General features: G+C 49.9%; 3 protein-coding genes across 5 annotated transcripts; all 3 read right to left on the bottom strand.

The window, feature by feature from the left end:
• Positions 1-3,529: 3,529 nt before the first annotated feature.
• Positions 3,530-6,052, bottom strand: PLD6 (phospholipase D family member 6). Its single transcript, XM_052658894.1, has 2 exons — positions 5,635-6,052; positions 3,530-3,777 (listed from the first exon to the last, which is right to left on the bottom strand). The coding sequence occupies exons 1-2, from the start codon at positions 6,050-6,052 to the stop codon at positions 3,530-3,532; spliced, it is 666 nt and encodes a 221-aa protein (XP_052514854.1).
• A 6,246-nt stretch (positions 6,053-12,298) lies between these two features.
• Positions 12,299-28,351, bottom strand: FLCN (folliculin). The gene is made up of 12 exons (XM_052657800.1): positions 28,284-28,351; positions 24,513-24,784; positions 23,188-23,334; positions 22,191-22,412; positions 21,233-21,393; positions 19,810-19,901; positions 18,292-18,482; positions 16,351-16,464; positions 15,477-15,600; positions 14,366-14,497; positions 14,156-14,261; positions 12,299-13,511 (listed from the first exon to the last, which is right to left on the bottom strand). The coding sequence occupies exons 2-12, from the start codon at positions 24,759-24,761 to the stop codon at positions 13,310-13,312; spliced, it is 1,740 nt and encodes a 579-aa protein (XP_052513760.1). The 5' UTR covers positions 24,762-24,784; positions 28,284-28,351; the 3' UTR covers positions 12,299-13,309.
• A 12,597-nt stretch (positions 28,352-40,948) lies between these two features.
• COPS3 (COP9 signalosome subunit 3) lies at positions 40,949-58,755 on the bottom strand. 3 transcript variants are annotated; one of them, XM_052657377.1, is made up of 12 exons: positions 58,621-58,755; positions 56,860-56,989; positions 54,672-54,784; positions 54,539-54,588; positions 52,140-52,232; positions 50,783-50,962; positions 48,604-48,744; positions 47,057-47,230; positions 45,018-45,104; positions 42,780-42,893; positions 41,781-41,861; positions 40,949-41,534 (listed from the first exon to the last, which is right to left on the bottom strand). In XM_052657377.1, the coding sequence occupies exons 1-12, from the start codon at positions 58,673-58,675 to the stop codon at positions 41,481-41,483; spliced, it is 1,272 nt and encodes a 423-aa protein (XP_052513337.1). In that variant the 5' UTR covers positions 58,676-58,755; the 3' UTR covers positions 40,949-41,480. The 3 variants fall into 3 exon arrangements, with proteins under 3 accessions (XP_052513337.1, XP_052513338.1, XP_052513339.1); XM_052657378.1 differs by lacking the exon at positions 56,860-56,989 and having other exon boundaries at positions 58,621-58,743; XM_052657379.1 differs by lacking the exons at positions 54,672-54,784; positions 56,860-56,989 and having other exon boundaries at positions 58,621-58,690.
• Positions 58,756-60,948: the final 2,193 nt, after the last annotated feature.

Below are 60,948 nucleotides of genomic sequence, written 5' to 3'. Positions count from 1 at the left end.
AAGTTAAAAATTACCATGTGACCCAGTGATTCTACTTGTGGCCATATATTCAAAGCAAATGAAAACACTGATTAGGAAAGATATACGCCCCCCGATGTTCGCAGCACCACAATTTACAATAGCCAGAAACTGGAAGCAACCTAAATGCCCATCATAGATGAATGGATAAAGAAGTTCTGGTACATACATACAAAGGAATACTACTATTTAAAAAAAAAAAAAGAATGAGATAATGCCATTTGCAGAAACATGCATGGACGTGGAGGGTATCATGCCAAGCGAAGTCAGAGAAAGACAAATACTGTATGGTACCACACGTGGAATCTAAAAAATAAAAGAGACTAGTAAAAACAAAAAAGGGAGAGACTCGATATGCAGAACAAACTAGTGGTCATCAGCGGGGAGATGGGAGGGGGAGGGGAGACGAGAGTAGTGAATTAAGAGGTACAAACTTCAACATACAAAATGAGTGACAAGCATATTTAATACAACATATAGTCAGCATTTTATAACTCCAAATGGACTATAACCTTCAAATATTATGAATCACTGTTGTATGCCTAAAACTTACATAATATTGTACCTCATTATACCTCCATTTTAAAAACTAACTTTTAAAAAAGTCAAATAATAGCTTTTTGCTGGTGATGATGTGGAGAAAAAGGAATCCTTATACCTGCTGGTGGGAATATAAAATGGTTCACTTGCTTTGGAAAACCATCTGGCAATTTATAAAATGGTTAAATAGAGTTTTATGACCCAACAACTACATTCCTAGGTATATACTCAAAAGACTCAAGAACATGTCCACACAGACACTTGTATGTGAGTGTTTACAGCATTATATTTACAACAGACAAAAGGTACAGACAACCCCAGTGTCCACCAATTGACAAACAGGTAAACACAGTGTGATCTGTCCATACAGACTTATGATTCAGCTATAAAAAGAAGCAAAAAATTGCTGACACCTGGTTCAACATGGATGGCCCTCCAAAACACTACACTTAGGCAGAGGAGGGGCACACTGAGATCACACTGAGACCGCATGTTGCGGGATTCCATCATAGAAAACATCCACAGCGAGAAACCCACAGAAATGGGTTCCTTTCTGGAGTGAAGAAAATACTCTGAAAATTGATGGTACTGATGGCTGCACAACCGTTACTATAGTAAATAACAACCAAATAACTCTGTCAACATACTGACAACTAATAATCTGTCAATATACAAAAATACACTCAGCTGCGCACTTTTAAAATAGTGACTTTTATAGTATGTGAATCTCAATGAAGTGTTATTTTTAAAGCAGTCAGTTGCTTTAAAAACCAATTCAGGGGCTTCCCTGGGGGCCCAGTGGTAAAGAGGGCAACTAAACCTGTGCCCCAAAACTACTGAAGCCCGCACACCTGGAGCCCATGCCCCGCGATGAGAAGCCCGCACCCACAGGAAGAGGAACCCCTGCTCCACACAATTAAGGGAAGCCCTCGCAGCAACGAAGTCCTAGCACAGCCAAAAATGAATAGAAAAACTATTTTAAAAAAGCAGTTCAGCACAAGCAATGTAGCTGCATGGTTTCATTCCAACGTTCTCCTGAATCTGACAGGTACACGGAGACTGGCAGAGTCACATTACGACCAGGACGACTTCTTTTATCACGAAGTTCTCAAAAGCTTAAAACATCTTACGTGTAATGGTGCCAACATTCCACGTGTGCTGTTAGGCTGCATCCCTGTCCCATGGTTAAAATGACAAGCTTGAGCCCCAACTACAGGCTGAACGAGAGGCTGTGGGGCAGGGCTGGGAGGGCAGCAAGAGGGGGCCGCCTCTAGTTCTCTTAGGGAGTAACTGCCAAGCCTCCTGGGATTGACTACCTCCTATAAACGTCCTGTTCATGCCAGAATCTGGTGGACAAAGCATGTAGCTTCGGACACACACTATCCAAGTCCCTTCCCAGCCTCTTCCCCTCCGGTTACTGCCCCGAGGCATGTCAGCTTCACTTCCAGTGTCTCCTTAGCACGCCTGCGCAGCTCTGGACGCACTCTGGACAACTGCTGCCCAGGACAAAGCCCAAGACTCAGCCTGAACTGTCTTCTGCACCAAATGCACATCCACAGTTCAGCTCACCCGCCCTCACCAGGTGGAAGCCTGGGACCTCCCACAGCCTCAGCAGTGACCCCCACCAGCTCGTTGGGAGGACTGGACACGCTGGGCTCGGCCGAAGCCCTGCTGCGACCCAGCCGCCCCTCCTCTCGCCTCTCCTGTCAGCGCGGGGCTCTGGTCACCTCATGCAGTCGCCCACCCTCAGCAGGGACAGCCTCCACTCTGCAGGCTGATTTCAGTGCTCGCCTCCTTGGGCCCTCAGGACAGAATGCCTGTTACCTAAAATTTAGGTTAGGTTCAAACTCCTACCACAAAGACAACTATAATGAAAACAATATAAATCAAATTAAGTGAAATAAAACGTTACACGGGATGAAACCATCTCACAACTTTGTCAACAGCAGCCTTGATGGTGGGGTTGGTCTTGGGTGGTAGGTGCTTCTGGAAGCAAGCCCTGAGGACAGGGGGCTGGGGGCGCTGAGCCCCACGGGCCAGACAGCCACTGAGGAGCATGGCTGGGAATCAGCTCAGCTGCTCAGAAGACACCAAGCTCCCCCAAGTCTTCACTCCTCTGGGAGACAGTGGGGTCCCCCAGGAACACCCCCAGGTCTTCACTCCTCTCTGGGAGACTATCTTGCCCAATGGGTTCTAAATGGCTGGATGCTGTCCCCACCCCGCAAAGCCACTATTTGCATGAAAAGGCAGACACACACGCAACTGGACAGGAACGGTAGCAAGTTTATTCAGGGGGACCCAGCTCAGGGGAGAAGCACTGTCACCGTGAAGCCACATGACTTCCAACCCAAGAACCACGCTTTACAACTTCAGCTGAGTTCTGACTGGGTTTACCTGTCTGACATCCTAGGTCAAAGATAACTTTAAATCGAGAGAAACACTACGTTGGCGGGGGGTGGGGGGAACACTTCAAAGATGTCACATCTGAGCCAGAAATCAGGACAGCCCAGTGAGGCCACCCCGAGGACCCACCTTGCCTCAGGGATACTGAGCACGGCCTCAGGTGTCATGGTGAAGGTCAAGTCTACATAGACAATCAAACTCCCCTGAATGTAAGAACATCAAAAATTACAATCCTAACATGCGCAAACAGGAGCAGCTTCTGGACACTAGTCACCCAGGTTCTGAAGGCTGGATGTGGGGGAGGGCAAGGGAGCATGGGGGGGCGGGGCAAGGGAGTTTTGGGGGACCCGGGAGGCGTCAGAATCAGGAAAGGGACTCGGATCTGCTGCCTCTCCAACCCTGATGGAGGCACCCAGTCCGAAGCACCTCCCTTCCACTGCAGGACAGTCTCTGTCCTTGCTAAGCCCGCACTCTCTAAGCAAAGTCACTACTCAATGCAAGAAAGCCCCCTTTCCTCGCTGGAGCTCGGCAGGACTCCAGCCTGGGGGCCGCTGGCCTGGAGCCCGCCTCAGCGAGCCCTCTCCTTCTGAGGGAAGAAGGAGAACCTGGTGGGGTCGAACTCCTCCCAGATGCGCTCGAACTCCTCCAGGAAGAGCCGCACGTACTCCTCGTCCTCCACGATGAGCACGTTCTCCCTGTTGTTCTGGATGGCCTGCGTGGTCCAGTTGAGGGAGCCAGTGATCAGCACCCTCCTGTCCACGATGGCGAACTTGTGGTGCATATAGCCCAGGTCTTGGTCGTGCCGGACCTGGATCCCTGCGGAGAGTGAGACGCTGCTGCTGCTGCCCGGCAGCTCAGGGGCTCCGGCCACCCCGCATGGGCCCTCCCCAGCCCCTCCTCTCACTGTCCACCTCCCGAACTCTGGCTCCTTCTCCAGCGTGGATGTGCTCACAGGACTGACTGCTGCTTGTGTCCAGTGGCACAGGCACCGTCAGGTCTGGGTGGTGACAGCAGCTGAGCCAGGCAGGGGCCGGGCCCACCAGCCCCAGGAGAAGGCCTGGCCGGCAGCAGGGACAGGAGAGTTAGTTTCTCTGGAAACGCCTCCAGCCCTGACTGGGGGAGGCTCCCCACCCCCTCCAGTGTATATGACACACATCACCCTCCACTACTGGTTTCAAGACGAGCCAGCAGCGACTGAAGCAAAACCCATTTGATCTCGGGTTCATGTGCCCCTAAGGTCTCACTCGGGCCCAGAATCAGATCCCTCATGTAATCAGGACCTCGTGAAGTTGGGGGACCAGCCCGGGGGAACCTGCGCAGAAGACACCAGGCCCCAGACCTGAAGCCTCAGCTTTGGCCCCGTGACCACCCAGCTGACGCGGCCTCCCCTCCTGCTGAGGCTCAGGGCCCCTCGCGCACCTGCCTCAACATGTGCACCTCGGCCACAGGGTTGCCTGTCGCTCCTCGCACCACAAAACAGGCCCTCACACAGGTGACTCCTCAGAGCAGCTGTCTGCGCCCCACCCATGACCCTCCTGGGCACCTCCAGGGCTCCTGCTCTGCCAGACCTCCCTGCCATACAGTCCTGTTCTGCACTTGTGGACCTGGAACCTGGAACCTGTCCAGTCAAACACAAGGAGATGGCTGAGCAGTGAGACAAGAACGACCGCAGGGACGCCCTCAGAAGAGAGTCAAGGGTTAGCTGGAATCTGGTTGTGGGGTCCCTTCAAGGTTCTTGTCAAATCTGAGGTCCTACGATTCTCTACAAGAACACGGCTGTGCTGAAACAGCCAAGCTTCCCCAACAACAGAACCAACATAGGATTGCAAAGCTGCCAGGAAGAGCCCAAGTCAACGTCCTCAACACTGACATCGTCTCCATCCCGCCCTGCACAGACATGAGGACCACGGTAGCATGCACCCATGTTCCCACCCCAGGTGAGCGGAGAGCAGCCACGACAGTTCTCAAGGGCCCCACGTGCCTGGCACAGTGGCCACGAGAACGGGCAGGTCAAACGGTCGCTAATGCAAGAATGACCTTTGCAGGGGCCTCAGTGACCGAGGGAAGGGCAAGAGGTTCGGACTCCTAATCGTTCACGCGGGACACAGCATCACACGGGGGCAGGCAGAGGAGTTTCCAAGTAAGGCAGGTGTCAACTTAGAACATCCTCGCAATTACTCATACTCCCGGGTTCATCGTTCCCACTCCAGTGAGGGGCAGGTCCACCAGAGACCTGACTTCCCTGCCGTTTGGCAGCTGAAGAAACAAATTACCTGCTCACTAACTAACCATTCCAGCTCCACGTCTTACCTTATTTTAAATATTCATTTCAGATGCCCCAAAAGAAGATTCACTATTAAATTTAAGAGAAAACACCTTCTCCTCCGTTTGGTCCTTAAGCCGACGCTGCATCTCTGCACACCTGTGCCCTGAACAGACTTCTAGGTCCCTGAAAGGCTTTGCGTGCGGACCTGCTTCCAGCCTCGGCCCCTCTGGGGTTCATGCCCAGGTTTCGGGCTAAAGACTCTGCACAGAAGCTCCTTTATACACCCCGGACTTTCCCCAGACCCTGCAAGGCTGCCAAGGGACGCGAGTGTCTCCCCAGTCCTCCGACGCTGCCCCAAGCGCTCCGCAGTCCTGCCTCCACCTCCCGTGGCCCAGCGCCCGGCCTACCTGCCTTGCGGAGCAGGCCAATCTGCGAGCCGTTGAGGGCCATGTAGTCGCAGTCGGTGACCACGCGGACGCGCACCCCGCGCTGGTGCAGCAGCTGCACGGCGCGGCCCAGCTGCGGGCTGGAGAAGGCGAACAGGCAGAGCTCCAGACTGACGCGGGCGGCCAGCAGGGCGCTCAGCAGCCGGCTCAGTGAGCTCTCGCCGTGGGGCAGGCTACACGGGCAGCCCGAGGGTGTGGCACCCGGGGACCGCAGCAGGGCTTCTGTGCAGGTCACTTGCGATGGGAAAAACAGCACCTCGCGCCGTGGCCGCCGCCGCCGCCTGACCCACAGCCAGCGCAACACGGTGGGCAGTGTCTCCAAGGCCAGCGCGAGGCCAGCAGCCGCCACCGCAGCCACCTGCCAGCGTAACGGCCGCATGGCGTCTGCACGTACCTAGGCCCCACGTGCCACGTACGCTGGCCGCATCCTGCGCCTGCGTGCCTGCCACGCACGTACGCCAGCCACCCATTGCGCCTGCACGCCAGTAGGTCACGTGTACCCACCGCCAACTGCGCCTGCGTGAGGGCCAGGCAGCCAGCCGCCCATCGCAACCTTGCGCCGACTGCCCACGTGCTCCCGCCTGCTGCGCTATGCGCTCACTGCCAACTGCGCATGTCTGCGAGGGCACCGCCTCCCTCCCAGTGCGCCTGCGCCCCCAGCGTCCACCACCCACGTGCGTCTGCGTGCCCACCACCCGCCTCCCACATGCGTCTGCACAGTCAGCGCCATCGCCCACTGAGCCTGCGCACCTGGCCCTGAGGGGTGCAGGTGGCAGTGGCAAGGAACCCACACAGGTCCAAACTGGAACAATGCGAGGACCGCGTAAATAATGCAGAACTGGCTTGTACCCGAGGTGTAAATGTGCATCCTCTATGGTGGAGTGAATGAGCAAGGAAAGAGAGGAACTGCTCCGCCCGACAGAAGAATCCCTCGTGATCCGTGGATGCTTGTCCTGAGGGTGTTGCCCGGGGCTGGGGGTTGTGGGGGGCGCCCTCTGCGGAAAAAGGACAGCAACTCTCACACGCGGAAAATGGGCTGAAGGGCCCCGTCTGAGTGCCTGAGAGACTTGGCCGTCTTTCCCGAAGTTGTGACCGGGTCCAGTCAGAAGGAAAAACCCACAGGAAGCTCGGGTTAGAGGACTGCTTTCACTTCTCACGGGACGCTTGGCCAGTGTTGTTGAGGTCGGCCAAGGGCACAAAAGAAAGAGCCAGCTTGGACGCTGTCACGGGTCAGCACAGACTGGGGAGACCTCACACCTGTGTGCCCTGCACTGGATCCGGACACAGAAACATGACATTGGTAGGAAAAAGCTGGTGAAATCCAAATAAAGTCTAGAGTTTAGTTAATAATAATGTACCGATGTCAGTTTCTTCACGTTAAGGAATGAAAGTAAAGGAAGAGGCTAGGAGGAAGGGAAACTGAGTTGAGGGGTAAATGGAACTCTGTGCGATCTTCGAAACTCTTGGGGAAATCTAAAGTTATTCTGAATTAAAAGTTTATTTAAAATGTGAGGCACACACCTTCCATCTGGTGCAGCCCTCCCGCTGCATCCCACACAAACACATTCTACGCAAAGACTTGGACACAAATGTTCACAGCAGGCTTGCTTGTAATAAATCTGGAAACATAAATGTCCCTCAACAGATAAATGTTTCCATATCAATGCGACAGAATACTATTTAGCAATAAAAAGAAACCATTGATACACACTACTACAAAGAATGCCCATACCGCCACACAATTGCACTCATCACACACGCTAGTAAAGTAATGCTCAGAATTCTCCAAGCCAGGCTTCAGTAATATGTGAACCGTGAACTTCCAGATGTTCAAGCTGTTTTTAGAAAAGGCAGAGGAACCAGAGATCAAATTGCCAACATCCGCTGGATCATCGAAAAAGCAAGAGAGTTCCAGAAAAACATCTATTTCTGCTTTATTGACTATGCCAGTGCCTTTGACTATGTGGATCGCAATAAACTGTGGGAAATTCTGAAAGAGATGGGCATACCAGACCACCTGACCTGCCTCTTGAGAAACCTATATGCAGGTCAGGAAGCAGTAGTTAGAACTGGACATGGAACAACAGACTGGTTCCAACTAGGAAAAGAAGTATGTCAAGGCTGTGTATTGTCACCCTGCTTATTTAACTTCTATGCAGAGTACATCATGAGAAACGCTGGACTGGAAGAAACACAAGCTGGAATCAAGATTGCCGGGAGAAATATCAATAACCTCAGATATGCAGATGACACCACCCTTATGGCAGAAAGTGAAGAGGAACTAAAAAGCCTCTTGATGAAAGTGAAAGAGGAGAGTGAAAAAAGCTCAACATTCAGAAAACGAAGATCATGGCATCTGGTCCCATTACTTCATGGGAAATAGATGGGGAAACAGTGGAAACAGTGTCAGACTTTATTTTGAGGGGCTCCAAAATTACTGTAGATGGTGACTGCAGCCATGAAATTAAAAGATGCTTACTCCTTGGAAGGAAAGTTATGACCAACCTAGATAGCATATTCAAAAGCAGAGACATTACTTTGCCAACAAAGGTCCGTCTAGTCAAGGCTATGGTTTTTCCAGTAATCATGTATGGATGTGAGAGTTGGACTGTGAAGAAGGCTGAGCGCCGAAGAATTGATGCTTTTGAACTGTGGTGTTGGAGAAGACTCTTGAGAGTCCCTTGGACTGCAAGGAGATCCAACCAGTCCATTCTAAAGGAGATCAACCCTGGGAGTTCTTTGGAAGGACTGATGCTAAAGCTGAAACTCCAGTACTTTGGCCACCTCATGCGAAGAGTTGACTCATTGGAAAAGACTCTGATGCTGGGAGGGATTGGGGGCGGGAGGAGAAGGGGACGACAGAGGATGAGATTGCTGGATGGCATCCCTGACTCGATGGACATGAGTTTGAGTGATCTCCAGGAGTTGGTGATGGGCAGGGAGGCCTGGCGTGCTGCAATTCATGGGGCCGAAAGAGTCGGACACGACTGAGCGACTGAACTGACTGACTGACTACAACATGGATGGACTTCAATTATGCTGGGATTGGCTGTAGAAACCTACAGGTCTGCTGGCAAAAAATGGTGGACTCGGTTGTGAATGAACTATGAAAACACACAGCCTCACCAGCCCAAGCTTGCAGTCCATGTTGGGGCAAGCAGCAGATGAATTAGAAGTCTAACAGACACCCTGCGAGTGAGAGGACCGTGAAAGGGCCAAGTCATGGTCTCCACACAGCCCTGGCTGACTGGGCAGCAGCAGACAAGGGGGAATGACCCATGAAAGCACAGGGAGAAGTCAAAGCAACAGAGGCTTGAGAGTGTCCCAAACCCACAGACAGATCAGCAGGGTGTGAGGCCTGCAGCTCCAAGTATTTGGGTTAAACTAAAATCGCCAGTGACTCCCACATTTGAAAGACTCACAGGTGCCTGCTACAAACAGATGAAAATTAAAAGCTGAGCAGACACACCAGGGGCTGCTCATGGCACAGGAAGAGATGCTGGAGTTTAAGTCCAGCTAAGTTTCCAAAGGATAGCAACCTCAGAAAGACAAAATAAAATGCAGAGTTGCTGCACTCTTATTATCAAAAATGCCTGGTATTCAACCAGAGCTTACCAACATGCAAAGAAAAAGGAAAGTGTATCCCGTGTGCAGGAAAACAAGCCAATAGGAACTAATTCGAGTGGACTCCGAAGTTGAATTTAGTAGGAAGGGACTTCAAAACGACTCTTACAAACACCCTCAAAGAATTAAAGAAAAAGGAAAAATACCACAATGAGTAAACCAACTCCATAAATACAAAGTATTTACTAAAGTCTATGCAAACTGTCAGCATAGGTTTTTTAATCGTAACAAATGCATGTCTTGGGTCAGGGGTATATGGGAACTCTGTACCTTCCCCTCAATTTTGCTGTGAACTTAAAACTGCTCTAAAGAACTGTATTTTACAAAGTCTGTGCAAACCACATATCAGATGAGGATAATTTCCATAGTATATAAGGAATTCCTACAACTCAATAGCAAAAAAATTAAAAGAATAATTCAATTTAAAACTGTGCTAAAGACTTGAACAGACATTTCTCCTAAGACATGGCTGGCCAACAGGTATTTTAAAAGATGCCCGACATCACTAACCATCAGGGAAATGTAAATCAAAACCACAATGAGGTATCATCTCACACGTGCTAGGATGGCTGTTATCACGGAGGTGAAGAAATCAGAACCTGTGTACTCTGTTGGTGGGAGTACCTGCTACTCCCTCCACCAAATGGTGCACCTGCTATGGAAAACAGTATAGAGATTCCTCAAAAAATTAACATAGGACTACTGTATGATCCAGCAGTCTCACTTCTGGGTATTTATCCAAAAGAACTGAATTTGGGATCTCAAAGAGAAATTAGCACTCCAGTGTTTGGTGTGGCACCATTTACAATAGCCAAGATGTGGAAACAGCTTCAACATCGATCCACAGATGAATGGAGGGAGAAAGCAGGGTGATATCTCAGTGCTCTGGCTAGATCTCGCTGCCACGTTGGATGAAAGTGGTGACAGTATGCATCCTTGCCTTGTTCCTGATCTTGGAGGAAAGGCTTTCAGTCTTTCACTGTCGAGTATTAAGTTTCCTGCAGGTTTTTCACATACAGCTTTTATGTGAAAGGGAGTTTCCTTCTATTTCTATTTGGCGGAACTTTCTTTAAGTCACAAAAAGGTGCTTAATTTTCCACGTGCTTCTGCATCAATTGAGGTAACTGGGTTTCTTTTGTTGACAGGGCATATTACATTGATTGGTGGTTATATGTTGAACCATCCTTGCATTCCAGGAATAAATCCCACTTGGTCACGGTGTCTAGTTTTTGTGTTGGTTGTTTTTGTATATGCTGCTGAATTCTGTATTTTGTTGGGGATTTTTGCATCGATGTTTATAAGGGATATTGGTCTGTACTTTCCTTGTCTCTTTTTTGGCTTTGATATCAGGGTTATGCTGGCCTCATAGACTGAGCTGTGAAATGTCCCCTCTCCTTCAATTTTGGTTAAAGTTTGAGAAGCACTGGTATTAATTCTTTAACTGTTTGGTAGAATTCACCAGTGATGCAATCAGCTCCAGAGCTTTTCTTTACTGGATTTTTGATTACTGATTCAATCTCCTTACTAGTTATAGGTCTATTCAGATTTTCTATTTCCTCATGATTTAGTCTTGGCAAGTTTTCTGTTTTTCAGCATGTTTCAGGGTTATCTAATTTTTTAGCATACGATTGCTCATATTACTCCTTTATAATCCTTTTTATTTCCATAGAATAGGTATTAATGTCCCCACTTTCATTTCATTCAGTAACTTGATTTTTTTAAGTATATCTAGCTAAATGTCAATTTTGTTGATTTTTTTGAAGAACCAAATTTTAGTTTTCTTGATTTTTCTGTTTTATTCTGAATTCCATGCATGTATGTATGTATGTACTTAAATCCATGAGCTAGAATAAAGGGGGAAAAGGCATAAGGAAGAAAACAGATCCCTCTTATCATCTAGGTTTCACCTCTCCCTGCGGAGTGAGTGACCCTCCCTCACTCTCCACTGCAGTATTGCACTGCTCTGACTACTCTTTGTGTTGGCCTATTCACAGTAAATATTTTCACTTGTTTAAGCTATTTACTGTTCACTTTCCTCACAAGATGGACATTTCAAAAGAGGAGGGAACTGTATTTTTAGCCCCTAAAATAATGCCTTGCAAATAGTAAGCAGTAACGAGTGGTTTTCTGTCTTTGTATCAATTTCCATTTGTTCACACATTATTTTCTTGACTTTCTCCACATCTTCCTTAAGTTCTTTGAGCAGCTTTGTTTTGAGCAACTTTAACACAGATGTTTTAAAGTCTTTGCCTAATATGTCTGCCGTTAAATCTTTTTCATGGACAGACTCTGTTGAATTCAGTTTTCCTTTCAATGTGCTGTCCACACCTTCCTGTTTCTTTGTATGTCTTGATTTTGTCGTTGTTGAACACTGGACGTTTAAATCCCCCTTCCCAGGGGTTTACTGTTTTTTTGTTGTTGTCATTTTTAGTTTGTAGGCTCTTTACCAAGGAAGTGTAAACTTCAATTTTTCTCAGATTTTTTCGAGCCCTTCCCTGGAGTGCACAGTTACTTTTTCTCATTCGTGTAAATTGTTTATGAGTGTCCTACTCTTTAATGTCTTGCTCCTGAGAGGGGGAAAGAGGGCCCCAGCCCACCATCATTCCCTGACAGACACCTCATCCAGGGGTGGTGGGGTACAGCCTCAGTGGCTGCCCCTCTTTATCTGCACTCTGATCAGATGCAGCGATCAGGCACAAAGGACACCCACCCTCATTCCTGCAAGCTATATGCACGTTGATCCTGCCACATGGCTAGGGGTAGAAGGGAACCTGAAATTGTACAAAGAGCTGAAACTGACTGAAAATTAATCACAATTTATTAAGTCTTTCCCTGGAAATTGTAAGCCTCCAGCAGAGAGTTCCATAACAGTTCTATTACTGGTCTTATTCTAACCATTTTATTTTCTGTGACTGATTCCAAGAAAACCTGAGGTATCAAACCAATAAAACCATGTAGTCAACAGTTTATAAAAATATATCTTTATTATTTTGATGTTCTTGCACAATACATATACCTAGTCATATAAACATGGTCTTCCTGTTAAATATAAATTAAACACAAAAAACTATAAACAAATCAGCAAAATTACTGGAAAATCCTTCCAAACCACAAATCCTTATTAAAAATGTACACAGGGACAATGAACCTGTCTTAAGACACCAAAATTAACTGCAGCCAAATGTAGATGTTTAAAGAAGCAATCAAGGGCAGAGTGATATGGAATAAAACTACAACGGGTGTCTCAGCTGTGTACATAGTGAGCCAGGCCAGTCAAAGGACTCCAGTTGGCATTTCAGCAGAGTGTCATCTCTGCAAAAAGATCAGGGCTTGTCCTCAAGCTCAGGATACTCTCAAAGCAACCACAGCAGAGAATGGGCAGAAGAGTGGTGGTTAAAACTTAACTTAGAAACAGATAACTTAAAAACACGAATTCTAGATGCTCCAACGATGAGCGTGGAACATCCACTCCACCCAGAGCCATTCCCAGAGCTCTGACGTGAAGCCAGGTTATTAGCAGTGACTCCAGATTAGCACATACTCTGAAAAACCATAACTACAGGGAAACTCACGACACATACAAAACCTGGAAAACCCTTGCTGAATTCCAGAATAGAAAGGTTCAACCGCTAACCTTGACAGGATCTGACAGTGAGGCTGAGGTACCTCAGGTGAGGCTGAACAGACAGGATATACATACTTTCCGTCCGTTCTTCTCTCCCAGGGGGCGCGAACGCAGGGGACAAACTGTCACAAGCCTCCAACTGCCTTCTTCAGGGCTGGAGCAGCTCAAAGTTTGTGGGATGGTGCCAAGAACCACACCAGGCGCGAACCCCACACAGAGAGCAGAGTTCAGCTCCAACAGCTTCTACTCCTGAGCAAACAGTGTCAGGTCAGCATTCGGATATAGGACCACCTGTGACCGCCATCAAAGACCTGTGTCTGAGCGTCACGGCAAGGTGGCCATCGCCACTTCGAGCAGGCCACCTAGACACTTGTTCCCATGGTGGGGTCAGTTGCGAGGCTCCAAGGCCGTGGGGCTGCGGACCGTGGACATGAGGTGTGACTTGTAGGTTTTGCTCAGGCCTGTCATCCAGAACTTGAGCAGCTTGACGTTGTCCTCCTCAGACGCTCCAAGGATACTCAGGAGCTTCTGCGTGTCCTCTTTGGGCCGACTATCCACCTTGGTGAATTTAAAAAGGACCTTCACTTTGCTGTAGGAAATCAAAACCAAACACTCAGCTACCGTAGCTCCATCAGCAGAGTTCTGGTCCTGGGGCCTAAGAGGCTTCAAGACCAGCAACAGCTTGATAAACAGAGCGGAAGAGTAACAGGGGAGTCAGCACGGCACAGCAGCAGCTCACGCCTGCCCCGCCGTTTCCCACTTGCTCAGTTCTAATGCCGCTGCATCTAAACAGGGATGTTAAAAAAACAAACATTCCTTCCTGTTGTGAAAGGAACTGTCTGCTCTGAAGCTTCACTGCACTGTTTAAAGTCGGAACAATGTTTGGCTAATTAATTGACAAAAAATTACTAAGAAGGCAGGAGGGAATAAAGTTATCTGCTGTAATAGAATGGGAGCTATCCGATCTTTCAACTTTTTACGTTGATTAACCATCAAAAACAACTGCTTCCTTGGAGAGCACAGAGCAGCTTGAGGCCCAGGTGCCGAGTCACCTGCTCAAGGTCACCCAGCTGGCTGCACAGCGGTGGACTCGTAACCTTTCCCCTGCTGCACCGCCCCCAGCGCCACGGCCTCAGCTCTTTTTCTGGTTTGCCTCAGCAGAACGCCGTGCTGTTGGCACCCCAGCCCTCCCCAGAAAGCAAGACTCCAGGAGCAGCGACAGCGCATACTTACTTCATCCACTCTTCCTTGAGGCACACGAGGCACTGGTCCACCACGTCCACGGACAGGTTTTGGTTGGTCAGAGCAGCCTCCATTTTATTCAGGATGGTGGGGCCGACTGGGGGCAGGGCAGAGGGGGTCAGCACCAGGAGAGCCTGAGCACCACCCCCCAACACCCCCCAGCTCATTTTGGGATGAGGTAGCCCGCTCAGCGGCACTTACCTCGGTCTGCGGCTACCGGACTCCCACTGGTCACCACAAACTCATACTTGCTGAGAGGCTGCTCACCCTCACACCCAACCGCAGGGAGGCTGGAGCGAGTGGCCGTGTGGACCTCCACAACCACAGCAAACTCTGGGGCAACACGGACACACTGCTCTGTCAAGTGTGCCCCTTCACCCCATGACAAGCCCACCTGACTCTGCGGCTCCGAATCATCTCAGACCATCCTGGGAGACACTCTAGTCACCCGAGTTTGATACCTGGACCTTTAAAATCTTCTGTCGTTTGTGAACACAGTTAAGAGTTCACTTTTGACTCAAACTAACAATACGTCAAGTGACGATAACTACTGATTATGTCATATACCACAGCTGGCTGAATACTAAACTACTCTGTGAGAGGGATCCTGCTATAACCCTACTTCATAGGCAGGGAAACAGAGCGTCTAAGTGACTTGCACGAGGTCACGTGGCTATGGCGGTAATAACAGCAAGCCCGTCTTTGAGACTAGAGCCTGCGCTCTGCATGCTGCCTCCTGGACTCACGGCCCAGCCTGAGAGCTGAAGGACGGCAGCTCTGTGACCAACCGTCTGACCATGTCACAGAATCCCCGGAGGAACCTGGACATGCCAGGAGGTGGGGATGGGTGCCCAGGCTGATTCCCAAATGCCCCCAACTGAAGAGGGATGCCAGTGAGCTTCCTGGACGTTTTTCTAGAGCAGTGAGCTTGTCTGTCCCAAAGCTGGAGCTGAGCAGAGCAAAGGCCACTGTGCTGAAGGGCAGCAGGGACGGATTTAAGGCAGATAAAATAGGAGACCAGAAAGAGGAAGGAAGACCACAGGGCAGAAGGATCAGTCCAGCAGGACTCCTGAACCATCCCCAGGATGGGACATGCTCCCACGGAGACCCACACCCCAGCAAGCTACCCTAACCATAAGCTTGTCCAGCCCAACCCGCACCCGTCTTAAAGACAGAAAATAGAGGTCAATGCCATTGGGAAAGTGGGTCCTGCAACATGGGAACCTCCTGCCTCTGAGGCCAGTAGGCGTGGTCCTCAAACACCCAGTCGTGTGGTCTCACTCTGAGTCCCGAGGACCAACGAGGCACGAACCTGAGGCCAGCACGTGGGGAGGGATCTGCACGTTGGGGCTGAGGCCCAGGAAGTTGCAGCGGTAGGCCTCCTCATACTGGCTGCTGTAGGGGATGACGCGGACACAGCCCACGGGCAGCATGGTCTGCAGGGACACACGGCCCAGAGTTGAATACTGCCCCGGCTGAGTCCATTCCCACACCCCAGTGCACTCAGCACTCGTGCAGAGCCCCTTCCTCCAAGGGGGGTCCCTGGTCTCCTGGCCCCAGGCCGTCTCCCCCACAGCCCCATCCTGGCCTGCTCAGCAGGGTTAGCTCCTCCTCCACTCTGCAGCTGCTCAGCTGTGTGTCTCTTCCCTCATCCCCAAACCTTTGAGAGACTGATCTCGTGCCCTCAGGGCCTAGACAGAGGATGGTACGCACGCAATCTCAGAGCCAGACCTGGGCCGTGGCACCACTACACCTGTGGGGTGCACCACGGCGGGCCCATTGAGAACGCGCTGTGCAGAGGCCCTGGAGGCCGAGCCCACCCCGGTGGAGGGGGCTTCTCAGAGGGGTGGGGATGGGGAAGCAGACAGGATGTGATCAGTCTATGAGGACAGCAAATTCCTCATGGGAAACAAAGCCACAAATCACTACCTTTTTTTTTCTAAATATCTTGGAGTTGAGCTGTGTGTGTCTTGTGGAATCAGTTCCAACCAGGGATGGGACCCAGGCCCTCATCAGTGAGAGGGCAGACGACCCCCATATTAATAGTGGAGAAAAACACAGATCTTAGATTCAGGCAATGAGTCTCTGACATGTCCTAACACCCACACCTCAAGTCCAGAGTTTATAAAACCCACCAGGCTAGTACTGTCTCCCTACCACCACGAGAGAAAAAAACACCCTCTCACCCGAAGGACTTCGAAGGCTGAATGGACGAGGTCTGAATCTCTGCTCTTCCAGATCACCTGGTTCCCCATGAGGACGTGCCAGGCCAGTGTGCGGAAAGACGGGGCACCCAGGACCTGAAAAACACAGCATACAGCTTTCCATCCAGAAACTTTGCCTGTGGAGCAAAGGAGGCGGGCCAGGAGACAGGAAGTCATCTACCTCCAGAGGGGGAAGGCAGAGTTGGGTGACATGCCCAAGGACAGGAAGGGGCAGGGGGCCCTCTCTAAATTCACAACTGAAAGCCTGAGCCCAAAGCTCTTGTACACTTCAACATCTTTCCCCCAATTTTATTCTTAAAAACTTAAAGCTGTTCATTCTAAGCTTTCTGCAACATACCTTCTCTCTCTACACACTTAACTATGGCTCAACCACTCAAGAGCGAACCAGGGTTGTGACTCTTTAGTACCAAGGAAGAGCGGGGTCTTCACACCGGCTCACCCAGGGCTGCCCTGTTCAGTGTGGATCCACGTCCAGAGCACACCTCCACTCCTCCTCCTGGGAGTGAGACTCCCTGATCTACCCTGTCTCTGTTGTCGTTCAGTTGCTCAGCTGTGTCTGACTCTTTGTGACTCCGTGGACCATAGCCCGCCAGGCTCCTCTGTCCATGGGATCCTCCAGGCAAGAATACTGGAGTGGGTTGCCATTTTCTTCTCCAGGGGATCTTCCTGACCCAGGGACTGAATCCCATCTACTGTGTCTCCTGCTGCTGAGCCACCTGAGAAGCCCGTCTTGTCTTTCTCCTGCTTTAATCAACTGATTAACCCTGAGGCACTGACATTTTGCCGACAAAGGGCTGCCAAAGAATTGATGCTTTTGAACGGTGGTGTTGAAGAGCCTTGAGGGTCCTTTGGACAGCAAGGAGAACAAACCAGTCAATCCTAAAGGAAATCTACCCTGAATATTCACGGGAAGGACTGATGTTTGGGAATATTGAAGGCAGGAGGAGAAGGGGACGAAAGAGGACAAAATGGTTGGATGGCATCACCAACTCAATGGACATGAGTTTGAGCAAACTCCGGGAGATGGTGAAGGAAAGGGAAGCCTGGCGTGCTGAAGTCCATGGGGTCGCAAAGAGCTGGACACAATGGAGTGACTGAACAACAACTCACAGTTGTGAAGACCTCATCCTGTTACCCAACACCACCCACCTCCGAGGACCTGCCTCCAGGACCCACCCTGGCAGAACCCCAGACCCCTCCCAACTGTCATCCACAGAAACAATCAGCACGGCCTGCAGCCTAGTCAAGGATGAGCTGAGTGAATGGTTTTCACCCTGAAGTGCCACGGAGAACCTGTTGTTAATCAGGCTTTACTTAATTTTCCAAAAAACAAATCACTTGTCTTCTGACAGAATTCATGCTCAACCTAAAAAGAGAGAGTCTAAGAAGGAACTGTCGGCCTCTGTGAGCCAGCAGTCCCCACCCCAGCACCCCCATTGGTCATGCCCCACTCCCGCACTGCCGCGCAGGCTCCCTCTTATACTGAATGACAAGCCCTTGTTTGAATGCAATTACTAGAGCTGGACACTCAGATCTCTTGATTCTTTGTAAGACTGCCCACTGTTTTCAATCTACAAAGCATCCATGCTGCATGCAAACCAACAATGTTGCTGAACTCCTTTAGAAGGTTCCAGAACCACAAGATACGAGACTCATGAAAAGCTGACTGCTGGGCCTCACTTTAAAGACACCCCCTCCGTCCTCACTGAGCCTGGGGCTCAGACACCCCAGATGCCCACTGTCATCTACAGTCACCCACTGAAAAGGTTCCTGGTCCCTCCCGAGCACGACAGGCCTGAAGGACAAGATGTGCCACATGGAGATGAGCCGGAAGCAGAGGCGGGGGCTCCTGTCCCAGCGTCTGACCCCTCTATCCCCTCCCCTTCCCCCGCCACCACCTACCTGCCTCATGTGCCGAAGCGATTTGAACACGGAGAGCTTCCGTGGCTGCCAGGCTCCACAGTCTGAGAGCAAGGAAGACTCTGCTGGACACTTGGTCAGCTCCCGCCCCTCTGCCCCCTCTGACAGGGCAGGGCCTTTCTCCTCCTCTTCAGCCTCAGAGTTGTCCCAGCTTTCTGATTCCTCTTCCAACTCTGCAAGATGGACAACAACTCAAATTTCGCAGCATGCAGCCCTGGGTTCCTTTGCTCTCTGGACACCACCACCACTTCAGCCTGGGCACCTTGTGGTTAAACTGACCAGAAGACTACTGACTTCCGGTTCAGGCCAGCTGGCTATACTACTCGCTGCCTCTGGAGCCCTGGGGGGCCGGGAGCGGCCAGTGTGTGTTCTGTCCACGGCCAATGGAAGAAGTCAAGCCAAGGCTGAGCAGAGCATGCAGGCGCTACCCTGACGGCTCCACACGTCCTGCCCTGAAGTCAGTACCTTGCTCCTCGCCTTACAGAAAGGAGGCGCTTGTCATCTCAGTTCACCTCACAGCAGCCTCACGAATGCAGTATCCTCACTCCCTGTCACGCATGAGGGTCAGTGCCTGGGCAACACAGAACATACACGCGTCCCAGAGCCGGATCTGAAGGCACATCTGACTCCAGCCTGTGCTCTGAACCCCTATGTTCATCTTTTTGACAAAAATACAACCCAAGACGTGACAGTGAGCCCTGCACATCTGCACCTCTCTCAACACTCTCGACTCTGTGTAAACAGATTTCACCAACAGACTGCCCTTGCCCTCTTCCCCAGCGAAGAAATGCGCAATCACTATAATCAATGGTCCACGGTCGACTGCACCGTGAGCGCACCATGGTGGACTGCGATCCAGTGCCTCGCCCAAGCCTGTTCAGATGCAAGTCACCTGACGACAGAAACAACCTTGAAACAGCTCCAGCTTGTTAAGGTCAAGCACTTGCAAGCAGCAGCCTGTCAAGCACAACACGAGTCTTGTTCACCCCACATCACCACATCACTGAAAATCCAATCACCCCCAAAAGAAACGTGGACTCTCAGACCCCAGGTGGTTACCCAGATGTGGAGAGCTAACCACAGACCTGAGGAAGGTGGCCCAGACACCAGGCTTAGGAGCCACTGCCCTGATGAAACCCTTGGGTCCTGAGAAGCACAGCATTCTACTGTTACAGAACAGAGTAGGGAGCAGACCCCGTCCAGAGAGGCGGGAAGGTTGAGAGCCTTGCTCACCTGCCCCCTCAACCCCAACCCTCCCCACCCGAGCAACAGCCTCAGGGGTCAAGAGAGGCTTTTCCAACCTGCCTGGACAGACTCTCACGGGGACCATAAAGGAAGATGAGACAGGAAACCCCAATAAAACCAAGAAGAGCAAAAGGGCCAGTTTCTGCTCCCAGGGTGCCCTCCATCAGCTCTCTGCCAGGACAGAGGGGTGGACTGAGCACAGGACAACCCTACAGCCACCCCCCAGGCTCCCAGCATGAGCACCTCCCTGCTTACCTGCAAGTTGCTCCATCTGGACCAAGGTGTCCTCGGTGGGTGCGCCTTCCAGGAGCTTCTCAGTCAGCCGGCTGCCGCATGCTTTCAGGAGCCTAAGAACAGAGCATCAACTATGAAATGTTCTTGCAAAAAGGAAAACAGGACTCGAAACCAATGGACCCTGCTGATCTGACTACCAGATAACAGAACACCGGCATAAGGACGCAGCTGAGCACCGTCCAGTGGTTGCTATCAGCCAGGGGTCCACCAAAGCCAGGAGCAGGGGTACAGGAGGAGCTGCCCCTGACAGAGACCCAGCAGCACCTGCGCCCGTGGCGATACAGCCCCCATGCCAGGTCAAGCCTGAGGCAGCACAGGACAGCGAGCGTGGATGGGGCTGGAGGAAGCTACAGGAGGAGTCCACTTCGTGGCATGTGATGACTTAATGGCTGAGGCATACAACTAAGATTTACCTTAAAAAACATTCTAGAATAAAAAAGTGAGGGAACATATGAAAAAGCATTAAAACATTGATAACTGCTAAAGCAAGACAGCAAGGGTGTGTAGTAATTCTTACACGTTGGGTCTGTCTGATAATTTTTGTAATTAACGATTTTTAAAATATAAATTTATTTATTTAATTGGAGGCAAATTACTTTTCAATATTGTATTGCTTTTGCCACACATCATAAAATAATTTTTAAAAGACAGAACACTTGGGTGGGGAGACATGTTTCTCCCTTAGTCTGCAGGTTCTCAGGAGCTGCACTATAGGATTTCCATGTGAGCACATGGCTTAGGTGACGCTGCACAGGATGAGAACCTGGGGTGTCTGGAAGGAACGTACCCTGCTGGGGAGGGACAGAAACAGTCTCTGGCAGGCGGGCAGACTGCAGTGGTTTCCAGGTCGTCCACAAGTCTCTTCCCTCCACACGGTGGAGCCTGAGCCTCCCACCTGCCTCAGGTGGGCCCCTCTAACGACAGCAGGTGAAGGCAGATCTGAGGCCACTGAGGCCTGGGTGTAAGAGCGCCAAGCCCACCTCACTCTCCCAGGTTACTGGCACAACCACGGTGAAGGGCTGAGGCTGCCCACCCACAGCTGGACCAACCTGCTAGCCCCGAGAGGGAGCCAGCTTCAGAGAACAGAAGCTCCTCCTGAGACCAGAGCAGCCCAGGTCAGCCCCCTCCAAATACTGACCCGTAAGAGCCGAGCAGTGTAAACATTCACTGCTGTCCCAGGAGAGGAGAAACCACCGGCCTTGGCCTGGGACCAGCAGCTAAAAAGCAGCACCTTCTCAGTGACCTCTGCGTGCTCGGGGGCAAGGATGACTGGGCCAAGCTCAGGCTCACGAGCCACACACAGGTGCACCTAGCAATGGTCCCCCTAAGCTGGGCACAGTCCGGCCAACACTCTAGCAGCCGCGAGAAGACCGAGTCTGGTTACCAGGCAAAGGAGGTGTGCAGGCAGGCCCACAGGCTGTCATCGTTGGTCAAGGACGTCAGTGAGCGGGCGGCGTTGCCATTCCTCTGGTGCAGGAATGGGGTGAACGCTGTATTCATCCTCTGGGCACGCTGCGGGCACCCGAACTGCTCCGCTTCAAACACCTGAGTCACGGAGGGAGAGGACGGCCCTTCAGGACAATCCCAGCTGGCAGCCCAGGGCCCTCTGCTCTCTGGACCCAGAAGAAAGACGGGGCCACCATTCCCACCCCAGCAGGACACTCTGTCCCCATGCGGTCAGAAGCCGCCTGAAAAGAGCATCAGTTAAGAATTTCTCCTGCAGCCTCCCCGCTCAAGGTGGCCATGGGGCTGCTCTCCCAGTGCTCTTGGCTCCCCCTCCAGGCACGGGGGCTTCCACTGCTCAGACCCTGTCCAGGGGGGATACACAACCACCCCCCACAAGGAGAGGAGCCAGGCCTCCAGGCCCAAGTGCCCCCCAAGCAGGCACCTGTGACCAGCAGGCCCCCACAGCTGCCGCCCCAGCCACCAGGCTGACACGGTGAGCAGAGCCCTCTCGCCTGAACTGAACACAGAGCAGCAACAAGCCACTGGGGTTTAGGGACTGTCTGTTACCAGAGCACCACCAGCCTGTCCCCCCCAGGTGGCCCTGGACGTCCACGTGGAATGTGAGTCTGCCACACCGTTAGGGACAGGCTTCTGAAACGATGGTGAGATGAAGCAAAGATCAGCAGGAATCATGCCAGAGCGTCTGACTGCAGTTAAGCCAGAGCCGAATAAGAACCAGGGCAGTGAGACTCGAGAGAGACAGGCTGGCCTCCAGCTTGTGGCCACAACTCTGACTCTGCAGTGGTCAGGACCCCCAGGCAGGCACGCTGGCCCTCTCCTGTTCCCTCTGCGTGGAGCCCTCCCATCCCGCCCCCGCCGCCCAGCCTCCTGGCCACCTTGAGCGCCTTGCCCTGGAGCTCGTCGATGATCCCGCGGACCTTGCCCAGCAGGAAGGGCCAGGAGTTGATGAGGTAGATGCGGTCCATCATGATGGCGATGATGCTGTACCAGCGCTGGAAGCCCCGGGCCAGGCTGTCCTTGATGAAGAATGTGTGGCTGAACACGAAGCCATGCTGCTCGTCCCCAAAGAAGATGGGGCCCTCGCGGCCAGGGCAGACCTGCAACACAAGGACAGCGCTCCAGGACACTGCCCTCTATACGCTGGTGACTCCTGCTCAGACAGTTCTTCCTGCACTAATGAACCAACACCGATTACAGGGAGAGTGGAAAAGGAGGAGGAGAGAGGAAACACCCGCTTCCATCTCTCCTGTGATCAAACTCCCCAAAGAGAAGGTTCATTACTGTGGAACGCAAGGGCCAGCGGATTCCTTAATTTCTTTCCACCTTGAGTCATATATAACTCCCGTAAAAATATGTGATCTACCCCAGGCTCAGATCTGCCAACATCACTCATTTGGAACATATCGGAGGGAGGACAAGCCTCGAAGGTCTGAAAGTGGGTACAGTGACAGGAAGCATGAGCGAGTAAACTACAAATTCTCTACGACAGAGACATACAAGCTAAGACGGAACGCAAGAGCAGTAGTCACATGTCTTAGAAACACCCTGACTCACTCCCTGGTTAACTCAGAGAGCACGCAGTGGGCACTGAGGCTGTGACATGGCGGGGACATCTGATGGGAGTGTCATGGCCTACACACACTCTACACATTAGCAGTACAACCGGGAAGAACAAAGACTGCAGGTCCAGCGCTTACAAGGGTGAGCTAGCAACCAGCCAGGGTGCTCCGCAGCTCACTCTGGAGGCCTGCCTGCCCGCGTGCTTCATGACAGGACTGCCAGCTGCCTGCCCGCCCATGACCAACACTGATGCTGCCCAGGCTGGAGTGTATGGGAATGACTCCTCAGAGGGCCCAGGTCATGGGCGCTCACCTCACAGCTCAGGCTCCGCACGCAGGCCTGACGGACGATGCTGAAGAGCTGGGGGTGGTTGGGGTGCTGATGACTGACATACTTGATCGAGGTCTCCTTGTCATGGCTGATGTAGCCGGGGTGCCCTGCAGCAAGTGACCGGCAGCCCTGCTCACGAGAGACACAAGAAAACTAGTTAGTCAGGAAGCAAGCAACACACATTCTTCCCCTTGTGCGAATCTCAAGCAAAAGAATCTATTTTTGTAAAATACAACTGGCTCCTAGAGTTACACTGGCTGAGGAGCTCCGTTTCCTGAACAGGAAAACCCAGATGGGAACCTCACAGTGGTCATTGAATCTAGTCTACCACACGCCCACAGCAGGAGTAATGGGGAGCTTGGTACCTACCACTCATCTAACTTGAGGCACGAACCCAAGACAGTCACCACAAGCACCCCCACCTTCAAGGCAGCAAAACAGGCTTGGAGCCGAGCAGCGGCTCACAACAGCCTGTGCTGGCCTCCACTATGATCTGGGCACCACACTGAGCAGGGCCTCAGGAGGTAGCCACACTCTGAAAACACAGGCTCAGACCCTCTGCCATGGAAGTAGGCTGGACCAGTGGCCCTGTCTGCTGCCCCTCTGAAGCCACCGCCACATTGGTGCCAAGGCTGTGCGTCCCCAAGGCGACCCCTCCTTGTGCGATGCAGGACCCTCCCAAGGCCATTCTAGCTCAAGGACCCTCCCCCAAGGTCCCATTGCCCAGGGCCCCCTCCTGCCTGCCTCCCTGTCACAGGTGTCACCTGTTCACAGCAGAGGCCCTTCCCCACCTTTGCTTCCTCCCTCTCAACCCCTCACAATCAATCAACCTCAAGCTTGCTGACTGCTTCTCAACAAACCCAAACTAACGTGGCTGGATTTCTGTCCACCCTGCACGGCAGGTTCAACACCACTCGATTTCCAGTCCCAACCCAGGGTCTGCACATGAAGAATCAGCCTGGTTTGGGGACCTGATTTTCATCGCCCAGAGCTCAGGAAGCAGGCAGAGTGCTTGAGAGGAAGACACCTGACTGAGGGGACAGGAGAGGAGGTCGGCAGCGCGTGAGCACTGTGCAGAGGGGAGGCCGGAAAGGCAGGCTCTGTGATGGTGGCAAGCGCCTGCTGGCCCAGAGGGGCTGGAAAGAGCAAGAGCTGGCATGAGGGGAAAGAGTCAGAGGGAAGAGAGGCAGCAAGTGCATCCCAAGGGCCCAGAGCTGGGAGGTCACATCCATGACCAGGAGGTCAAGCCCAAGCCCCTGCAGAGAAGAAACGCACCCCCCCCCCCCAGGGCCCCAAGAGACACTGGCCTCACACATGTCCGACTTCTTGGGCCCCGGGCTGCTGGACTCTGCGCTGGCACCTTCTGCTGGGCTGTGTGCCCGGATACGACTGCTCATCTGAATGCCACCCTCCTCCTCATCCGCTGGCTCGCCTCGGCCGGCGCCGTCTCCACTACCAGCCCCCTGCGGCAGCGGGGCGTGCAGGACCTCCGTGCAGAAGAGCGTGCGGGGGCCGTGCAGCTCGCAGAAGTGACAGAGCGCGACGATGGCGTTCATGGTGCCCTAGAGGTGGTGCTGGGCTGTGGGAAGAGAGAAATGCCCGAGATAGCCCCAGAACCCGCCCACTCCAGGGCCCAGCGACCTGAGGGCTGTCCCTACCCTGTGGGGGTGGGTCATCTGGCCAGTGGCACTGCTAAGCACCCAGTCTGGATCAGCATGGCATCACATGCAGGGACACAAAACAGACACCGTCCCTGGCACGCGGAGTGAGGACCAACAAGACACACGGAACTTGGGGTCACACAGAAACCCTTCAGTCAGGACCCCTGACTACTACAGGATGGCAGGGCTTGTGGGGACAAGAAGGGACAGTGCCCTGGGGCGTCTGTTCCGTGATCAGCCGTGGGACAGCTCCAGTGCCAGGCAGCGCTTCAGGTGCCATGCTGCTGCCTCATAGAGCCCACCTCCCAGGAGGGGAGGGAAGCAGGGCTATTGCTTCCTCTCATGTGGCGGCAGCATCAGGGAGACAAGGCCAGGGTCAAGGGCAGAGAAGCCCTGGAGGAGGCGGGATCTTGTTTCAGACAAAAGGGCTCCTGATTGAGAGCTGAAGGAGCAGAGGGCACCACAAAGGCTGAGGAGGGGGCGTGAGGGGGTGTGAATGTTTGCAGAGCTGGGGGTGAGGGCAGAAGTCAAGCGGGGGTGGGTTTTAGGGCCATGATAAGACCCCAAACTATCTTTCAGAGATTAGAGAACCTGTGGGAATTCTGATGAAAAATACAATAAATCTGAATGTTACTTTAAAAGATCATTTTGGTTGCTGTCCCAGGTAGACACAGGGAAGCCAGCTGGCCTGGGCAAGGCCAGGCAGGGGAAGGAGGTGAGGACAGTCCATGCGTGACTGTACCCCAAGGAGAAAAGCAGACGCTGCTCATGGGTGGGTTGCGGAGCACGAGGAAGGAAGCAGGGCCAAGGGAGCTGGGAGCAGAGAGCAGTGCTGAGGTGAGCCCCTGGCTGAGATGACGACAGGCTGGCATGGGGCGGGGGCAGCGCTGAGTGGGGCAGTCAGGGCTGGGGGTCCCTGGGCCGCTAGAGCATAGATGTGAGAGGAAGGAAGAGCTGGTCAAGGGGACAGAGAATGACCGGCAGCGAGACAAAGTGCACTGTCACTCCAGGGACCACAGAGCAAAATCCATGAGGGAAGCAGAGTCCTGGAAGGGCCAGGGGGCAGGGGGGTGTGGGCACCAAGAAGGCGGAGGTGGCGGGGGGGCGGTGCAGACACAAGTGTCCTCTGCTGGGGAAACCTTAGAGGTGGGGGGTGTCCGCTGGGCTGCAGCAGTACTGGAGGCACAGAGGTGAGATGCTGATAGCCCGGTGGACCTGACACGCGCCACACAGCAGGACCTGGGAGGCAGGCTAAAATGGGGAAAGTCTGTGTTTACCACAGCAGTAAAGTGTGGCCAGGCACTCAGCCGCCACTGCACTGGAGCATGAGGGTCACAGCAGAAGCGGCAGAGTCAACCCAAAAGAGACGCCTGATGACCAGACAGGAGGAGGGGTGGCTGGAAGGCTCAGCGAGCCAGAGTATGGGGGGGGTGGTCCTAGAGGAAGGTGGGCAGTGGGAGAGAAGATAGTTTAAGACAAGAGGACACTTAGCTGGAAGACCTTGAGTTCCATGGAGATTCTGGAGAGCAGGGCGAAGAGGCAGGGCTAGGGAGAAGGGTCCAGAATGCCACCCACCCCCCGCCCGAAGACCTCTACTGGCTCATTGCCCCTCCTAAGTGCTCATGCCCATCTAACACTCTCTCCCCTCTCCCTGCTTTATAGTACTGGATCATATACTTTGTCTCATCTTCAGCAGTTCCTTGCACATAGTGGACACCAAGTTAACACGTGTTAAATAAATAAGTGAATTTAGGAGCTGCCTGGAGAAAGGACAGTTGTTGCCACAGAAAGTGGAACACTTGTGGAGGGTGTCCATGTGAACCTCTATACTTATCAGGGCCACATGGCCACCATCCCACCTAGGCGACAGCCAGCAGGGCCATTTGCACATGAGTTGGGCAGGGCAACACAGTCACACCTCAGCTTCAAGACCTGCCATTTTCTAGGCAAGGAAAAGTATCAGAGCCAATTCTAAGAGCAGCAGGCATGGGAAAAAAAAATAAAGTAAGCTGCTTACAGCCAACCTCAAGACTTCCCTGGTGGTTCAGACGGTAAAGCGTCTGCCTACAGTGCGGGAGACCTGGGTTCGATCCCTGGGTCGGAAAGATGCCCTGGAGAAGGAAATGGCAACCCACTCCAGTATTCTTGCTTGGGAAATCCCATGGACGGAGAAGCCTGGTGTCACAAAGAGTTGGACACGACTGAGTGACTTCACTTTCACAGCCAACCTTAAGTGACAACATGAAAGAGGACGTGGGGACCCCACAGTTCTCAGTGCTTCAGCAGGGGCTCGCCCTGTAAGCTGCGGCCCACAGAAAGTTGATGATGTGATCAGAGAGTCCACGGCAATGTCTGATCCCTTGAGACACAAGCATTTATATTTAAATATCCTTGTAAAGTTTAAGATATTTAAGTACTTAAAGTCATCATCCTTCCTACTCTTGGTTACACATCATGCCCATTTAATCCTTCAGACCACAGCCCAGCCTGTGGGCAGAGGTGATGCTGCTAAGCTTCTTCTGAGCACCCAGGATCAAACTGTCAGGCTACTCTTTTTCTGAGTGACACTCACTCCTGTCTGACAGGACTTCTGACTCCTCGGATCACAGCCGATATAAAACTTAGCTCTTCAGCCGCTCATCTACAGACTCAAGAAAATCTCTCTCCAGCCCCGAGTAGCCAGGTGATGTCCAACGGGTCCAAATACCTCTCTCAGCATCAGCCTAAAGCTGAGCGCCACCAGCCTGGGAGGGAACCACGGCCCGAGGGAACCACGGCCCCAGGCACCCTACCTCGGACAGCGTGAGGTCGGGTCTCCGACTCCAATCTCTACCGGATGCCCAGCAGTCATTCCTCCCCAACCAGCTTTCCAGAAGACAAGGAAGAAGCAGAAACCCTCCCCCGCCGGAGACGCTCCTCAACAGGACACATCGTCGGGCAGGGTCCTGTCCACGCCCTCTCCCACCGCGACAGGAACGTGAGCAACCCCCCGCCCGGAGCACCCCGGCCGGGTCCCCTCGCCCCTGCAATCCGGCCGGAGGACCGAGTAGGGTTAAGGACGGTCTGGGCACCAACACTCGACAGACAAGCCCAGTTCACGGCGGCTCTCGCCCCACGTCGGACGGGCTGCAGCTCCCCGACGGCGGCACGGCCTCCGGTACCAGAGACGGGCGTGTGACCCTCGAGGGCATTTAACCACTAGTGACTTGGCGCGTGAGCACGTCCACCCCGGAGGTCCCCGTACTGGGGACCCAATGCCGCCGGCCGCCGCCACCCACCCTTTCGCGACGAGGCCGCGCCTGACCTCACCCGCCAAGCTGGGGGCCTCCTCAGCTCGAGGCCGCCGCACCCCGCCGCCGGCCCGACCTCCCCGCCAGCGGGATCACCCCCCTCGCCCGGAACAGCGTCCCTACTAACCCGACAGGCTGCGGCCCGCCCTGCTCCGAGCCCTCCACCGCGCCGCCCCTCTCGGATCTCCGCCCCCCCGGCACCCCGGCTGCCCTCACCAAGTCCCCTCACAAGGGGCCGCGCCCGCCACAGGGCGCGTGACTCTGTCGGGCCGTACCACCGCCCGGAGCCGCGGAGGGGGAGCCGGCCGGCCGACGCCCCCGTACCCGAGGCGCGCGGGCCTCCGCCAGACCCGCATCCCTGGAAGACGGCACGGGTCCGGGAGCTCCGAAGTCCGGTGGGACCTTAGAACGGTTGCCAGACCCGTCCTCTCCGCCGCCCAGCCCGCGCCCCCACCGAGAAGCCAGGAGTGGTTGCGCCCGCGCGGGCCGGTGGGGGGCGGGGAGGGGTGGAGGAAACCATTCCAGGAGAGGGGAGGATGAGTTAATTTAAAGAGCATTTTTTAAAGAGAATTGAGGAAAAGTAGATCCATTCTAGGACTCCTGGTGCATACCAGGAGGAAGAGAGAAAAAGGACGTCGCGGATATATAGAATGCTATAATTTGTTTTCGTTTCACCGTTTTTATTAAATTTCCGATGGAACCAGTGTTCGGTGGAGCGCGCGGGCCGGGGGCGGGGCAGGAGGCGGCCGCTGGGTGTCTTAAGAACAGCGCGACGCGGGGACCGGAGCCTGGGAGCGCGCAAGCGCGATTCACCCCGCCTGCCCTCAGCCGCTGTAGCACGTCGTTTTAAATGTGGAAAATTCTGAAAGAGATGGGAATACCAGACCACCTAACCTGCCTCTTGAGAAATCTGTATGCAGGTCAGGAAGCAACAGTTAGAACTGGACATGGAACAACAGACTGGTTCCAGATAGGAAAAGGAGTACGTCAAGGCTGTATATTGTCACTCTGCTTATTTAACTTCTATGCAGAGTACATCATGAGAAACGCTGGACTGGAAGAAACACAAGCTGGAATCAAGATTGCTGGGAGAAATATCAATAACCTCAGATATGCAGATGAGACCACCCTTATGGCAGAAACTGAAGAGGAGCTAAAAAGCCTCTTGATGAAAGTGAAAGAGGAGAGTGAAAAAGCTGGCTTAAAGCTCAACATTCAGAAAACGAAGATCATGGCATCCGGTCCCATCACTTCATGGGAAGTAGATGGGGAAACAGTAGAAACAGTGTCAGACTTTATTTTTGGGAGCTCCAAAATCACTGCAGATGGTGACTGCAGCCATGAAATTAAAAGACGCTTACTCCTTGCAAGAAAAGTTATGACCAATCTAGATAGCATATTCGAAAGCAGAGACATTACTTTGCCGACTAAGGTCCGTCTAGTCAAGGCTATGGTTTTTCCTGTGGTCATGCATGGATGCAAGAGTTGGACTGTGAAGAAGGCTGAACGCCGAAGAATTGATGCTTTTGAACTGTGGTGTTGGAGAAGACTCTTGAGAGTCCCTTGGACTGCAAGGAGATCCAACCAGTCCATTCTAAAGGAGATCAACCCTGGGATTTCTTTGGAAGGAATGATGCTAAAGCTGAAACTCCAGTACTTTGGCCACCTCATGCGAAGAGTTGACTCATTGGAAAAGACTCTGATGCTGGGAGGGATTGGGGGCAGGAGGAGAAGGGGACGACAGAGGATGAGATGGCTGGATGGCATCACTGACTCGATGGACGTGAGTCTGAGTGAACTCCAGGAGATGGTGATGGACAGGGAGGCCTGGCATGCTGCAACTCATGGGGTCGTAAAGAGTCGGACATGACTGAGCGACTGAACTGAACTGAACTGAACTATGGAGTGATGATCCCTGGTGGCTCAGTGGTAAAGGATTCGCCTGCCAGTGCCATGAGACGTGGGTTCGATCCCTGGGTCGGAAACATCCCCTGGAGGAGGAAATGGCTACCCATGCCAGTATTCTAACCTGAAGAATCCCATGGAGAGGAGCCTCATGGGCTATCAGATAGAGTCCATGTGCCACAAAGATTCAGGCATGACAGCGACTGATCAACAATCTTCTGTGTACTTAAGAGATCGGTCCAAAAGTTTTCAGCTCATAATGTGTGTGGCCGAGGTGAGTGGGCGCACAGTGGCCAGGAGCTGAGGGCCTGTGACTGACTTGCGGGCCACACCTCTCTGGCTTCTGTCCTGAGCGAGGACGCATTATTTTCTGTCTGCTTTTACTTTGTGGTAAGATGGGAGTACCAGACCACCTTAACATGTCTCTTGAGGAACCTGTTTGCAAGTCAGGAAGCAACAATTAGAACTGGACTTCTTGTCCGACTCTTTGCGACCCCATGGCCTGTAGCCCTCCAGACTCCCCTGTCCATAGATTTCTCCAGGCAAGAATACTGGAGTGGGTAGGCGTTCCCTTCTCCAGGGGATCTTACTGACCCAGGGATTGAACCCGGATCTCATGCATTGGAGGCGAATTTTTTACCCTCTGAGCCACATTAGATGGTACTCTGGTTCAAAATTGGGAAAGGAGTATATTTCCCAAGGGTGACAAGGCTGTATATTGTCATCCTCCTTATTTAGCTTATATGCGAAGTACATCATGCAAAATGCTAGGCTGGATGAATCACAAGCTGGAATCATGATTGCTGGGAGAAATATCAACAACCTCAGACAAGCAGATGATACCACTTTATGGCAGGAAGTGAAGAGGAACTAAAGAGTCTCTTGATGAGGGTCAAAGAGGAAAGTGAAAATGCTGGCTTAAAACTCTAAGTTCAAAAAACTAAGATCATGGCATCTGGTCCCATTATTTCATGGCAAATAGAAGGGGGAAAAGTGAAAACAGTGACAGATTTTCTTGGGCTCCACTGTGGACAGTGATTGCAGCCATGAAAATAAAAGATGTTTGCTCCTTGGAAAGAAAGCTATGACATACCTGGACAGTGTATTAAAAAGCAGAGACATTACTTTGTCTCTAGTCTCTAGTCTTTGTCCGTCTAGTCAAAGCTATAGTTTTTCCGGTAATCATGTATGGATGTGAGAGTTGGACCATAAAGAAGGCTGAGCGCCAAAGAGCTGATGCTTCTGAATTGTGCTAGAGAAGATTCTTGAGAATCCCTTGGACAGCTAGGAGATCAAACCAGGCAATCATAAAGGAAATCAACCCTGAATATTCATTGGAAGGACTGATGCTGAAGCTCCAATACTTTGGCCACCTGATGCAAAGAGTCAACTCATTGGAAAAGACCCTGATGCTGGGAGAGATTGAAGACAAAAGGAGAAGGGGGTGGCAAAGGATGAGATGGTTAAATAGCATCACAGACTCAATGGACATGAATTTGAGCATACTCCAGGAGATGTGGAGGACAAGGGAGCTTGGCATACTGCAGTCTACAGGGTAAACAGACTCAGACACAACTTAGCTACTGAACAACAAAGTATAGCTGTGCCTTTCCCGCTTCTAAAAGAAAACATTTCCAATATCTGTCAAGGTGAACAGCATTCAACCTAGAAAATGGCTACAGCAGCAATTCTGAATACAAAGCTGATCAACTGACTTCCATGCTAATAAAGAACAAAACTTTCTAAAGCTTTGTTGCCATGGCTGTTTTTATTTAACAAGGAGATTAATAACTAAAAAAATCCATGAGGCTTCCCTGGTGGCTCAGTGGTAAAGAATTCACCTGATCCAGGAAGATCCCACATGCCCGAGAGCAACAAGAGCCCACTAGCCACAACTACTAAAGCGTGCATACCTAGAGACTGTGCCCCAAAACAAGAGAAGCCACCACAATGAGAAGGTTGTGTACCACAACTAGAGAGCAGCTCTGACTCGCTGCAACTAGGGAAAAGCAATGAAGACCCAGCACAGCCAAAAATAAATAAAAAATTTAAATCCTATTGCATATTCTGTTGCTTTAATCAGGAGGACAGATTTTTTTAAAAATTTAAAATTTTTTTAGTAATCCTTTTTCCCATTTTCTCTTAGTGGTAGGTTGTCAGGAAGCATTTAACAGGAGGCTTCCTGTGTGCTGTTTTGGATCTGTCAGGAATCCTCTGTTCCTTATTAATTCCTGAATATTCAGGAATTAAGAGGAGAGGCAAGCCTCTCCTGGGGCTGAGGAATCCAGGCATTTCCTTCATTAGTTTTCAATGCGGTGATAAGTACCCTCTTCCTTATGTACCATATGGTAAAAGGGATTGTTTACAACTCTCTCTCTAATATGGATCACCTACGTTTTGTAAGTCTGGAATTTTAATCGTTATTTTTGCTGAGAATAACTAACTTGTAAGGCAACCCAATCCAGTGTTCGTGCCTGGAGAATCCCAGGGACGGGGGAGCCTGGTGGGCTGCCGTCTAAGGGGTCGCACAGAGTCGGACACAACTGAAGCAACTTAGCAGCAACAGCAGCAAGACAGTATATATGCCCACACCATGTTGATTAAAACACCTTTGCTCCATCAGAGCTTTGGTCCCTGTGTCTTCTCTCTCTTCCCCGCCCCTCTCTTTTTCAGGCTAATTCTCTGGAGCGCAGAGGCCCTCTGGGTTCCCTTTCCTGCCTGGGCTTCTAAGACACTCTCAAGAAGGCGCTCTGTGCCTTCACCCCATTGAGAGGGCACCTGAGGCCTTCATGAACAGAGCAAGCCCCGTGTCAGGGACTTTATTGGTTTTCTGTGTAAACCAAGGAATATCTCCCTCTTTCTCTCTCCTTTAACTTCTTATCGTCGACTCTGGACCACCAGATTCTGGTCCATTAAAGGACCTCAACTGTAGGTGTTCTTGAAACTAACATTGGTCAGTCAGGTTTTAAACCAAGAAAAAAAAAACTGCTTTCTCATCTTGTAACTAATTCCAGGAATTCCTCATTTTGTGTGGAGGACACCACCTTGCTCAGATTATCTTTATTTCCATGGTGATAGGCTAGGAAAGGTCCCAAGTGAAGGAAGGTTTATTCAACCACTGTCATTTTCAATAAAAATGTGCATTCAACTACAGATGGATTCCACTTATGCCATTAATATCTTTCCCAGCATTGCTTTTGGAGGTGCTTTCTCAAATATATAAATCTGTTTAACTACATGTCAATTCCTTAAATTAGTGAATTATACAAAGGTTTAATTAAACTGGACTCTCAGGATAAACTTCTAAGGACATTCAACAAAAAAGACATCTTAGAAGTCAGAAAATGTAACCTGTATTATCAGTGGGAAAGGCAATCAAAACCCAGCAGCAACGTTCAGAAAGCATAGCTGGCAATAATGCCCAATTTTGTTCAACCAAACGAAATACCATGCTAAACCTCAGAGCTTCATCGTAGGAGTCTCAAGAAATGTTACCAAAAGTACTGGGTGTACTCTTGCCCAGCATTCACCACCCAGAACATGTTAGTCCACCACTGAAATGGGCTTAATCAGAATTAAAGATTGCTTGCTGCTTCTCTGCCTTCCTACTCCTAATCACGAGGATTTTCTGGGGAGTACTGACAGCTGAGCATCGGACTGAGGGGTGTCTCACTGATGCCAGCTGCCACGACCACGGAGCCAAGGGAAAAGTAAACGTCTCACTGAGATGTCCTTCGATGTTTCTGAGGGCACTCTCCCTCACGTAGGCCCTCGTGTAGCTATAGAATACAGCTGAGCTTTGAATCAGACTCACCATGTCCCTCCCTGAATTAGTTTTCAGTTTCAGAAAAAAGAGGTATGTTTCATTTGTAAGCAAACTGGACGTAACATTGTTAATTACATCATTATTTCAAGGATACTAAAACAGTTTCCCTGTTATAAAAATTAATAATGCAAGCTTTTGTTTCTTGCAGTAAAATGAAGGTTTTCATATATGTGTAACAGTTTGGGAGTCTGACCAGCCACTGAGAGGCAGCAAAGCAAGTGATGGGTAATATTTTAGAAGGGGGACTCAAGCATGGCTTGTATATCACGTTGAGTTATTAGACACGTTGGAGTTATTAGACAATCAACTCTGCATATAAGGTGTCTGGCTAGTTGCAAAGCAAGAAAACTATTAGTCGTCAAATATTATCTCCTAAAAAACACCCCTAGTGTTTATTTTTGCATTTTTATCACAGCACTTTCAAGGAACTTATTAACTCTCCTCCCCAATTAGAATTCAACTGATAGCTCATTCATATATTAATCTAACACTAGCTGCTTGCTAAACCCTTAACTTTTTAGTCTAATGATAAATTTAACAGTCCATTATAGATCCAGGCTCATTAAATGCCTTTGACTAGCAAAAGTTCTCTGGTTTCAGCTTTTGATTTTAGGAAAGGATAAGGAATTTTGTTTTTGTGTACCACCATCAAGTTGTTTAACTGCTTAAGAAGAGGAGTCATCATATTTCCCTTTTCACAAGTATCTGATTTACCCAGTCATTCAGTTTCTCTGGGCCCTTTGCAACTGCTCAGATTTACATGCAATTAAGTGGCTCAGAAAAGGTGGCAAGAATACATAGAAGAACTATACAAAAAAGATCTTAATGACCCAGATAACCACAATGGTGTGATCACTCACCTAGAGCCAGACATCCTGGAGTCCAAAAATGAAGTGGGCTTTAGGAAGCATTACTATGAACAAAGCTAGTGGAGGTGATGGAATTCCAGCTGAGCCATTTTAAGTCCTAAAAGATAATGCTGTGAAAGTGCTTCACTCAATATGCCAGCAAATTTGGAAAACTCAGCAATGGCCATTGGACTGAAAAAAGTCAGTTTTCATTCCAATCCCAAAGAAAGACAATGCCAAAGAATGTTCAAACCACTGTACAATTGCACTCATCTCATATGCTAGCAAAGTAATGCTCAAAATTCTCCAAGCGAGGTTTCAACAACACGTGAACTGAGAACTTCGAGATGTTCAGGCTGGATTTAGAAAAGGCAAGGAAACAGAGATCAAATTGCCAGCATCTGTTGGATCATGGAATAAGCAAGAGAGTTTCAGAAAAACATCTACTTCTATTTTATTGCCTATGTCAAAGCCTTTGACTGTGTGGATCACAAAAAACTGGAAAATTCTTAAAGAGATGGGAATACCAGACCACCTTAGCTGTTTCCTGAGAAATCTGTATGCAGGTCAAGAAATAGCAGTTAGAATCAGACATGGAATAACGGAATGGTTCCAAATTGGGAAAGGAGTACATCAAGGCTGTATATTGTCAACCTGCTTATTTAACTTATAGGCAGAGTACATCATGGTGAAATGCCAAGCTGGATGAAGCACAAGCTGCGATGAAGACTGCTGGGAGAAATATCAATAACCTCAGATACCCAGATGATACCACCCTTATGGCAGAAAGTGAAGAACTAAGAGCCTCTTGATGAAAGTGAAAGGGGAGGGTGAAAAAGCTGGTTTAAAACTCAACATTCAAAAAACGAAGATCATGGCATCCAGTACCATCTCTTCTTGGCAAATAAATGCAGAAACAATAGAAACAGTGAGAGACTTTATTTTCTTGGGCTCCAAAATCACTGCAGATGGTGGCTGCAGCCATGAAATTAAAAGATGCTTGCTCTTTGATGTAAATCATAGCAGGATCCTCTATGACTCACCTCCCGGAGTAAGGGAAATAAAAGCAAAAATAAACAAATGGGACCTAATTAAACTTAAAAGCTTTTGCACAATGAAGGAAACTATAAGCAAGGTGAAAAGACAGCCTTCAGAATCAGAGAAAATAATAGCAAATGAAGCAACTGACAAAGAATTAATCTCAAAAATATACAAGCAATTCCTGCAGCTCAATTCCAGAAAAATAAGCGACCCAATCAAAAAATGGGCCAAAGAACTAAACAGACATTTCTCCAAAGATGACATACAGATGGCTAACAAACACATGAAAAGATGCTCAACACCACTCATTATCAGAGAAATGCAAATCAAAACCACAATGAGGTACCATCTCATGACAGAATGGCTGTTATCAAAAAGTCTACAAACAATAAATGCTGGAGAGGGTGCGGATAAAAAGGAACCCTCTTACAATGTTGATGGGAATGCAAACTAGTACAGCCACTATGGAGAACAACGTGGAGATTCCTTAAAAAACTGGAAATAGAACTGCCATAGGACCCAGCAATCCCACTGCTGGGCATACCCACCCAGGAAACCAGAATTGAAAGAGACACGTGTACCCCAGTGTTCACTGCAGTACTGTTTACAATAGCCAGGACATGGAAGCAACCTAGAAGTCCACTGGCAGACGAATGGATAAGAAAGCTGTGGTACATATACACAATGGAATATTACTCAGCTATTAAAAAGAATGCATTTGAATTGGTTCTAATGAGGTGGATGAAACTGGAGCCTATTAAACAGAGCGAAGTAAGTCAGAAAGAAAAACACTAATACAGTATATTAACGCATATATATGGAATTTAGAAAGATGGTAAGGATGACCCTATATGTGAGACAGCAAAAGAGACACAGATGTAAAGAACAGACTTTTGGACTCTGTGGGAGAAGGTGAGCGTGGAATGATTTGAGAGAAATAGCATTGAAACGTGTATTATCATATGTGAAATAGATCGCCAGTACAGCTTTGGTGCATGAGACAGGGTGCTCAGGGCTGCTGCACTGGAATGACCCTGAGGGATGGGATGGGGAGGGTCAGGATGGAGCACACATGTATACCCATGGCTGATTCGTGTGAATATAGGGCAAAAACCACCACAATATTGTAATTAGCCTCCAATTAAAATAAACCAAGGAAAAAAAAGAGGGGAAAAAAAAGATGCTTGCTCCTTGAAAGAAAAGCTATGACAAACCTAGATAGCATATTAAAAAGCAAAGACATTACCTTACCAACAAAGGTCTGTCTAGTCAAAGCTATAGTTTTCCCAGTAGTCATGTATGGAGCTTGACCATAAGGAAAGCTGAGCACTGAAGAATTCATGCTTTTGAACTGTGGCGTTGGAGAAGACTCTTGAGAGTCACTTGGACTGCACAGACATCAAACCAGTCAATCCTAAAGGAAATCTGTCCTGAATATTCATTGGAAGGACTGATGCTGAAGTTGAAGCTCCAATACTTTGGCCACCTGATGCGAAGAGCTGACTTATTGGAAAAGACCCTGATGCTGGGAAAGATTGAAAGCAGGAAGAGAAGGGGACAACAGAGGACGAGATGGTTGGATGGTATCACTGACTTGATGGACATGAGTCTGAGCAAGCTCTGAGAGTTGGTGAAGGATAGGAAAGCCTAGTGTGCCACAGTCCATGGGGTCACAAAAAGTCAGACACGAATGTGCAACTAAACTGAGACTGAAGTGGCTCGGACCATAAAGAATCTGCCTGCAGTGCAGGAGACCTGGGTTCAATCCCTGGGTCGGGAAGATCCCCTGGAGAAGGGAATGGGTACCCACTCTAGTATTCTTGCCTAGAAAACCCCATGGACAGAGAAGCCTGGTAGGCTATAGCCCACGGGATCTCAAAGAGTCAGACGTTACTGAGCAACTAACTCTTCACTTTCAAGTTTTCTTCTAACAGTTGGCTAGTGTTTCAAGTTGAAACCCAGAAACTTAGAATTTACAAATCAAAAACTGCATCTTTGAAAAGCAAGTAATAGGAGAGAACTAGAATAAAAGCTGACCAGAGAAGGGAATGTGATCAAGGGTAGAACACCTATGAGCACCACGCTTAAAAAGCTGACAGCTTTTTGAGACCCTCTACCAAATTACATGGGGATTCCCAGGTGGCTCAATGGTAAAGAATCTGCCTGCCAATGCAGGAGACTCAGGAGACATGGGTTGGATTCCTGGGTCGGGAAGATACCCTGGAGAAGGAAATGGCAACCCACTCCAATATTCTTGCCTGGAGAATTCCATGCACACAGGACCCTGGCGGGCTACAATCCATGGGGTCGCAAGAGTCGGACATGACTGAGCAACTGAGCAGACAGGCATGACAAATTACATGCTGGAAAAGTGAAAGCATTTGTCCCTGGTTAGATTGCACATGTGCATGCTCAGTCATGTCTGACTCTTTGCAATCCCATGGACTATAGCCCACTAGACTCCTCTGTACATGGAATTTTTCAGGCATGTCTTCTGTGTCTCCTGCTTATCAGGCAGATTCTTTACCACTGAGCCTATTGAATTATACCTCAAGTTAACCAAATTAATCTAGAAGTAACTTTGAGAAACACCTTCTTATGTATTTGTGGCTCATGTTGGCATATCACAGGACATGTGAGATTAAAAAAAATCTAAGAGACTTTGTCCAACTCTTTACCAAAAATGTGTGTCTAAGCAGCCCTTTGTCCTAAAACTGTTTTACCAAAAGTTCAGGGCTCCAGTGGGTTGAGGAACATGCTGTGAGCAATGTCTATTTAAAGTATACATTAAATGGGGAAAAAAAAAACCAAACCTTCCTAACTCAAAAGATTGGCTTAATTTTTGAATGTTTTATGTCTTGCAAAATATAATCAAATCACACCTTTATCACTGCATCAACTCGTTAAGATTCTACGGGCACTATCCTGTTACTAAGGCTAGTTCACAGAAATGTGCTGTTAGCCTTGTTTGGGACTCCAGTGTACTCAACAGTCAAGAAGGTGACTTCCATGTAGGGTAGAAAAATTCTGTAACCTTATTGCTTGCCCATTTAGTGCCATTCTTTGGCTCAGAAAACACCTTCTGCCATTTAAAATACATGCAACTATAAGTTTCTTTAAAGAATACTTTATACTGATACATCCCAAACTGGAGGCCTTGCAGACCAAGCATAATTACCTAAGAAAGTCTAGACTAAAAGCTGAATACTGTCACTTGGGCAATGTGTGTGTGTGCGTGCGTGCGTGTGTGTGTGGTGGGGGGAGGGGTGGTGCAAGGGAGTGGGCACTCACTGGGCAAAGTGTGTGTGTGTGGGGGGGGGAGGGGTGGTGCAAGGGAGTGGGCACTCACTGGGCACCAGTACAGATAGAAACACACATTATTCAAGCACTGAACTCTGAGGGCCATTAGTTACTAATTCAGAATACTTCTTAACATTGGAGAGTACCACAAAGACACACTTGAAAAGTCCTAAGAAAATGAGTAGGTCCACTATGTGAGGTGTGTCAGGTTCTTTGTAACCTCATGGACTATGTAGCCTTCCAGGCTCCTCTATCCATAGGATTCTCCAGTCAAGAATACTGGAGTGGATAGCTATGCCCTCTTCCAGAGGATCTTCCTGACCCCAGAATCGAACCCACGTTTCTTAGGTCTCCTGCACTGGCAGGCAGGTTTGTATTTTTTTACCGCTAGCACCACCTGGGAAGCCCAATAGTCATTAACCAGGTGTCAGAAAAGGAAACAAGTCTCACCAAAATTTGTAGCGCTTAGGAGGTTGAAGAGGTCCCCAGTGGACTGGGGTCCCGGATGTGTGTGCAGGGGAGGCCTGCCTCCTGGGCTGGAATCACTGCCTGGGCACGGGCGCTGCAGTGAGGTGGACACCCTTCCAGGGTCCAGAGCCAATGTAGGGGGCCGGCGCCTTCCCTCCCCAAAGCCAGAGAACACACGAGGCGGGTGCAATGCGGAGGGCTGAGAGTACCCAGCCCCTCTTCCCTGACAGATAGCAGGGGGCCCTGCAAACACAGGACCAGGCCCTAAACACCAGGCCCCTCTAGAGATCAAAGTTTCAAAACTGATGTGGTGTTTTAGTGAACCACTATCTTGGGGGAAAACCAAGTGTCCACATCAGAACCCATGAGTTACCCTTGCCTTAAATAGCCATGACTGCCACCTACTAGAATTCTCAAACATGTTTTAGGTGATTTTAATTCAGATCTGGGTAAATCAGAAGTTGTCCAGTTGTTTTTAACAAAACAAAACTATGTGTAATTCGCCACATTGATAGAAGGGAAATTTCCATTCAGTATTTCCTAAGTACAAGCCAGAGAAGGCGATGGCACCCCACTCCAGTATTCTTGCCTGGAAAATCCCATGGACAAAGAAGCCTGGTGGCCTGCAGTCCATGGGGTCGCGAAGAGTCGGACACGACTGAGCGACTTCCCTTTCACTTTTCACTTTCATGCATTGGAGAAGGAAATGGCAGCCCACTCCAGTGTTCTTGTCTGGAGAATCCCAGGGACGGCGGAGCCTGGTGGGCTGCCGTCTATGCAGTCACACAGAGTCGGACACAACTAAAGTGACTTAGCAGCAGCAGCAGCAAGTACAAACCTGTGTAAAATAGCATGGAAACGAAGCAGCTCACCTGAGTTGGGGAGCAGTCTGGACAGGGGGCAGGGGGGGCGGTCACAGCCAGCCCAGGGTCACTGGGACCCAGCCTCATCCATGCACTTATGGATCAGATGCTCCGTGGCCACCTTCCTGCAGCACAGCAGTGGGTGGCATGATGGACCACACAGCCTCAGAGCCTTTCTACTGGGGCGACTCCTTAGGCATGAGATTTCACGAGTTCCTTTGGCATGGTATTTCAGTTTCCTTTTGTAAACAATGAAAATGTAGTGATCACACAACTTGACGCATTATAGTGAATGTTACTCACAAGGGAGATGCTCTTTAGGGACCTAATTCCACTGTATCCGACCGCACTTTTCAGTCTCCGCACCATCCTGGGACCAACTCAGGGGACCCAAGTCAGATGCATCCCAGAGTCCTGAAGAGGGGGGACCCTGATCAGAATCCAAATGCAGCTGTGCGGGTGGACAGGAAATGCTTGTAGAGAAAGACGGGGCAAGTCTGCCCTTCATCTCACAGACAGAAGAGCGCCACACACACGAAGGTTCCCAAGACTAAAAGGGTATCTCTTTAATTCAGAATGCATCCTATGGCTCACATGCATGGTAATTTAATTCTGAAACATTGGATTCTGCCTAAGAGATTCTCCCAGATGTTTTTTCTCCTCTCAGCTTTTTTTTAAGGCAACTGATATCAACTTTAGATTCAAATGTTCCAACAACTCCTAAAATCTACATCTGTTCAGAATGAACATGTTCTATAAAAGCTTTTCAGAGGGAAAAGGTAATACAGAAGATGAATCAATGTTCAAATAATTTAAAACAAAAAGGCAGATTTAATGCAACAATAACATTAATCTGAGGATAAATAAACCCACAACAGGCTTTAAAGTTTGAAAATGTTTTCCTTTCTTCACAGAGAGAATGGTTTACTGAAAGCACACGACTGAAGACATCAAAACAAAACGCACTGTCTCTACGTCCAGGTGAGATGGGCCTGATCCTCTAGCCGCCTCCCGACACCTGTCCGGCCACAGGGATGGGCGATGGCTTCTCTAACTCAGGATGGGTGTCGGCTTCAGGAGTAACTGGACGGCTTGTTTCCTGAGTCATCTTCCTGTGACCCCATGCTCTGGGAGGGAGGCGGGAGTCAGTGCACTTGTCTGCCTGGGCAAGAGCTTCCTGCCAGCAGCCCCAGAGGATATCACCCCCTGTAACAGGGAGGCAGTTCCAGGACCCCCACCCCCACCCCTAAACACACTTCCAGCCTGGAGTGTGGAAATGCTCTCCACGAGCATGTCTCCGTGAACTTCACTATTACAGGGACACCACCCAGCTCCCTCCAGCATACTTCTGTTAACGAGGGGGGCCCAATCACCTTCTGCACGAACTGGGGGTTCACTGTGATCTCCTGGTCCATGGCCTTCAGCCGCTCGTCCAGCTCTATACACTTCAGCATCTGTGTGGAGGCAGGTGGACAGGCTGAGCAGGTGGGTTCAGGGCAAGTTTATCCTTTTGAGCCTAGACTATTTGGGTGCTACAAGGTCACAGCCTTGAGCCAGATAGGTTCTGGAGTCAGAATTTGGGATCAGACAGTTAACAGAGCACAAACAGTGCACACTGCCTGCCACCCCATAATTAAACTAAACACATGACCGTCTTTGGCAGTGAAACCTAAAAATGTTCACGTAAGTGTCATTTTGGGTGGCGTTTGACACCAAACGAGTTACAAAAAATACTTCCAGCTTTCAGGGTTTTAAAACATTTGGAATTGCCAAAAAGAGATTCTGGTGACTTACTGCTTTTCATATTCTGAAGCTGTTTGGTTGAATCCATCTGCCTATCAGAGGTAAGAAGCCAGTGGGCCCCCGTGAGCCCAGCTCACGCCCGGAGGCCCTGAGAGCAGCATGGGCCGCGGTGCAGAGGCAGCGGCTCCCTGGTCTCTGGCTGCTGCCCAGCGGGAACCGCGGCCCGCCTTCCTCCCTGCCGCCCGCGCACCCCTGACCTTCTGACCCGGGACTCCAGATTCAAGTTACTGAAAGCTCCACTGTGTAAGTGGCTACTGGGTACACATGAAACTGTACTCTGTCAGACAAGTGCATTGACTCCCGCCTCCCTCCCAGAATGCTGTACTCTCCCAAGCATTTCAGGAGTTGAGGGAGGCTCTGACAAACCGGACAAGGATGCTAACCTACCGTTTATTTATAACCAGACAATCGGGAAGAGTCCATTTTGAAATTAACTTTCTAGGAAATTAGATGTTCTTAGAAACTAGTTGGGAACTACCCATTTTAAAACTAAAATTATCCTGGAACCGAAGCAGTACTGCAAGTGTAACATCATAGACATCAGCCCAGAGCGCTGGCGTTTGTGTTACCTCCTGGTCAATGTTGTGAAGCATGGCAGGGTTGTTGTATTTTTCAGGGTTATCATGGAAACTGACCATCCCATCCTTCTGATTAATACTTGCAAAAATCTCACCATCTTCTATCTATAAAAAGAGAAATCAGGAAAACAGTTTAGCCCCAAACATTATGTGAATAAGTGATGTTTCAATGTAGTCAGGGGAAATCACAGAGAGCAACAAGTAAATCAATCTGTAAGTGTTTTAGGCTCTACCTGTTTCTTCAACTCACTTCCCTCTCTTAAATACCTAATATGTGCAGGGCACCATGAGAGACTAAGGAGTAAAATCCACATAAAGTGAGTTAACCTTTTCTTCGACTGTGCCACGCGGCCTGCAGGGTCCTAGTTCCCCAACCAAGGACTGAAAGGCCACAGACTTAGCCACTGGACCACCAGGGACATCTCCTAGTCAACCATTTTAAAGGGAACAATTCAGTAGATTCAACTACACCTGTGATGCATAGGCACCACCTCCACCCAGCGTCAAAAGATCTCACTGCTACCCGGGGCCCCTGCCCTGTCTGCGTAGTCACTGCCCAGCCTCCTCCTCTCAAGCCCCACCTCCACCTGTGTACTCTCCACACTGTGCACATGCCTGTTCTGGAGGTTTCGCGGAAGTGGAGTCAGACAGTGCGTGGTCCTATGTGTCTGGCTTCTCTGGCACAGATATTCTGAAGCACCCTTGCATCTTTAGACAACTTCTATGAGATATAATTGAAATTGTCCTTGAGTTTTATAAAAGTGAAGCCCTAACAAATTTTTGGTTCACTCCAGTAGCAATTATCCTCTGGTCCTTTAAGAAAATTTTTCTGCTAATCCTGATTCCAAGGCAGCTTCAAAGTGTAGGTTTTTTATTTTCATCAACAGCCAGGGATTAAGTTGACAGCCAAATCCTGTCCATGCAGCTAAAAAGGGAGCAGCCGATAGAAAATCCCAAAAGGGTGCTGTCATTCCTGACACACCAATGCTCCATCTGGGATGGTGGAGCTGAGCTGCCTGGGCTGGTTGCCCAGCCCGGGGGACGTGGTCCTAGTTAATGAAGTGCCCGCAGCCCGACACAACCGAACACAAGGCGTAACTCCCTGACTCTGTGAGCACACGGAGGATCTCACAGCAGACAGAACACACCTAGTGGAAATGCACACCGGGTTCGCCAGCAGTGTGCTCTGTAAAATCCACAACAGGAAACCACCGCCATGTCTACCTGATGGACTCGTGCCGTGAAACGCTGCAACCCTGAACATGAGCTGGCTGCAACAGCAAACACAGCGCATGGGGCTCGCGATGCTGGGCAGAGACAGCCAGACCCCTGAGCACACAGGCTGTACGTTCCCTTTCACAAGAAGCTTAAAAATGGGGCACCGCTAAAAGTGGGACACTACAAGCCAGGATTAAAAAGAACCTTTCTAGGCAGATGCAGGGCTGGAACCTGGTTTGAGAAGGCTGCACACTGTATGACTCCAACCATATGACATTGTGAAAAAAGCAAAACTGGAGAAAATGAAAAGGTCAGTAGTGGGAGGGGTGGTAAGGAACAGGCAGAGCACAGGGCATCTGCAGGGCAGAGTGGATGCTCCATGCGATGTGGTCATGACAGATTCATGTACACGCACATTTACTCAAACCCACAGAGTGTCCAACACATGAACAAACCTGATGTAAACTATGGACTTTGGATGAAGACCTGTCAGCGGAGGAGCATCAGCTATGACAAGGGCCCAGTCTGGTGGGGACACTGATCAGGGGAGGCTATGATTGTGTGGGGGGACTGGGAACGCTGTACTTTGCCCTCAATTTGGCAGTGAATCTCAAATCACTATAAAAAAGTTAAATCTTATTTAAAAACAAAAATCCCTGCCTTCATAAATTTTACATGGTAGGACAGGATTTTTCAGGCTTGGCAGTATTGACGTTTTGAGCCAGAGAATTCTTTGTGGTGGGAGCGGACCCCGTGTGCAGGACCCGGCTCCACTCGCTATGAGCAGCACTCCCTGGCTGTGATGACCAAGAACGTCCTCAGGACACGACCGTGCAGGACACACGTGCACACGTCCCAGGAAAACCCCAACTGTGAGGAAGCTGACGGATCACCCACAGTGGCGCCACTGGGTGCCCTGCCTCCTTCTCTATGCCTCGCACAGCAAACACCAGTAATCTTTACAAGGACAAAACTCCAGTAAGTAACTTCTGAAAACAGAAACACACTTACCATGTGCAGGACATACTTTTCTGCCTCCTGAGGCCCGGACAGCTGCACGCGACTCGCCATATCTTGTAACGACAGTGTTAAAAATGTCTGAAATTCAGAAGTTAATCAATCAATCACAGGTAGAAACAGACTGAAGAGAGAAATTCTACTAAATGTGTAGACTCCTACTGAGTCACTGATCACTTGCTTCTCAAGAGTGTACAAGCTAGCTTTCTGTTGCAAAGATGACTTGAACTGCATGAGCTAAGGTTTCAGCATCACTTTTCTAGAGCAACGACTTCTAGGAAACACCCTCCACATGCTTCCTGGGTCTAGAATGACGTGTGTGCCAGGCTGCTCACTGCAGCTCTACCTGTGATGGCAAAGGTCGGAACTGCCCAGATGTCTGTCAGCAGAGGACTGGCTGAGTGCAGCAAAACCACACAAATGGACTCCTACACAGCTATAAAAAGCCTTACAAAGTGAGGATGCTTTTCATGAGCTGAAATTGAAGACATGCACATCTTAAATGTAAAAAGGGACACAGAATAGGGTCTATATCTGGCTCAGATCTCTGAACAAGGAAACTGCATGTGTGTGACAGCACACATGCGTGTGAATGTACATGCTTACACACTCTCTGCGGGGATGCCCGGGAAGCAGTGACGCAGGGCTGCCTCTGGGAAAGAAAAGGTCCGCTGCAGTATAGGGACTGGGTGGAGATTTTTGGGTCTTTGCATTTTGTATTGTAAATATATTACCTTGTAAATAATATGAAATTAAAAAAAAACAGATTCATTTCAAAATTCAAAGTCAGAATGTGTAAACACATTGAGGGTTAAAAGGAAACCAGTGGGGGGTGGGGAGGGGGAAGGAAACCAGTGTTTATCATGGTCTGCCTGGGACCTGATGAAAACGCCTTTCAGGAACAAATTAAAAGAGCCCCCTTTTTTAGAGCAGCTGGCAATATTTACCACTGCCAGCTGTAAATACAATGCATTTTCAAAGCAGACCTTGTTAAGATTCTGATGTTGAAAATTCTTGATAAGCCAATGACCAAAAAAACTCTACATATACTGTAGTTCAGAGTAGCACCTTCTTCCCAAATGAAACTCCTGTGAATTCTAAGAATCTCGGTAGCTTAGCACCAGTGAAGACTAAAAAAGGGAACATTTTGAAATATACAGAACTGTCATTTTTCCTTTCAAAGTAAGAAACTTCCGCTTGACTGTCCACCAGAAGAGAACTGGCTGAGAAAGTTATGATTGTCTGTACAACAAAGCACAATGTACAGTCACTGTGATACAGGCTTACATTGCCATGGAAACCAGAAAAAGGATGTAGAACAGCACATAGCGTATGACCCTGGTTACAGTCAGTGGGAGTGTTCACACACATGGAGCAGACGGATCCAGAGAAATGTCCCCAGAACATGATTGTGGAGCAGGTCTGAGCCCCCGTGATAATCCCGTGTCCCCGGCTGCCCGGTAGACAGACATCTCGTCCACTGCGTCCTCACAGGGCTGCGTCTCGGGGGAAGAGCTGCCCCGTCCCCGCTCACTGCAGCTGTTCTTTGCCAGTTTCCCATTACCTGTAGTGAACACCTCTATCTCCCTGGCTCACATAGGCTTTGTTTCCATTTTACACTTTCCTGGACAGTCTTAACACTTGATAACAAGCATATTTTCCAACATCAAAAGCCACTGGGTCTATTTTCATCTTAAAAAATAAAAACTACACAGTTGGCTTACCTTCCCCAGCGCAAGTGCACCAGCCAAGCGCCCGCAGGTGAGGCTGTGTGAGGTCCTGGGCTGCACAGCTGTACCCTTAGCATCTGCCTGGGCCATCTCCCTCCCTTCAGCTACCTGTCTGCCTCCCACAGCAGCCATGTCTCCTCCCCGCTTCTTCTTCACCTGCTCTTCTTCTCAAATATCCCATACTAGCCCTGGAAAGGCCCCCCTCAAAGTCCCCATGGGACCGGCTGGGACCCTGTGCTGCTGCCTCAGTGCAGACAAGGACAGGGGAACGGAGCCCGGGTCTGAAGGCCCACAGGGCTGCACCTTGGTGAGTCTTTGGATGTTCTTCTTATACAGCGAGGACAGGCACTGCTTCACCAGCCCCATGTTGTTGTCGCGTGTGAAGATCTCGCTGTGCTTGGTCACCAGGCTGCGGAGCTCCGAGGGATTGTTGGTGGAGTACACTTGCGCTAACTCGTGGTATGCATTGCTAAGAGGCTAAAGGTGTGCAGGTGGGAAGAAACCAGATTCGACAGTTAGCAGAACAGAGCCTGTGTGAGACGCAAAAGGAAACGTGGCACTAACTGTGGAGCAAGGAGGTCCAGCTTCCCTTACTGTTACCCAGCAAACTGTAAGTTACTCTAAGCAAATGCCTGGTTTTCAAGACCAAGGAGAGAAGTTTACCATGGTGCTCCTTGTGTAGCACAGAGCAGGCCTGGAGCCTGCATCAGTGACGGCCACAGGCCTTTTTCTCACAGGCAGCTCCTGACTTGTCCCAAATAAACCACCTTGGGAAGAAAGGAGGCAAACACCCACCCTTCTCAGCCCCTTCTTGCTCCACACATGCCTCACCAGGTGCCATGGGACAACCAACTGCTTCCAGGGGAACAAGAGACCCCTGGGCTGAGGGCCCCTCAGAGCGGAGCTGGGCCCACCACCCGGGTGATATGGCTCCTCATCTTCCCTGCAGACACAGGGCAGGGCTGCAGGAGCGGGCGAGCGGTACTGAGCAGCATAGGCAGACCTGGCTCGAGCAGCAGCCCTACCCTGATGCTTGAGCCCTCGTCACCACTCCGTTAACCCTGCAGACAAACCGAAGCTCTTGTGAAGGTGGTGAGTCATGAGGACCCCACTTATGAAAGCGCTCCTGCTGGAACAGTCACTCCAGGGCCATGGGGGCCACCTGCGGGAGTTCTCCAAACCCGCATCACTCTTGGGTGGGCTCCAAGGGCCTCTCACCCACCCCCAAATGCCCATCTGTGACAGGCAGCCTGGAGCCCAAGAACCACGATGGGTAGCTGAAGGACATGGGCAACACTCAACAAGACAGCACAGAAACCTTCATATCAGGAAGACTTTCAAACTGACCTCCTGAAACTTTGAGTTTTGTTCAAGGAGGGTCAGCACAAAATTGTTATCAAATGATAGCGACTTCAATTTAAAATAAAACAAGCATGAATTACGAGAAAATAAAAAAGGAGGTCATTTCTCCACGTGGTCCTGGGGCCGAGTCCTTAGGAAAACCATAACAGCTCAGTGAGCAAAGCTTGGGGTCTAAGAGGATCTCCCAGCACCTGGTCAGAGTTCAAGTCCAACAGAGCATAAGCACTGCTCTATCAGAACCTTAAACCGCTACGCCATGACCACTCAGAGCAAGAGCGTGGACGCAGATTCCCGGAACACCCCACCCCATCGGGGGTCGGTGGGCATGGACGAGTCAGGGTCCAGCCAGACGCCCAGGGGATGTCAAGAACGTCTGCTAATTGAAGATGCCAGGAGAGTCAAGTCACATAGATTATAGAACTGTGTATCACCACAGCTTTGTAGGAACAGAACATGTCAGCTGAGAAATCACTGTTTTGAAAGCTCACCTTAATGAATCTACCCACAATCTGAGAGGTGTATTTCGGCAGCTGCTGTACTTTGCCCAGCAGGATCAGAGAGACCAGGATATACTTCTTATACGACTCCAGCATGATGTGACTGACGGCCATGGCAGGTGTGGTGATGGCCTGGGTGGAGAGGAACATCAGAGTGAGGACAGAGCGTGAATTCGGAAGATAGTACTGACACCCAGTCACTGCCTTTAATGACAACTGGGCTCTGGCATGATCACCAAGGTGTGCAACTGTTCCCCTACCTAATTTCAGGACATTTTCACCCTCCTAAAAAGAAACCCTGCCGGGCAGGGGTCACTGCCCATACTCCCCTCCCCAGCCATCCACTCCTCCACTTCAGTTCTTGTTGGACTTGCCTGCTCTGGACATTTCATATGAATGGCTTTTTTCCCCCCTACTTGGCTGTGCTGTGTAGCTCATGGACTCTCAGTTCCCTGACCAGGGGTTAAACCCAGGCCCTTGGCAGTGAGAGCATGGAATCTTAACCACTAGAGTGCCAGAAGTTCCCATAAATGGCTTCACAGGGTCTTATGTGAGCAGCTTCACCGTGACACTTCCAGGGCACACACTGAAATAACCTGTGTCACAACCTATTCTGTTTCAGGCAAACGGTGCTCCACGTAAACAGAGACCACCTCGGTGGGTGGGCATCTGGCCGCACGGCTCCCACTGCCGAGGACACGCACATGTGTGTCTAGGTGGATGTCTGCTGTCACTTCTCTCAGGTGCAACCCTGGGAATGAAAGTGCTGGGTCACATGGAGGTTTCAGGTGTAACCTTTTGAGGAACCCCACACCCCTGTCAGCAGCCAGCACCCCATCACAAGAGCCTGCTGTGTGACCTGGTGCCACACCATGGCTCTGAGTTGCATTTCCCTTTTGATCAAGGCTTCTGGCCATCTGGATATATTCTCTGAAGAAATGTCTATTCAAATCTGTCGCCTGTTTTAAAACTTCAGGGCTTTTACTGTTGAATTTCTCACAGCTCTGCACATTCCGGATGTGAGTCTCTTTTCAGAAACATCACCTGCAAGTATTTCCTCCTATTCTGCGGCTGCCTTTCTACATTCTTTCACATGGATTCATGAAGGTTAAGAATCCAAATCTATCACCCAAATCAGCCCAAATGTCCCAAACAAAATCCAAGCCCCTAGGCCTTTAAGGCCGTTCTGAGTTATTCCACAGAAACACTCCTGTAAGAGCACGAGGACACAAGCACCGCTTTCACACGAAGCAGCAGAACCTGCTGAAGGGCCTGCCCACCAGGGGCCAGGGAGCACCCAGGGCCACCTGCGCTCGGGGTGAGGTGGACGCAGCTCTCACTCATGTGATGTAATGCTGCGTGATCTGAAGTGTTTCTTTTCTTTTTTTTTAGCAAGTATATCTTTTGGAATGTTTCAGAAAAGCAGTAAGAAAAGATGCCTGTCTGGTATCAGTCACGTCGCCTGCCCAGCAGAACCTCCAGTCGCCCTGTCCCAGGCTCCAGCAACACTGGTCAGTCCCACTGACCAAGGCCACGCCCACTCACAGGCATTTGCACAGCATCTCAGATACACTCTGAGCTCCTCCAAGGTTCAGAGCACCTTTGATTCCCAGAACGTGCACTCCGAATCAAACTGAACTACTGAACATCTGACAAGTTCGTCTTAAAACACTATTCCCAGTCCTATCTTTTTAGGCCCTGAGCGAGCCTCCAGAAATGCACATCTCACCACAGACACAAAACGGTGGAGGGGAGGCACTTTTTTCTCTGAACTCCTTTATACAGTCTGAATTATGAACCAGAAGAATGTCCTATTTATTAAAAGAAGAAACACTTGGGAATTCCCCGACAGTTCAGGGTTAGGGTTCAGTGCTTTCACTACTATGGCCCAGGGTTTAGTCCTTGCTTGGGCAACTAAGGTACTGCAAGCCACGCAGCATGGACCGAAAAAAAAGAAAAAAGGCAAAAAACTTAACCCAACTTCACACCTCATTTCAGAACAAGAAGACGTGACAAAGATCACTGGGCTCCACAAACATCCAGAGACACACAGAACTCAACCCGCACCAGACAGAATTCGAGTCCCTCCCTGCCTTCGGCCCCTGCCACCAGGCAAGGCACGCCTCTCTGACCACACAGGCTCATACGCCCAAGCTGGGGGAGGGACCACCTGCTCGTAGAAGTAGAGTGCCCGCTCGAAGTTCTTCAGTCCGGTGTAGACCATCCCGCCATAGTAGTAGTAGCACAGGAAGTGCTTGGCGTCATAGGCCCCGTTCTCCTTGCAGATGTCCACCATGTCCACATCCAGGTACGGCAGGGCCGGCTTAAAGCACTTTGCCAGCAAACACAGCTGTGGCGAGAGATACATGCCGCCATCACCCCACATGCACTTCGGCACACGTCAGCGAAAGGAGAAAACATAGAAAGTTCTAGAAAACGCTTGGCTTTACATCTGACTTGACTAGAATGATTTAAACGTTGACACGTCCATCTTCTTAGGCATTCAGAATAAAACAGCATTTCTTTGGAAAAGGCTAACCAGCTGTGACATGAAGAGCTCACAAGCGAAGCAAAGTCCGGGCATCTATAGATGATGCACGAGTGTGGGCTCTGCTCTCTGCTGCCCTGGTGGCACGGGCACAACTCCTCTCGGACCTCTCCTTGCCTGCTCTGACTCCCTTGGCTATGAGCAGAGAATGTGCAGCCCAAGAAAGCAGGACCGGCAGAGCCCTCGGGCCTGGGTGACAGTGGAACCAGACACACGGGGGTGCAAACACTGCACACCCGATACTCCTAAACTCTCCCGTGTGCCCGTCACACATCCACCACCAAGTGTTTCAAGAGGAAAAAAGAGAAAAGAATGCACGCCTCCATGTGAAGTGAGAAAATGTGGTTGAAATAATCCACATCCCATGTTATTCATCAAGGGAACAATCTGGATACCCCACAGAGACTGGCTAAACCCACAGTATGGAGTTCTCTGTGGCTATAAAGCACTAACACAAAATCATCTCCAAGACACAGTATGTAGGAAAAAGACATTGTATAGATTGCTACTATTTGTGTTTAAACTAGAGAGACAAAAATATACACGTATCCACTGGTGTGTGCTAAACTGTCTCTGGAGGGCTGCAAGAGAAATGATCAACCCCAGCTTCCTCTGGAAAGGAGGGATGGGTGGCAGGGGAGCAGGTAGAGGCCGGCTTCATTACACATATCCCTCCTTTGCCATCTGGGTTTCGAGTCATACAAAATAAACAAACAAGTAACATCTTCAGGTGTGAGAACTCACCAGTTGGTTCTCAGGCCCCAGAGCTCCTACTGGGAGTGCTATCAGGGTCACAAGCACCACCCCCAACCCCAACCTGCTCTCACATCCCACTGACTGGCTGGGTGGCAGCCCACGGCTGGTGGTCAGCAGCCCCAACATTCCCTTCCAGCAACAGTGCAGCTTCTGACACTTAAAACATGGCGCCATCCCAACCACGTCCAACCTTGACCCGGGTGGCCGGCCCCCTGGTGCTCACCTGGCAGAGGTCGGCATGCACAGAGGTCAGCTGGTTTGTGTTCATCTGCATCTTGTCAATGGCTTGCCTGAGGACGCCAATTCCTCTCAGAGGCTGTCAGAAAGAGGCCTGTCAGTTAGGGTCTCAGTGGGGCGGCATGCCTGGTCCTAAGCTGTCCCTTACAAGTGAAAGTAACCCTATAGACAGGCTCCTCTAAATGAGAGTGACCCTACTGACGGGCTCCTCTAAATGACAGGCGGGGGGTCCCACAGCCTCTGGAGAAGCTTCTGTCTCTCTTCAGTCAGAAAGTGTCGTCTTAGGCTGTTTACTGTCATATTTACAGTGATTAGCACAACTTTTTAAAATCAGAAAGCTTTTTCTAATTAATAGAGATCAATAATCAAAAGCAACATTACGTTCTCAACAGTTTGTTATATTTACAGGTAAACAAACAACAATTTTCCAAATCATTAACCACAGAAGTGGCTCGTGTTTAGGAGACTTAACTGAGAACACGGGTGCTGGCCCTTTCCTGCAGGACAGTCTGGGGGTCACCTGTAAATTCTCTTCAGCAACATCTCTTACCTGATGGTAAATTACTGTTGAAAGCGATACCACAAGCTACAAACAGACCATTTTCCTGCCCTGATCGTGAATAACAAGACCGAGAATCACGAGAGGTGCGACCAGCTTCTGGGGAGAAGATGTGACCGTGAAAGAGGGGAGGAACTCACAAGCTTTCCTCAGTGAAGACTGATTGGATATTTTTAACCATCTCCCTCAAACAACAGTTAGGCAGTGCACCTACAAAATTATCAACTGAGTCTTTGTTTTCAGGCTCTTTCACACCTCAGTCTTTTAAAGTTCAATTTCAAATCACAAAGAAACATCCAAATTATAACCTGTGTCAGCAACACAATAAATAAAGACTTCACTAGATTAAAGGAGACTAAAGACTGGAGAAGGAAATGGCACCCCACTCCAGTACTCTTGCCTGGAAAATCCCATGGACAGAGGAGCCTGGGAGGCTGCAGTCCATGGGGGTCGCAGAGTCGGACATGACTGAGCGACTTCACTTTCCTTTCTTCTTTGTAGACAGAGAACATGACAAAGTTTCAGACACAACACTACACATTAATACTGCTTAACTCTTCATCTGAAACTACAGAGCTAGGTTAAATGAAAAAAATGAATAAAGGAGACTAAAGAGACACAATCATGTAATTTAACCTGTGATCTGAGATTGTCTTTTGTTACAAAAGACATTAGCGAAACAACTGGTCCAAGCGTAACAAGGTCAGATGTGTTAAAGGGTATTGAACATGTATAGAACATGTTTGTCTTCTGATGTCGTGCTGACGTTACATTAGGGAAAGTTCTAAGTCGTCCTAGTTTTTAAGAAACACTCACTGAGCTCTCAGGTTAAGGGGGACCATAGCTGCGACCTTCCTTCTTGCAGCTCAGAAAGGAAGGAGACAAGACTGAGCAGGTTAGGGATGATACCAACACCTAGGGACTCCAGGTGGAGGGCATTTACAGCAATTAATTATACCAACCTAACAACTTCTTATAAAGTGAAAATTAGGTCATCAGTTCAGTTTAGTCACTCAGTCGCATCCAACCCTTTGCGACCCCATGAACCGCAGCACGCCAGGCCTCCCTGTCCATCACCAACTCCCGGAGTCCACCCAAACCCATGTCCATCAAGTCGGTAATGCCATCCAACCATCTCATCCTCTGTCGTCCCCTTCTCCTCCTGCCCACAATCTTTCCCAGCATCAGGGTCCTTTCAAATGAGTCAGCGCTTCGCATCACGTGGCCAAAGTATTGGAGTTTCAGCTTCAACATCAGTCCTTCCAATGAACACCCAGGACTGATCTTTAGGATGGACTGGCTGGATCTCCTTGCAGTCCAAGGGCCTCAATTAAAAGATTTAACAAGAAGGGCTTCCCTGGTGCCTTCAATGGTAAAGAATCTACCTGCAGTGCGGGAGATGCAGGTTCCATCCCTGGGTCAGGAAGATCCCCTGGAGAAGGGAATAGCAACCCACTCCAGTGTTCATGCCTGGAGAATTCCATGGACAGAGGAGCCTAGCGAGCTATAGTCCAAGGGGTTGCAAAAGTTGGACATGACTGAGCGACTAACACACACAAAAGGTTTAACAAACAAACAAACAAAACCTGCATTTTATAACATGAAAGGCGCTAGAAGGGCTATTCCGAACTTAAGCAGCAGCTGCACCCCGGAGGCACCTCTCCTGTGGTCAGAGCTCCCCCAGGAGACGTTCTGAGCTCTCCAAACCCATCACATACATCTGAGCATCAAGGTCTCAGCACGAGGCTGGGACCCTAATGCTCGGAGCACTGCACAGGTTACACACAAGTGAAACGAAACTGTAAATACTCAAACAACAGTCTTACCTGTTTTCTTTCCACAAGTGCATTTGTTAGCTGATGGCAAAGCCCAGCAACTAGACACAATAACAAAATATTGAAGATGTAAGTGAGTACAGGGCAGAACACATCCACGGAGAAGAAAAGGCGCTGCCCTTACAGGTGTCTGTCGCATAGCGGATGTGCTCCCCGTTGCAGGTGCTGATGAAGAGCTGAACCTGGGAGAACAGCGTCTCAAAGTCGGGAACGCTGGGCATGGAAAACTTCACAAACCTACAACACAGAGAAGAACCAACTGGTCCTGGTTGGGGCCTCACGGCAAGAAATATGGAAGTCCATCCTGCCTCCACTGCTCTGTGAAGTTAAAGGAGTCATGACACTTTTAAAAATTAAGAACCAGAATCTATGAGATTCTGCTGGCCTGGTTCTTTGCATAATCAAGACATAGAACATAAACACAAATAAAGACTAAGAAAAATAAGCTTAAAGCACAACTTTTACCCAGAGCAAAAAGGCAAGAAATAAAAGACATCCAAAAGAGAGCAACTTTCAAAAAAGAAAATTCTGTTAAATGAAGTCAAATATCAGGCCACTTAATACTCAAAGTAACTAAACTTAAACTTGTAGCCCCAAAATTTTTAAAATACTTTCCTTTTGCATTTCAATGTGTTCAGTACTGTTTACTCACTTAGAAACCCTGAGCAGAACAGATTGAAGGGGGACAGGGAGGAAGCTACGGGCTGGCTGGAGGCCATAGCAGTGGCTCAGTCATGGTGCTGCCCCAGACCCAGGGGAGAAGGACTAGCTGTGGGGCAGGACCAGAGAAGTGGACTGGTCGGAAGAGGGACAACTAAGATCACCCATCCCAAGTCACCTGGCAGATGGTGCCACCAGGCGCCACCATAAACACTGAAAGGGAGTCAGAGAAAGGTTTCTGGAGAGAAATTATGTAAGCCACCACCACTTACATACCGCTTACAAGAAAACTTCAAACTCTTTTTAAAAAAGAAAAAACGGAATGGTTTAAACTCATTTCAAGAAAAATGAAACAGGTGTTTTCACCTAACAACAATTTCTCCATCTTTCAACTCATACTTCCATCTATACAGTATCACAATGCCACCTGACATCAGCAATTACACTTCCCAACGATCAAAATCTGTCCAAACAATCTCATTTGGGCTTCACAACAGGTCAGTAAGGCACTGTGACTTCCACTTTATAAACAAAAATACACAGCTCAGGGCCCCACACCTCATAATCAGCAGAACACAGATACAAGCCCAGGGAACCTGGTAACCAGGTCAGGGTTCTTCCCAGGTTTCCTCTAACTGACATACAACGTCAAACATCTTATAGCTTCAGAAAGCTTTCACATACATCATCTCACTTGACACACACATCAGCATAAACTGAAGTGGGTACAAATTGTGCTCCCTGTTCTTTTAATGGGAAAGCACAGCCAGCAGAAATCTTTATCCGCCAGCCACAGCCAGCAGAAGTGTCCGCAGCAAAGGCCCTGTTCCGAGTGTGCGCCATCTAAAGCAGTGGCTACTGAGTCTTCAAGATGCTGCATGTACGACAGAGGAGCTGAATCCTGAATGTCACTTATTTGTAAAGATTTACACTCAGACACACAGCAGCCACTGACCACCATCCTGCGAGTGCAGGCTAGACCTCGGGCTCTGACAGCACCTTCCTCCTGACACACCCCTGTTCTCAGGAGCACCAGCTCAAGTGAAGCCAGACCCTCACTTCAGGTCAATTTGTTCTCAGTTCATCTACATTATTTCAACTTCCACAACAACCACAAAATCCCAATCTATGACACTAAAACATCAAGAGAAAAAAAAAAATCAACCGTCAAGTACATAGTCACAAGGGTTCAAAAGGCCAACTGGAATAACGTCTGTTTAACTTGGTCTTAAACCAGCTTAAACTTGTCTGCAGGGTGCTCTGGATTACTCGGAATTTCACTCAGCTCGGCCTCCTGCCCTGTCCTGCCACTCTTTCCTCTTTTCAATTCAGAAAATGGGGAGAATCCCATGGATCACACGAATAAAAGTATTCAGATAAACACAAACCACAGTGCCACAACTGAGATCACCATTTTTTAAAACATTTCAAAATTTGTATTAACATTAAGAATTTTAAAAAATAATAGAGCAGAACAAAAAATACAAGCAATGATTAGCTGCAATGAGGTAAAGGTAACTGCTACAACGTGACTTTAGTTGTGCCAAAGAGCTCACTGTCGTTTACAGGGCTTGCTTCCTACACCAAACAAAGCCAGAGAGTGCAGTGTTGAGGTTGAGTGAGCACAAAGCCGTGAAGGAAGACGCCCTTACAGGACAGCGAGGACGCCCAAGGAGTGCTCCTGGACGTCCAGGGCCCCGAGCACGGTATCCAGATGGGATAAGTTCTTCGCCAGAAGCTCCCCACTCTTGTTGATCAGTTCACAAAGCTGAGTCATTTGCCCTGGAAAACAAGAACGACACTACCATTCAGAACAGCATTCACCAGACCAAAAGATGTCATACCTCAGACCTGCCAGTGCCTAAAGGTGATTTCTTCCAACTCCTTCATTTCAGATGAGGACCCAGAAGGGCCAGAGACACCAAATGATTTTGCCTTTGGCCTCAGTGCTAAGTCTCCCACTTTCCTCTGGCCGCCAAAGGTTTCGCACTCCCACTTCCGGTGCCCCAACCCAGCAGAGTGCACATTACCATCAGCACCAACTCATCTCCCTTCTGTATCCAAAATGTCACCAGCTCTGACTTCATCTCATTCCTCAGCCTCTCAGTCCATGCCTTCCTCTCCCCTCCGCCTTCATTCCCACGCTTGTCACTTTCAGTCGGCACGCCATCATCTTCTGAGCAGCCCCCTTCTTCCTTCTCTACTCCAGCCCTCACTCCACACCAGCACCAGTCTGTGCAGGAGGCGTGAGGCACATCAGTCAGAGGCAGGGCAAGTGACCTGCCCGTCTCTGCTGGGCAGCCTGCTCCTACAGCAGCAGCCTGCACAAAACATGTGTGTGAAGCTTCCAGGCCAAGCGATCCTGTTTGATGCTCACCAGGATGGCCCCGGCTCTGTTTTGTAAGAAAACTGAACCTGGGAAATGAGTTGTTTGGTTAGTCACCAAGTGACTGAGACAGGTGCATGCGTGTTCAGCAGCTAAAGTAAGTCATGTCCAACTCTCTGCAGCCCACCAGGCTCCTCTGTCCATGGGATTCTCCAGGCAAGAATACTGGAGTGGGTTGCCATTTTCTCCTCCATGGGATCTTCCTGACCCAGGGATCGAAGGGGATCTCCCACATTGGCAGGCAGATTCCTTACCACTCGGCCACCTGGGAAGCCCAACTGAGACAGGACTTTAACCCAAACCTTCTAACCTCACGTCACCTCGGGAAACTACAGTCTGTGGCACAAACAAATGAGTGAGTGCCTTCCTCACTCCCAGAGACTCCCAGCCTCACTCCTGACCCTAACTCCTACCAGTTAAGAGAAACGAGGCAGAACCGTTGCGCTGCGCAGCGCCGGGAACCGAAGCAACCTCGGGGCAGCCTGGCGGGCAGCACCTGGGTCCTTACACCGGGAGACGCGATTCCCGAGAGAAGGGTGTCTGGGCAAGGTCACGCGGCTCCTGCAACCTGAATGGTTCCTCCCGCTCACTCCTGACAAGCCCGCGCAGTCCGGACGTTTCTATTTCACAGATGAACCAACAGGGTGAGGAAAGGGGCCTCACAACAGCGGCCAGTTACTGTAATTCTGGGCCCAGGGCACGACACTCAGGCGATGAGAGGAACCAACCAAAGGCATGAAAATTAGGGACAAATTCACAGCGGCCACAACTCCGCCCCCCGAAAAGGGAGCCGGGAGCCAGGGCCCTCGGGGGTCGAGCGCGGCCAGCCGCGAGGGGCCCGGCCGCGCGGCCAAGTCGGGAAGGGCCTCCGGGAAGCGAGACGGACCGAGCTCCGACGGCGAGGGGCGGAGGCCGGGGCCTGGGCGAAGGGGGTCGTCCATCTCGCGCGCTCCTCAGCCCCGGCCCAAGCTCCAAGACCCCCGCCGCAGCCCGGACGCAGGTTCGCGGCCCGCGCCCATCGCCTCACCTTGGGCGGAGAGCTGGCGGACGCTGTTGACGAACTGCTCCAGGGCGGACGCCATGTTCCCGGTAGCCGGGCGGCGGAGGCGGCGCGCGCGGGACGAGGGCCGGCGACCCACCGGAGGGCCTCAGGGCGGTGACGTCACTTCCGCCGCTCAAGCGCCGCGAGATCTACCTACCTGGACCCGGCTACTGTTTCCATGGAACCGGTTCTGCGGCTGCCCGCGCCGGAAGACAGGTTTTTTTCCCTTCCGTCTTCATTCTGTGCACACGTGAAGTCGCTCCCTGGATTTAAAGGGGATGGTGGGCAAAGGAAGGAACTGAACGCCTAGCTGTTGTTCAGTCGCTCTGTCGTGTCCGACTCATTGCGACCCTATGGACTGTTTAGCCCGCCAGGTTCCTCTGCCCATGGGATTTCCCAGGCAAGAATATTGGAGTGGGTAGCCATTTCCTCTCCAGGGGATCTTCCCCACTCAGGGAATCCGCCTGTCTTAATCGCAACCTCTTCCCTGAGGCTCTTCCAGCCAGATAGTAGTTGTCCAGATAGGAAGGTAACCTGCCTTCAAATCCCTTTTCTAGCACTTAGTAGCTCCACGACTCTCGGCAAGCTCCTTGGCTGTCCGCTGCCTTGTTTCCCCATCTGTAAAATCCTCACGATAAACTACGTAAAATACTTATGGCTGAGAGGGGTGATGTGAGATGGGGCTGCAAAATAAACAGGGGCCATGTCAAGTAAGCCGTGTTAAAGCTACTGGATTTTTCCTTGAGAAGATTGGGGAGCAATGGAGAGTTTCATGCAAGCGAGTGGCATGATCAGACTTGAATATGGAAAAGACTGGCTTCACATGGATAACCTCAGAGAATCATTTAAGAAGCTATTGCAGTACTGAGTTGACATGAAATATAATAGTAATAATTGTATGTTGGTATAGCGGTAGAAATAAATGGATGTATTTGTATATATGAATGTATAGATGATGACATGTACGGATGAATGACTTTAACGCTTATACTGTAGGACAGAGATGTCCCTGTGTTCTGTTTGGCCACATTTGGTCCTCAAACAGAGAACAGATATTTTGAATTATAGGATACATTTCCATGGATATACATGGATTTTAATAAAAGCCAGAACTTTCGAGAGAAGTTAAGGACTATAAGAGTTCAAAATAGCCACAGCTACTGTGTGCTGCACTCCATGGGGTCGCAAAGGGTGGCACGTGACTGAGCGACTGAACTGAACTGGACTAGTCATACTTCAGTGGTTTTTTTTGCCTATTTACTGGGATCTGTTCTCAAAGTGTGATCCCCAGCCAAGAGCAGCAGCAGCACCTGGGAACTTTTTTTTTGTTTCAAGATTTATTTGGCTGTGTCAGGTCTTCCTTGTGTCATGTGGGATCTTTCCTTGTGACCCACAGACTCTCTGGGTCTTCCCAGGTGGTGCTAGTGGTAAAGAACCTGCCTGCCAGTGCAGGAGACCTAAAAGACGCAGGTTCAATCCCTAGGTCGGGAAGATCTGCTGGAGGAGAGCACAGCAACCCACTCCAATATTCTTGCCTGGAGAATCCCATGGACAGAGGAGCCTGGTGGGATACAGTCCCAGGCTCCATAGGGTCGCACAGGCCCAGACACAACTAAAGCGACGGAGCAGGCATGCATGCACAGACTCTGGTTGTGGCACATGGGCTCTGGAGCCCTGGACTCAGTAGTTTTGGTGCTTGGGCTTAGTTGCTCTGTGGCACATGGAATCTTAGTTCCCTGACCGGGGTTCCATCTCTTGTCTCCTGCATTGCATGGTGATTCTTAACCACTGGACTACTAGCTAAGTCCCACCTGGGAACTTTTTGGATTCCACTTTAGATTTACTACATCAGAAACTCTGAGGGTGGTGCCCTGCTGTCTGAGTTTAACAAGTCCTACAGGTAACCTTGATGCACACTGAAGTCTGAGAAGTCCTGGATGTGGCAAAGAGGACCCACAAATAAAATCACACTCATTTCAGTACCGCTAAGAGACATCCCACCCTTCTTTCTTCCTCTCAAGAGTGAAAATGACTGAAAGAGACATGGTTACAGGGATAACCTTGAATATATTTTCCCTTTTTCTTTAAAAGCTAGTCATGTATAAAACCCGGCAGTTACATAAGACACACCTTACAACAAACAGCCACAGAAGTGAGTGGAGATGCCACATTCAATCATCTGTTTTCTCATTTTTTTAAAAAAAATTATTATTTACTTTTGGTTGTGCTGGGTCTTTGTTGCTGCAGGAGGGCTTTCTCCACTTGCGGCGAGGTGGGGCTACCCTTTGTCTTGGTGCTCGGGCTTCTCATTGC

This window comes from Budorcas taxicolor, chromosome 19 (assembly GCF_023091745.1).
Source record: "Budorcas taxicolor isolate Tak-1 chromosome 19, Takin1.1, whole genome shotgun sequence".
NCBI classification, from domain to species: domain Eukaryota; kingdom Metazoa; phylum Chordata; class Mammalia; order Artiodactyla; family Bovidae; genus Budorcas; species Budorcas taxicolor.
Note: the sequence above shows the minus strand (reverse complement) of the source record. Positions and strands in the feature narration are given on the sequence as shown.

Excerpts from the sequence above, each read along its gene's own strand:
- COPS3 (XM_052657377.1), bottom strand. The coding sequence starts at position 58,675 with ATGGCGTCCGCCCTGGAGCAGTTCGTCAACAGCGTCCGCCAGCTCTCC. Across the intron at positions 56,990-58,620 it reads CCGCCAGCTCTCCGCCCAAG|GGCAAATGACTCAGCTTTGT; the intron begins GTGAGGCGATGG and ends CTTGTTTTCCAG. Across the intron at positions 47,231-48,603 it reads TTGTGGGTAGATTCATTAAG|CCTCTTAGCAATGCATACCA; the intron begins GTGAGCTTTCAA and ends GCACACCTTTAG.
- FLCN (XM_052657800.1), bottom strand. The coding sequence starts at position 24,761 with ATGAACGCCATCGTCGCGCTCTGTCACTTCTGCGAGCTGCACGGCCCC. Across the intron at positions 22,413-23,187 it reads TGCGGAGCCTGAGCTGTGAG|GTCTGCCCTGGCCGCGAGGG; the intron begins GTGAGCGCCCAT and ends CTTGTGTTGCAG. Across the intron at positions 19,902-21,232 it reads CTGCACACCTCCTTTGCCTG|GCTCCTGAAAGCATGCGGCA; the intron begins GTAACCAGACTC and ends CTCTGTTCTTAG.
- PLD6 (XM_052658894.1), bottom strand. The coding sequence starts at position 6,052 with ATGCGGCCGTTACGCTGGCAGGTGGCTGCGGTGGCGGCTGCTGGCCTC. Across the intron at positions 3,778-5,634 it reads TGGCCTGCTCCGCAAGGCAG|GGATCCAGGTCCGGCACGAC; the intron begins GTAGGCCGGGCG and ends CACTCTCCGCAG.